The following is a 68,416-nucleotide window of genomic DNA, read 5'->3' as shown; positions in this document are numbered from 1 at the left end:
AATAGGATTCCAGATGGGTCTTACAAGCTTTTTGATATGGAGAATTTGTTTCATCTTGCGCTTCTTTGCACACTTCACAACCCGCAATCTAGACCAAACATGAAATGGATTGTGGAAGCACTTTCTGGCAACATTTATGGAAAATTGCCGGTTCTCCCATCATTTCAGTGCCACCCTCTGTACATCACTTTATCCTCTCCCACCACTACCAGCACAAACAACGGCAGCACCAACACCAGGTACACAATTGCCACTACCAACACAACCATTTCATCTATTTCATCGACTTTTGTCACAGCCACTGGAGAAACCATCTATGCCACTGCTGAATATGGAGGCAGTGATGTCAGCTCTTCTGAAAGCTTCCGTCAGAAAAAATCAACATTTCCCATGATAGAAACTCCACGAGAGATATCCTACAAGGAAATTATATCTGCCACAAATAATTTTGCAGATTCTCATAGGGTAGCAGAGCTGGACTTCGGAACAGCCTACCAGGGCTTTCTTAACAACCGTCATCATATCCTGGTGAAGCGGCTTGGCATGAAAACATGCCCTGCACTGCGGGCACGATTCTCAAATGAACTTCAGAACTTAGGAAGGCTCCGCCACAGAAACCTGGTTCAGCTCCGTGGGTGGTGCACCGAGCAAGGAGAGATGCTTGTTGTCTATGATTACTTAGCAGATCGCCTCCTGAGTCACCTGCTTTTCCATCATGACTACAGATTTGGCAATTCCATCCTACAATGGCATCACAGATACAGCATTATCAAATCGCTTGCTTCTGCCATTCTTTATCTCCACGAGGAATGGGATGAGCAAGTAATTCACAGAAATATTACCTCTTCTGCTGTTATTCTTGATCCAGACATGAGCCCAAGGCTCAGTTCTTTTGCCCTTGCTGAATTCTTGACACGAAAAGAACATGGCCATCATGCAACTTCTAACACAAGCAGATCAGTTCGTGGGATTTTCGGTTACATGTCACCAGAATATATGGAATCTGGGGAAGCAACGCCGATGGCTGATATATACAGCTTTGGCGTCGTAATGCTCGAGATCATTAGTGGACAGATGGCAGTAGACTTTCGACGGCCTGAGGTGCTACTGGTGAAGAGGGTCCATGAATTTGAGGCACGCAAAAGACCATTGGAGGAACTGGCAGATATTAGGTTGAATGGAGCGTACAATCACAAAGAAATGATGAGACTGATTAAACTAGGAATTGGCTGTACACGCTCCAATCCACGATTAAGACCAAACATGAGGCAGATAGTAAGGATACTTGATGGCAACGACAAATGCTTCATGGAAGATGGGAAAAAGGAGGAAAGTACGAAAGAATGGAGGCAAATGAATGCTTCTTCCTTGTCATTAATCAAGAGGATCCAAGCTCTAGGAATACAATGAAACTCACCCAATCGGCCTAACAGAGGGACAAATAGATAATATATATATATATATACCGAAAGCTCTGATAATGGAGAAATTGATTTCTCTGTTTATCTTTTGCACATAAGTTTTGTATTTACTCTTTTAAACTTTGTGTAACAAATTAAAGAGCATCATGTCTGCACCTTTTTTTATATTATTTTTTTGTGAAGTAGCGTAGCTCTAAATGGGTACAGTCCATGCCATATATAACGCCATGATTCACAGATACAAAATTTTCTCCAATTTTGTTTACAAAGAACACAGAAGAGCAGATACAGGAAAAAGTGAAAATACTGTCCATCATTTAGTTCTCATAGTGATTCACAAGATTGTTCAAACTAGTAAAGAAAATAATACATTAACTAAACATGATAGAACAGCTAAACTGTTTTATACAAACTTAAAATGCTCTAGAAATATATACATATATAAATGTATCAATCTGACCTCATTTGAACAACTGCTACTGCACCCATTTCTAAACTGTACATTACTTGCTTGAACTTCGTACTGGAGACATTTCTTCATTTGTGTCAATTCCAACCCAATCGATGAAAGCAAAGAGGAACTCCCTGAAACTGACCTTCCCACGTTTGCTCCAATCCATTTCTTCTGCAACAACCCACAGATAAACAAAAATGGATTATGAGAACTTTAAAACCATATGGAAGAAAGGAAAAATACCAGTTTAACCATAATAGCAAACGAATTAATACTGAATCGAGTCCTGGTGACATGTGCAGGAGATTTCTCCAAAGGAGAGGCCTCATTCAATGCCTTCACCATGTCTGTCTTGTTCAGTTTCCCATCACCATTTTTATCCAGAAATGAGAATACTTCAATTACGGTGTCAAAAGTTGCTTCAAGCTGTGGCGAATCTATCTTGGATGTCTGAAACAATCCCCAAGACATTATATATACAGACATTATAAATTTGCTTCCAAAGAGAGAAATAAAATAGAGTTTATGGTGATTACATTATGAGAGGATGAAGGTTCCTTTAATAGATAGATGAGGCATAGAAGAACAATGAATTCATTGAATTGTATCCCTTCACTCCCATCCATGTCACATGAATGAAAAAGATCCTCAATCTCCTCCGCTGTCAGATGGAGTTCCAGTTTCTGTAAGCATTTCTTCAGTTCCTCAAGGTCAATAGTTCCATTTGAGTCCTCATCTATGAGAGACAGAGAGAGAGAGACGGGGAGATAAAGAGAACTTTCAGTAAACCTCCATGATAGCATCTTAGAAAGGTGAAAACCTTAATAATTCAAACACCTCAAAACTTACCATACTGTTCAAAGACATCTCTTATTTTCTTGAGTTCCTCCCTGAACTGAGGGAACCTCATGATTATGCTGTCAATTGACTTGAAATTGCTACGGCCCAAGGAACCTCTTTTAAATTCAACCATTTTCTTTTCAAGCTTTGCATCCAACCTGCTATACTTGTTGGTTGAACCACGACAACAAAGCATGCTTCCTACTTTGTTTGATAATGACTTCAGATAAGGGCAATGAGATGTGCCTTTACATAAGACATTAGGAAGAATCAATTTAAGCTCAACAAGAAAGTTCAAATCTATATCCTGTTCTGTATTTACTTATTTAGTGATCAAAATAATAGTGATGATATTGGTGGAGAGGGGCTAGTGATGATAAGCTGTTTATAGTTGTGAAACTAGTGATGAACATGGTCAAATGGTTGTTTGGGATGGTCCAGTAGCTAGTATCTCCTCATTAAAGGCATATGGATATGGCATAGTGGAGAGTAAATGTGGCGAAATTTTCTTATTAATGGAAGTTTTTCAATGCCAAAGTAGTTACAGATGCAGAACTTCCTATTCCAAATACGTCTAACTAGAAAAGCTATTAACAAATTCTGCATTACTTTTGGTATTACAACTGAAAGCTTCAACTCACTTACATGTACAGCCAATACGTTCTCACTTAGGGGAAAAAAATTGTCTACGACCTCCTCAAATTCACAAACTCCAGCCCTCTAATAAAAACGAAAATAAAATAAGAAGATGAAGAAAAATGAAGGAAGTTTAACTTCCATTGTTCCCCTTTACTCATTTTGATCAAACCTGGTGAAGAACGAAACCGCGTCTTCACAAAGAATTTATCATATATAACACTACCATTTATCTTATTACAGGACTGCTATCTTACTCTCTTGTAAAAAAAAACACACAAACATATGCAAGGCATAATAGAAGCCTAAATTAACTACATCAAAGCAATATAAACCAAATTGAATCACACACTATAATACAAAAATTAAATGCAAACAAACAAACAGAACAAGCTGGCTATGTGAAAAACACCAAACAGTAACAGAAATTCAAATTCAATCGAAACATAATTGAAGCCAGAAACTTTCTGGAAATGCCCAATTTCAGATTTTTGAAGAAACATTTCATGGGTTTCTTCCAAAAAACAGTTACTAGTTAACAGCTAAAGAAAATCAAACTACAAATATCAAAAGCAAAGAAAGAGGGACGACTAACCTGTTGAAGTTGAACCCTTCATGGAAGCTAATTACGCTAGTTCTTACAGGAGAGCAAGGCAGTAGTATCAAAACAAAGCAACGAGAGAAAGAGAAAACAAAGAGTACCAGCACCTACCCACCAAAAGCAAAAGAGAGAGAGAGAAAGGGTTTGAAAGGGAGCGAAAAATGGGATGGTAAAGTGGAGATGCCATTACGGCTTTTGAAGACAAAGTATTGCTTAAACCTGTTTTTAAAATATCAACGGCACATTTTCATCAAAGAATATGTTTGCTTGGACTCGACTTTACAGTATACCACATTATGCCACAAGGAAGGAATTTAAGGCATAGATAGAAAATTGCAACTAAAATCAACAGGATATGTCAGTGAGGATATTTCGAACAAAAACAGTTTACAAAGTGCAAAGGAGTTTATAGCTCAAGTGTTCAAGAAAATTTATTCATATTTCTGAGGTTATGTGTTTGATTCTTTCGTATTCAATATTACATGTATCAAAAGGAAAAATATGTATAACTAAGCATGCCTCATTGTAAATATAGTAGGGACAAACAATTGTGCTTATACACTGAACATACCCATATAAACACGTATTTGTGCCACCAAGAAAAGATAACAATGAGACAAATGACATTTCACTTAGACCATCTCCAACCATGAAAGGACTAATCCTAAATTTCCACCTTTCAAAATATAATTATTCATGTATTATTCGAATTCAAACAATTTTTTCCTCCAACCTTGCAGGACACCATTTGGCCTGGAAGGTTGGAGATGGCCTTATGGTTTGAAAAACAGTGCTACATGGATTACCAGGTTAAACTTAAATTATGGCTTCTTGAAAATAATGTACATATATGGGCTTTGAGACCCATAGTGACAATAGTGGTCTCACCATAGAACGAAGGCTTTAACCATTTGGGCTTGAGTTCACATCCATAAAGGAAAATGAAGCATATATGTTTCATGCCGGGGCCAGTGTCTAAAAGGCTAGAAGGCAGGCAAATCGACATGTATAAAAATAAAGGTCCATGCACATGGAAACAATCTGATTTACGAATATACAGACCGCTGATGGTACAAATTTACAAAGGATGGTACATTTCATATTAGCTAAGCAGAGAATAAATTTTTAATGAAATGGAAAGAAAAAAAAAAAAAAAAAAAGAGGGTTTCCATTTCTAAAGGAAAAGCTTGAATTCATCCAATATTGCTCATCATTGCTTCTTGCCTCATGTTACATTCCAAGGGCAACGAGTCTCCATTGCCAAAGAAGGGCCTTTGTCTTTTCTTCATAGCAGCAGCCAGTGAACTCATATCCATTAGAGCAGCTCCAGCGAGGGAGCCCAGCCCGAGGCGAGGGCAGGAAAAAAAAAAAAAAGTCGCTCCAGCGTACAGCCCAGGCCCGGGGGTGGTGTGGGACCCACCAACTCGGGCCAGCCCGAAGGCGAGACCAGCCCGAGGTCCAACTCGCGTGTTGCTGACGTCAGCCTCGCGTCACGCTGACGTCAGCGCGCCAGGTCCAAGGTACGCTGCCACGTGTCGCCTCCCCAGCCTTCCGATCTGCTTCTCCAAATTAATCCAACGGCTGAGGCTTTTTTGGGCAATAAAAATATGAAAAAAAATCGTAAATTTTTTTAAAAAATTCTAAAAAATTCTGATATTTTTTTTCTATAAATACCTATCAATACCCTTCACTTTCAACACCAATCCTCATACATTTCATTATACTTCTACTATTATTCACTCTTTACTCAACATTTTCCTCTATACCTTATTTCCATTTTCAACATTTAAGTAAATGTCTTTGTCCTTTTACTTTAATTTATTTTTATATTACTCCATTTACTTAAGTTTACAATGTAAATAAGGAAGTACCCCCCATTTGGATTCAAATAAAAATACTAGAAAATCAAATTCCCACCAAATCAAAATATGAAAAATCGGTTTTAGTGCAAAATACTATTTAGGCTAAAAATGATGGCTCATTAAGTCAATATATATACTTCATATTAAAATCCCATAAAATCAAGTTTTCTTATTTGATGTGTAAGGAATAAAAGCCGCCAAAAATTATCTTGAGAAAATAATTATTCCGAAAAACCATTTTTCATACTTAGCCAATATTGCACCTCCGCTAAAAAAATTATGGGTCCGCCCGTGTCTATAAATACCAACCAATACTCTTCACTTTTAACACCAAATCCTAATTTTTTTTTAAATGAATACCAACCAATACAACTAATAAAATAAAATCTTATCCGATATGAATAGTATTGACACGTAGGAACCCAAAAATCTTATCCGAAAATATTATCCAAATTAATTATTTAAGTAAAAAAAAGTTGTGAAAAAACAAAAAAATGAATAGTAATTACCCTTAGCCATGGCAATGGGTGGAAACTCAAAATACTATTTGCAATGGCAACCACTATTCACGTGAATAGTGGCTGCCCTAGCTCCCCCCTTGCCATGGCTAAGGGCAAATGGGTGGAGTTGCTCTTAGAGAAACAGGGATTCCAGTTGATGTCAAGCAGCTATCAACAGAGCAGTTGCCAATCCGAGCCAGTACAGTGGAGGCATTTCTGTTCTCTAAAGCGGCAGCAATTTCAGACAAGCAAGGCTTTTAAATATCAAGCCAGTAAAGCGTATAGCCGCGTGGCGATACTTTTTAAATATATTCGAATATTTTAATAGTATAGCCGCGCGGCTATACTTTTAACTCTTTAAATATATATTTTTAAATATTCGTATATATTTAAAGAGTATAGCCGTGCGGCTGTACCTTTTAAATATTCGTAGACTCTTTAAATATTCATATATTTAAACAGTATAGCCGCGCGGCTGGACTATTTAAAATTCAAAAGTATATCATTTTTAGGAATTTTGTTGTGCTATACTATGCAAATCCCCTACTTCATCAAACCACCTCATTGCAAAAGCTTAACCCTAGAAGAAAAATAGAAAGGGAAAGGAAACCCAGGAAAACTATACACCATGTTAAAAGAAATAAACACCATCACCCTTATCTTAATCTATTACAAACACAACTTCCTCACCCATATCGCCATCACCAACATCATCAATAATAATAATAGAGAAAGAATATACTCTCGAAAGAGCATAGCCGCGCGGCTGGACTATTTAAAATTCAAAAGTATATCATTTTTAGGAATTTTGTTATGCTATACTATGCAAATCCCCTACTTCATCAAACCACCTCATTACAAAAGCTTAACCCTAGAAGAAAAATAGAAAGGGAAAGGAAACCCAGGAAAACTATACACCATGTTAAAAGAAATAAACACCGTCACCCTTATCTTAATCTATTACAAACACAACTTCCTCACCCATATCGCCATCACCAACATCATCAATAATAATAATAGAGAAAGAATATACTCTCGAAAGAGCAATACCTAAAATAAGTCTGCTAAACTGGTATGACATCATTCTTGATGCATCATTACATTTCAAAACAATACCCTAAGGCTACCAAGAAAAGATAACAATGAGACCAATGGCACTTCACTTATGGTGTGAAATGCAGTGCTACATGGATTACCAGGTTAAACTTGAATTAGGGAAAATAAGGTACATACATGGGCCTGAGATCCATAGTGAGTAATAGTGGTCTACGCATGACATTAAAAAATTGAGCAGGATTTGAGGCTTTAACCATTTGGACTTGAGTATCCATAAAGCGTTCGAGTTTATGATCAACTTGTGATATAGTATGTTTATGATCCCAACTCAAAAGGAAAAGAGAAGCATATACGATCATGCCAGGGCCAGTGTGTAAAAGCCTAAAAGGCAGGCAAACATGTATAAAATAAAGGTGAATGTGAATCCACATGGAAACAATCTGCTTTACGAATATACAGACCACTGATGGTACAAGTTTACAAAGGATGGTACATTTCAGATTAGCTAGGCAGAAAAGAATTTTTTTAATGAAAATGAAAAGAAAAAAAGAGGATTTCCGTTTCTAAAGGAAAATCTTGAAATTCATCCAATATTACTCATCATCCATTCTACTTCTTGCCTCATGTTACCCTCCAAGGGCAACGAGTCTCCATTACCAAAGAAGGGCCTTTGTCTTTTCTTCATAGCAGCAGCCAGTGAACTCATATCCATTGGAGAAACAGGGGTTCCAGTTGATGCCAAGCAGCTATCAACAGAGCAGTTGCCAAGCCGAGCCAGTACATTGGAGGCATTTCTGTTCTCTAAAGCGGCAGCAATTTCAGACAAGGAAGGCATTTTCATGGTATCAAGTGGGGTTATCCCTTCACAGTCATTAGAAACCTTAATAGCTAGTTCAGAGAGTTCCTCTTTAGCAGCTTCAAGCCCGGCGGCCGATGCAGCCTGATCATTCAGAGCCTTACAAGCTTTCTCGAGTATTGACTGAAGATACTTGCCCTGTGCTTCAATTCGAAGTTGAAGACGACGCTGAACCTGCTTATAATATTAGCCAAAAGAAATTGCTGCTTAAAATTCATAATTAAATTATCATGCCACTTGAGGGGGGAAGAACAAAGAAAAATGAATAAACTGGACAGACAAAGAGTATTTAAGTTCAAAGCTGCAAATGGATGAGTTTTACAGGATCAAGGCAACCTGAAAAATATATAAATATATATATTTAAACAAGGTTATTTTTCTCACGAGGAGCTCCTGACCTGTGGTTATATTTAGAAGTTCATGTGGCCTGTGCGTAATTAGCAAACAAATGATACAATTGCTCAAGGTGGTTTTTGGTCATGCGGAAAACTATAAGCCTGCATATTACTAGCTAAACAAAACAAACAAAAGAGACTAACCTCCAGCTGCTCATGCAGTCTCCGTTGGACTTCCATTTGTACTCGCAATGCCTCAGTAACCTGGTAGCCACTGTTTGAGACATGAAAAACAACAATTACGTGAAAATTGATAAGCATTAGTAGTAATTACTGAAAGAGGAGTAGTAAGAAAGATCAAATACTCATTCAAATCTTGCGCAATCACTCTGGATGAGGTTGCTGAGGATGAACCAGTGTCCTGACTTTCAGCTATGCAAGAAGCTGCAATCCCTACACATTATTATGCAACTAATAAGTTTTCCAACAGCCACAACTTATCACTGGGAACTTTTGGCACACCAACTTTTCACTACTACTTCAGCGATAAGATTATCTACGGACTCCAGTCTCCCGAAAGACATGCCATTTTCACCAGCAGATGTCACAGTTAACAGTTATAATGATAACACAGCACCCCAAGCAAATGAATTAGAGGTGGCCCATGCAGTTTATAATAATTGATCTAGAAGTTTCTTGCCTTAAAAGTTTACGATATAAACCAGACCAGCAGTGGAAAAGAGAGGGAATGCAAGAAGACAAGAAAGAAAAAGGAAGGAAAGATAAAGAGCACTTTCTTTGTGCTAAATGTATTAATACAACCTGCAGAAAACGTATAAAATGAAAATTGAAAATGTGCTCTTTATGTTGGGTTGTTTCTAGTAGTATTTGTGATTTTCCTCTCCTTTAATTAAGGATCATCAACATGACACAGAAAATGTATACAGTTTTTAATAATACAATGTCCCAGCTCTTAAATATTTTAAAGGGTTCAAGGTTAATACCATCCTTGGAGTTTTCAGCTGAATCTTTGCATGATTGCTTCCCCAATCGGTATTTCTGCAAGTATCATCAATTAAACAAAGAAAAATTAAAACTATTATATATTTTATACTACCAAGTTTCAGATCAAATCATTAGGGGAAAAAAAAATACAAAAGATAACTAGGAAGAGGAAGGTAAATACACACCGTAGATGCATGCAACACTAATCAGTTAGAATCTAGATCAAATTTTCTTGAGCCTTTATCTTTAAGTCTCAAATACCAGTTACCTCCCTCCCTCCCTCTCTCTCAACAATTTGAATTCTAGCTCATCACAAAATACATAATGGGAAATAGAAACAAACCTGAAGATGAGATTTCAAGTGATAAAGGGTTAGGCCTTTTACTCCCATTGTTCTCATAATGGCCTTCGGTGTTGCTTCTGCAATAATAAAGCATTTAAAAACACAACAATAAGAAGAAGAAGAAGAAGAAAAAGTTATCCTATGGCATACAGCTGCTGGCTAAACAATAAGGAACCTAAGAAATGAAACATGAATGGGACGGAATGGGACTCAAGGCAATACAGATTGGCCTTACTCAAACTGAGCAACAAGAACGATAAGCCTGAATATAAGCTGAATTCTGATATTTAATCGCCAGTGAAGTTGTGTCCACATATATTCCTAATTCATATGAGACATTGGTGAATACACTCCTAGTTGGGAAAGACACGTGGACTCTGGATGAGGTGTCAACCTGTCTCTCAGAATTCAATTATATCAAAGTGGTCTGGTGAAGTCAGATTCCAAGCCTAATTGGAGTAGAGGAAGGAGCAAATCTAGAGTGGGAGCTCTGGTAGGAATGGTGATCACAACGAGTCATGTCAAAGAAAAAGGTGTTGAGCATTTCTTCGACAAGATGTGGCATATCAAGAGATACTGTGAAGTATGAAGAAAAGACATAAGAGACTTGGAAGCGTAGAGATTGGTTCAAAACTGTTGTTTGTGACTATTAATGATAGTTCCTTTTTGGACCGTTGAATGTTGGACTCAACATGCTCATACCATTGTTCATATCAAGAGTGGTTTGGTGCTTAAAGCCCTGTAATGTCGATACAGTTATGATGGGTAATGGTTTCAGGTGTAAAGCTGTTGGAGTAGGCACATGAAATCAAGGTGTTTTATGGGAATGCTAGAACATTGGGTGAGGTGAGACATGTTCCAAATTTAAAGAAGAGTTTGATTTCTTTGAGGTCACTGGATGCTTTGGCTTATGGATTCTCAGCTAAGGAGCAAAAAGACCCAATGTTACTGATGCAACGTTATTGCTTATGCACTTGAGTGAAAAGTTGAACTTCTGCAAGAATTATAATGGTGTTAGAGAAAATAATTGAGATGCTATGGGAAGCAAGAATGACAAGACTCTGAGCAGGTGGAGTTAGGAATCAACCAAGGAAGGCCTTACTTCATTGTTAGAGATAGAATTGATCTCACGTTAAAGAAGTGGTGGGCACACCTCTATCCATAACAAAGGTGCAAGGGTGTCTTAAATTCATATCCTTCATATGGTGTTTGAAGTGGAAATTGGAGAATCTGAGTCAAGGTTGAGATTTGTTAGAATATGACTCGAATTAATATTTGAGTTTAGTTCCTATTTCGGCTCTCCTATATTGACTATATTGAATAGGATGCATAGAGAAAGTTTCTTGCTCCCGATGTAAGTTTTCCTACCCCGAATTAGTTTCGGGTTTTCCCTTAAGTCCTTATGAAGGCCATTAGGGTGAGCATATGGACAAGATACTGAGGGGAATAATGAGCTTGGGTGTATTGACATTTGGGTTCAAGATTCGTAAGTGTGTGAAGTTGAGAGTTGGGGGTCATCCTTGCATCTGTTTAATTGACAGTGAATTTTTATTACAATCTCCCTTCCCACCCACCCTCCCCTAACAACAACAAAATCCAAACAAAGAAGGGTAAGAACACCCCCATAAGTCACTGTAATTCAGCATGACACTAAATTCGTGAAAAATCATAAGACAAACATGATAAAGTCATTGGAGGGAAGTAAATTTTCAAACTTTTTTTTAAAATAAAAGAAATATTCCCTAAGCATCTATGATATCCCTTGCCACAATAAAGGTCACACAACAAAGAGACACATTCAACAGCACCAATAGATAAAAGGACAAAACCCAACAACCAGAAGACAATTTAGAGCAACATACAACCCAGAAATTAAACCAGATACAAGCTGCAGCGCAGCGCCACACAACCAAGACAAACACATAAAATGCTCTTGGGGGAGAAACTAGAGCACCAAACAACATAAAAAACCAAGAATTTAAATCACAGCAAGTAAAGAACCAAATACTCACTGTCAGGGCCACCAAGTTGAGTCACAGCATCCACAAACCTCTCATGGAGCTCCGCAGTCCACCTCAGCCGGGGCTTTGGATCCGTAGTCAGAACCAAGCAAGCATCGCCGGGCAGGTTCGTGCCGTCCAACGATCCACTGAACTCTCCATGCCCACAAATACTCCCATCCATAGGAAGAGAATGAATAGCAGAGTACATTCTCAAACTTCTCCTGAAAAATAAAAAAAAGCCCACAAAAAATTTCTTCAGAAAGTGAGTGAATTTACGACCCAGGAATGTATGCAGACCCGTTTGGCAAAATGGGTACCTGGGACTCGGGGCTCGGAGCCCCGAAAATGCAGAGAAGAAGAGCAGAAGATATATCAGTGAGTTTGGAGAAATGGGTCTGTGCTGTGAGAACTTTGAGTGTGGGAGAGAGAATATGAGTACAACTCTAAGGCATGCGAGGCTGAGCTCAGCTTAGGGCCTTAGACAGCGATATCTTGTTGTGTCTCTGTCTCTCTGCTTTCTTTCTTGTATATTTTACTTTCTCTCTGTTTTGTCTGCTGAAAATTGCTATTCGGAGAGGCAACGTGTAGCAGTCCTTGGTTGGCATGTGATACTTCTGTGCTTTTTATAGTTTTTTCCCCCAATTTTCTATTGGATATTCAAATGTTTTACATCTATGTTTCGATTTTATAAAAGATATTGTGAATTGTGATGTCTCCTCACATCTTTAAAATCCTTCTAAATAAGAACACCTTTTAAATAAGTCTTTGATCTTAAAATTTCTCTTGCTCTTTAAGAAACCTGACTTCTTTTTTATGTTGAAAGCAAGTGTCGATATGCCTTCCATCCTCTATAAAACAAAAACAAAACAAGTGTCTTCCATAATATAATATATAAAAAATACAGGGGCCAAATAATAGACTATTGAAAAAATTGTACTTGGATGGGTCAATGGTTACAATGAAATATCTAGTGGTGTTTCTAATTCTGCATTGGACACTCTACCCAAAAAATTGAAATTGAATCTCATTACTTTGAACCCTAGATCATTTTGCTTTTGGGTGCCTATGATTTTCAGTTTTTTTCTTTTTATCTCTTTAAAGAGAAATAAACATATAATTGTATATAATCGATTACAACTAAAAATTTCTCCAAATCACTGTTTTACTTGCAAACTAATGACAGTTGGCCTATGAGGTTTTGTTTTCATATTTTGTTTTGTGTTTCTTGAAAAATAATAGAAACTTTAGAAAGTAGTAGGGGGTTCTGTGGTTCCTATGCCGCCGTGTTTTCCGGTCCTTTCAAAGTGACAGCTTCTAGCACGCCCATTGTAGAATTTTCCGTTCGATCGAGTGTAATTAATAAAATTTAGATATAAAATAAGAATTTGTAGCTACAATGATTGAGAGTATTTACCCACACTCAAAATTAGAGTTTGAATATGCTCGGGCCTCATTTGCATTAACAACTTAGAATGTAGGCCTGCAATAATTTGTTAGTAATACACACATAAACTGCTATATAATATGCTTCATTAATGTGGTCTAAAAATATAGGATTGCTATAATTATATTGGTCTTGTTACATTAAAGTAAGATGAAAAATGTATTATTAGTGTGATCACCAACTCCCATTCCATCTTACCGAACGTATCATTTGTTTATTTGCTTGCATTGATAATTTGATAGTTATGGGTCAAGACAAGTGGATGCTAGCCTAAGTGTCTTTTGCTTATCATCACCTCCTACCCACTTTCAAAGCATTGGTTATATTTTTTAATGTGATCCCCCACAAGAAGAAGATAAAGCAATTTTATATCGGTTCTTAATTTTTAAGAGCATTATACTATTAAAAGAAACTTTAAAAAAAATAAAAATTTAAGTTAACATATTTCTCGTGTTGTATTCCTTTCTTTTTAATAACTAAAAAAAAAAACTTATTTCTCTTTTATATAAAATAATATCTCTTTTCGAAACTACTTTGTATAAATAAATAAATAAACAAAAACTCAAACCAAACAAGCTATTTTTTTCTTTTTATGCTGCTAAATATTTACAATTGATTATTTTGTTTGCACTCTAATCAAGAAACCGAATTTGCAAATAAACCGAGCTGACCTTGAGCTACTTTATTGTTCAACTCAAATACAAAAAGCTTAGAATCTTTCAATGTTTTGAGTCGTTGAGTCTTAATCCTTACCAAATTGAACACACAATGTCCAGAAAAAATAAAGAGACAAAAAATTAACACATAAAAAGTATATTGTTCACTTTAGAAACAATTGCTTGTCATCCCAATATTGACAAGTTAGTATCATTGGGGGGGACTATTGCCTAACGAGTGGGATATTGGAATAAGACATTTCACGCCCACGAAGTGCGCAATTCTTCATAGCCTCATTTACAAAATAGTGTTTCTAAAAATCTAGCCTATATAAAACAAAGAAAATTACAAATTAACGAAGATCCTCGACAGATCTTAAAATTAAAAAAAATCAAATCAAATTTTAGCTTATGTAAAGCACGATAAGGAAAATGATTAAACCAAATACGTATATGAGGAAGAGTCTGCTACTACTATATTAGTTTCTCAAAAATTATTTATTGTTTTAACTTTTAATTTTATTTTTGTGGTTGGAAAGATGAAATTAATTTTCGAACAAATCTACTTGGAAAGTAGGAGGCCAGCGAAACAAGGGCGGCGAGTCTCTGGACCCCTCCATCTCCATGTACTTGCAGTTGGCTTGTAGCTAGCTAGTGGCTGCTAATAACCACTGATTGGGAATTTGCGAGAAACATACAAATATATATTGGACAACAGCAAGCTAACAAATAACCATAACAATATATGAGCTTTCGTACAAAAATGTATTGCAAATTTCCAATCATGGTGATTGCGAGGAGGTGGGGTTGCAAATGTTATTCACAGCACCATCTCTTTTCCACCTTGCATTCACAGCTGCAATTGGTGTATCATTGCAATGACATTGACATAACAATGCTATATGACCTTACAAATATAAGCTTTTTAAATCTATTGTGGAAATATGTGTACATGTTTTTATATCTTTTTTCAAAATTTAAACCGCTAATGTAGTGATTTGGAGCAATTGCTCCCTCAGGCAAGGTCTTGGATTTGAGCCATAGCATATGTATAGTGTGTGTGTATTTAGTATATTATCGCCCCTTCTCAATAGGAAATATCCTAAATTCCAGTTCTAGTATTCGTGTAGTGGATGTCAAATTCTGACTTTGCAAAATACCCTAGTTGAATGTATATAAGAAGCATAATTTAATTAATCACATAAGTGAATCTTGTTTGTATCTTCATGTCAATATTATATGTAGTTGTTTGGTTGACCCAATTGTATACTATAATTAAGCATTGCTTAAATTACAGGGATTGTATATGTGTGACCTGATTAAGGAGTCCACCAGATGAGATGCTTGGGCAGATGTTGTTGTCAAGAATACGACAACATCAATGAATGAATGGTAGTTGCTTTCTTCTCTCTCTTCTTATTCCTTATGGAAAGCAAAACTTAGATGCTTGTGGAGAAGCCTTGGCTTGAGACTCGATCGAGTTATGGTTAAGTCTTAGTCAACCAATTAGAGTTAATTAGGACCACTCTAACAACTTCAGCCTCTCTGGACCATTTCCACTCCCACCACCATGAGACTTCGTCAAATCAAAATTCGGGTACAATTAAAAGAAGATAAAATTTATTCTGTCAAACTCAACTATCCTGCAAACGTGATCTCGTTTGGTGCCTAGTATTGGATTGAATTGAATAACTCCTTATATTCAAAGCATGTGTTATGCTAGAAATGAATTTTTTTGGACTAAGTTGAATGTATGGATTACTCATGAAGAAAACTAATCTCATCTAATCCCCACAAAATGGTAGGATAACAACTCCTTATAACTAATCCCTCCTAATCCCTCCAAAATGAAAAATTATTCACCTCTACCTTTATTTCCTTCTTCAATATTGTTGACCTTGAAAAATGAACAAAGACTTGGAGTAGGCTTTATAGAGAATGTGAGTTGCGAGCATTCCATTATTAGCAATTAACCTAATTCTAATAGACGGGAAATATAAATAAAAGACTTGCGCACCAAGTAAACTAACTTCAATCAAACGATTGTGAACTGAATGGTAAACAATTCAATTGAGATTCTTTTCTATGCCTTAAGACAACTAAGGACTTCATATTTCTCTAATACAAAAGATAAAGGGCAACAAAAGTACATAAAACAGTAAACAATGAAATACGAGATGAACAAATTGATCAGAACTCAGGATTGCCACCACCTTGTATCAATTCTGATTCAATACAACACAAAGGAATTGAGTGGCAATCAAGTATAGGATCAGAACTGGGCTGCTAATGGATCAGAATGACCAACGTTGTGCAAAAGAGTAACCAAAATGGCCTTCAATTGAAGGAGTCATTTGGCAATTGATACCAAGGAGGCTTGGCAGACCAAAATAGCATAGAGAGACAGATGTCTTTGATTGAAAGCCAAGGGCAGAACCATGAATTTTTTAACGGGTGGGCTAGCTAAAGTTGTTAGCTAAAATCTAATGATCAATATTTTGTACTTACCATTTCTATAGTCTTTTTATAAATAGAAGTATACATTAAATCATATAAATCACACTAGTTCATAACTTCATTGACTAATTTTCAATAAACTTAACATATAACAAATACATATTAAATGCAACCAAAAAATACTTCAACAATATTTTAAGTGTACCTATTCAAGTTATATCATGCAATCCTTGAGAGAATTGCACATACTGTAAAGAAAGGGCTATACTGCGTTTTCTAATTATAAAAAACAGTATAGCCGGCTATACTGTTTTTAACATGCTCAAGCAGCGCTAGCGCAAGGCGGGTCCTCCTTTTTTTTTTTTCAATATAAATAGTATAGCCGATCGGCTATACCACGTTTTTTTATTACAAAAAAGCGTATGGCTGTGCGGCTATACTACGTTTTAATTATAAAAACAGTATAGCCGGTCGGCTATACTGTTTTGACACGTGGCAGTACTCCCTTTTTAATTATAAATAGTATGGCCGGTCGGCTATACTGGAATTTTTTAATAATAAAAATCCTGTGGCTACAGTACGTTTTTATTAAAAAATAGTATAGCCGGGCGGCTATACTATTTTTGACATGCGACCAAATCGGCGCTAGCGCCAGGCGTGCCCTCCTTTTTTTATATAAATCGGATAGCCGCATGGGTGTACTGTTTTGATTATTAAAAATAGTATAGCCACATGGCTGTACTGTTTTGACACGTGGCTTGTACTCCTTTTTATTATAAATAGTATAGCCGGACGGCTATACTCGGATGGTTAATAATAAAAATCGTGCGGCTACAGAAAGGTTTTTATTATTAAAAAATAGTATTGCCGTGCGGCTATACTATTTTAGACACGTGGCAAAATGGGCTCTAGCGCCAGGAGGGCCCTTTTTTTGTTTTTTATAAATAGTATAGCCGCGCGGCGATACTGCTTTTTTATGATTAAAAATTTGTACAGCCGACCGGCTATACTATCCGGTTCGGGTTTAAGCAGCTTTCCCACAAAAATATCACACGACGTTGATCCCCCATTTTGGCTGTAGACGGGTTAAGGGTTTAAGCGGATTTCCCACAAAAACCATCACCTGGTTATGATGCTGTGTCGTGCCCTTCGTCCCAAAAATCTTCCTTTGCTCTTCCACAAGCCCAAAGGTACTCTCTTTCTCTCTCTCTCACCACTATGCGACTGTACCTTCTTTCTCTCTAAGTTACAATAAAATGAATGTCTGTACAGTGAATCCATGTGAACTCTGGGGAGCTCCATTTGGATCCCTTTTCTCCACACACATTGTCGGTGACAAGCCGATTCTTGTAAGGATTTCACACACATTCTGTGTCATTTTCAATTTCTATTCATTACTTTATGCAATTCAAGAGAATGGGTCTGCTCTGCTGGGATAAATAAAAAAGCTTATAACTTCAATTGGGCAGGTTCGTGATTTCATTCATTCTGCATTATACGATCCGAAACATGGGTATTTCTCTCAAAGATCGAAATCGGTTGGAGTGCTTCCCAGAGCAATTAAGTTCAATCAGCTTGAAGGTATCTAGCTTAATTTTTTTATTAGTTGCATGTCATAATTCAGATATTTCAAGCATGTTAACCATTATTTTTTTAATGAATTTAGTATAAGTTTTAAGTGGTTTGATTCATTTATGTGATTATGCATGAACTATGTTGGAAGAATGATAATGGGAAGGAACATACAGCGATTTTACTGAAAAAATGTGACTATAAGCTCTCTTTCTCAAGTCCTAAAGGATTCTGCTTTCTTGAAATAGAGTGGGGTGGGTTAAACAGGAAACATGGTTTTGGGATTTCTAACCAGCTAGTTACTCAAATTTCGTAGGGCTATTATGATGTTTATGCTACACGTTACAACATCAACCCTAAACCCTTAAAACATCAGCGTATTGTAAGTTGTGCCATGTTTGAGAAAAAAAAGTGTATTTGAATTGAGTATGTTGAGATGGACTAGTGGAAGTACAACGAAAGCTAAAATTTCAAGCTTGTAATAGCACAAAGGACAGCATGAGGAAATTCATATTCCACATAGTTATACTTATGAGCTTGTTAGGTGATTTTTATTTGGATTTTGAAGGCGCTATGAGAAGGTGCTATGAAAACAAGAGGTAGAAATACTAATTTGATGTAGGTGGTGCAAAAATCATGGTTGCCTGTGTTTTGCCTAGTATTGAGTCCTTGATCGAGTCACAAGCCTCAAAAAAGGTGGCAATCCTCAAGCACTTAGGTTTAGAGCTTTGTTTAGTTTTCTTGGTTTCTAAATAGTTAATCAATGTATTCTTCAGTATTTGACATATCTGCCAATCTAGACTGGCTGAAAAGGCTGGCAAGTAATATCCTTTGCCCAAGTATGACTTGCAATAAAATACATAGAAAGTGAAGATTAGTAATTACATTACTTTCCTGTTTGACTAAACTTTGTAAGTAGTTTGTCTAAATTTGTAGCTGAAATGATACATACATTAATTAGTTTTCCTATCAATAGTCTTTTATTTGTCCCAATTTCTGAAATGAACAAAATTGCATTATTGGCGCTTTTGAATGATGTTATCATAAATAACATGTGTTTGCAAATAATATAAAGCATTTCTTTGGAGAATTAGAACCAATTGCTTATGAGCCGATTCAATTTAAAGTAACCATCTGTTGTAGTAGCTGGAGATTTGTGGAAGGGCATATATACTGAAATTGTCGCATATTATAGGTAGGAAAGGTTATATGCAATACTTGGATAAAATTTACAAAGAAAGTGAGGTATCATGGTTTACTCCTGTGGAAATTTTTAAGGTAATCTCTCTCTCTCTCTCTCTCTCTCTCTCTCTCTCTCTCTCTCTCGTCTGTCTGCTTTCTGCATTAAGAAACTTAAATTCTAATTTCCATAGGGAATTCATAGTTCAAAGGCTTCACCTTCTGCACAAAATTAAAACATGAACATGCAAACGAAAGATATAAAGGAAAAAGGAAAAAAGGGAAGAGAAACCAAACAAACACCAGGTGGCTAGCGCATAGGCAGGACACAATAATGATACATGATTTCAAGGTGAAATGACGTATTGCATTTTTCTTTCAGGATAATGCTTTACATATAAGTATATTTTTGAATCCACACATGATTCTAATAGAAACAAGATTACCAGTTTTAAACAGAAGGCAACCTGATATACAGTTAATATCTTCATATGCAAGGTGTGACCTTTGTATCATTTGACAACTTAAGAAGCAGCATTTACATGTTGTGTCATAGTATTTCATGTTTTTACATAATGCATGAGCAGCATTTACAGTGGTAACCACAAAAAAAAGAGTAATATTTAATGGTACTTTGTATCTTCCAACCCAAACTCCACTTAGATTGGCGTTTTTCTTACATCATCAAATGCATGTCTTTGTGATTTCAAAAGTTTCACTTTCTTTATAGCCTTGGTATGCGCACGGGATTGCTGAAGCCATAATGCGTACTGCTAACCTTTCAGTTCCCCTAAAGGTAAGCTTCCTCTTTTTAATGATCAGGCAGTGGACATATCACTGAGATTTTGCTTATGTTGTCGGATTTAATGCATATTGCTTCTAGTAAATGTCTAGGGCACATTTGATAATTTTATCAAATTTCCGTATCTCATTTTTTATATGATAGTACCATATTCTGATTATTAATTGTTGCATGCACACATTTGTTTTATATGGCAAAAAATAAAACCTAAAAATTTGTAGTAAATTTTTTGGATGCTTTTATTGAGAGTCCAGTTTTTCCTTTCACCAAAGAAAAGTTTGGACTAACAATGAATAAAAGCATAATGTTCTAGAGCTTTAACTAATGTCTGTAGTATCTTGATTAAGCGTACTTCCTTTCCCTTTTGTTCTTGAAACTGAAAGAATGTAGTTCTGTTTGTGATTTTTCCTTGTAAAATCTATAATTGCTTTGTTTTCCCAAGAGTCTATAGTCTTTAAACTGAGCCGTTCAAATTGAAAACCATAAGTGACCGAGTACTACAAATGATTGATGATACCTCAGATGAAAGAAGAAGCTAAGTGAGGTTATATCCTCAAAGCTGCCTAGTCAATCTTTTACTACAGTCATAGAGGAATAGTGATGATTTTCTGTTTTTGCTGGATGTGATAAGTTGCAAGATTTTTTCCTCAAGCTTACATCACGAATTTCTTGATTTTCTTGTAAAGTGATGCAAATTAATGGTTTATATATAATCAAGCTGGAGTAAGTAATTTCAATCAAAGACAGGATTCTGTCGCTATGTGTAATCTCCCTAAATACTTTGGTTTCTAGATTACAAGATGAAGTCCCGTGAATGCTTCTGTTTTTCAATCTAGCATTGTAGGCAGGACATGGTAGTTTGCTTGCAACTTACACAATTTAAAATTCTTTGTTTATGTTTCTAGGCACCAGATCTTTGATCTTTTTCATTTATGTTACTCTTATTTTGGTGATACATTAATCATGCCCTTAAATGTTCCTCATCCACTTGTTTAATACAAGTAGGCTACAATTTAATCTGTCATTTTATAATGTGCACTCAGATATATGAAATTGGTGGTGGATCAGGAACTTGTGCAAAGGGAATTATGGATTACATCATGCTGAATGCACCGCCAAGAGTTTACAACAATATGACTTACATGTATGTGCTTGACTATACCTCCATGTAACATGAATAAGTATTCCATACTCCTAATGTCTGCGACCCTGATAAAACCTCATGAAACTATTTGTCAACAGCTTTGTTTTACTTGATGTGCCTTATTTGAGCTATCCATCTGACATTATATCATGCCTGCAATTTTGATCTGTCACTGGAGTGAGGAAATGGTCAAAAGTGATTGAAGCATTATTTTTCTGACCGTTAATGCCCTTGAGCATTTTGATGGAATCTGAGCAAAGAGTTAGAAAGATAACTTCACCTTTGACATTAAGAGCAATATAATCGTCTATATTCACAACAAACCCATGAAATGACATAACATTTCTCTTCCCGTCGATTCTCTTTTTCTACTCCTTTTGCCACCATCTCATTTGTTTACATTTGCCATGCCAATTAAATGCCTAAATATAGTGCAGATGCTTTAACTAAATACTTGTATTCAACATTACAAAATTTTATTATCATTACCTGAAATAATTGGAAACATAAATTTTTTATATTCTGGTTGCGTGTCTGCATATTTGCTGACTATAATCATGTAAAACTGTAGCTCAGTTGAAGTCAGTCCCTCGCTGGCTGAGATACAAAGAGAAACTGTTGGAGAAGTCCGTAGTCACTTATCAAAGTTTCGAGTAGAATGTCGTGATGCTACTGACCGGAGTGGATGGGGTATGGTGTCTGTGACTTTTCAGATATTTCGTTATCTTTAGTTTGTCTTATACGGAACTTTCAGAGTGCAGCTGTTTTGTATGTCTTATTTCATATATATTTTATTATTTGATAGGAGATGCGGAGCAACAACCATGTTGGGTAATAATGCTTGAGGTATGTTTTGTCCTATATTGACTCTATTGTGCCTGTGCTCACTTATTGTACTATTAGAATAGTGGACGATAAAGATTCTTACGTGGAAGTTTCTATTGTTTCTCTAAATGAGTTTCAGCGAATCAATTTGTGGTCCGACATCGTCAGATTTGTCTCTTTATATTTACAGGTACTTGATAATCTTCCACATGATCTTATCTACTCAGAAAATCAAGTTTCCCCATGGATGGAAGTATGGGTAGAGAAGCAACAGGATAGGTAAGCAACATCTTGCAGCAGTATCCATAAAGTCTGGCTGTATTTCTATCTAAACGTTCGCGCACTGATTGAGTACAAATGTGTTTTTTCAAGATCACTCTTTGTTAAAGTGATTGTTCAGCCTGCAACCATTTTTCTAAAGTTATTGTCAATGGAGTATACATCAATATCTGTATTATTCTTGGGCTAAACCCTGAAAATTTGAAGTTTTCTTTTTCCCGGCTGAGGATGGTAGAGTTACTGTAGACAGAAAATATATGGAGGCTCATTGGGTCAAGATTTATATTCTGCTACAGTTTTATTTTACCTTGGGGACTGACATCTTTCATTCTCCAATACCATCATTGTGTCTCATCTGTTATCTTTGGAAAATTGTGGGGTATGACAGCATTTGCTGATTTTTCATATTGGTTATTATGTTTACTCATTCTAGTATAACTGGAGGTTGAAGTAGCTTGTGATAATTTATTTGCTTGTTTTAAAAAAGAAAGTGTTTCCAACTCAAGTAAGTCAATATCTTTACAACTATGACTAATGAGTTAAACAGGATGCTTCCGATGTGGTATGTGATAACATGCAAATATCGGATTAGAGGTGGCACATAAAATACTTATGCTCAAGTTTATTTTGAAATCAGCATATTTAGCACCTGAAATACATTTCTACTCCATCATTTTGTTCATTGAACTGTTCACTGTGGGAACATGATTTCAGTTTTACTGATTAAGGTTTTTGCTAATAGGGAAACACTGTCTGAATTGTATAAGCCATTGCAAGACTCACTAATTAAACGATGTGTTGAGATCATCAATTTGGACAAAAAACATGATTCTCAAAGCAGTGCAATACTAAAAGCAAAAAGTGTTTGGTCTAAAGTCTTTCCAAAACCTCAAAGATGTTGGCTGCCAACTGGTTGCTTGGTGAGGAAATGTTTGGTAATTCATTTTATTTATTTTATTTTCTAATGAATTCGAGCAATAATGTTGTCTTTGAACATCCAGAAACTGCTTGAAGTTTTGCATGACGTGCTACCAAAGATGTCTTTAATCGCTTCAGACTTTAGTTACCTACCTGACGTAAGAATACTTGGTGAAAGAGCTCCATTGGTTTCAACCAAGGTATAAAGACCGAGTATTATCATTATTATTATATTATTGGACACTTTCACGTAACATTCTATATTATTTGGGTGCATCCAGTTTGTCCTTTGTGATTGGAAATTATACTTTGAGTATTTATATGTGTGCCTCTTTGGTGCAACACTCACCTAATTTTAGGTCCACACTCCCCAGCTCTACAAAGGAACAGGGAAGGTCACTCTTGAAATGCCCTGTCATCCTTGAAACTATCAATTCTACTGTAATTCTTTTAGGCTACAATAAAACATTCATGATCATTTCAAAATTCCAACTACTGCATTTGTAATGGTATGATTGACACAAAATTCCTAGTAAAAGAAATATAAAAAACAGATCATAATAGGAGCATAAAACACAGCATGTAGTCACCTAGGAACCTGATGAGCTAAATTATCTAGAAAGATGTTAGGATTCATGCAGAGGCCGGTTTTCTTTTAGTCTCTATTCCAGGATTGTGTGAAATGCCCACCCACCCACCTGCTTTTCCCACCCCTCACAAACTGTAGCAGCCCTAGTTTTCATGTTCTCCTCTTTTTTTTATCTAATTTTTTAAAACTATAATGTTAACCATATCATTTGAGGAAATTGTAGGAGGATAAACTTCTAATTAGCGCACACACACACACACATATGGTGGGAGGGCTTAGTATTTTTGGGGTGGCCATGGTGCTGCTCTGGTTGAAAATTCCTATTTCCGTGTTTCTCTTATTGTATATGCTAGTTTAAATCTGGTAAACGACAGCATTTCAAATGCATTTAGTAACAATTTGGTAATCCTGGTTTGATCCTTTCTATCTGCAGAAAGATGGCAGCAGCTCAGATTATAGCAGTTATCTAGATGCAAGGGTACGCTGTTGTTTTGATTTCATTTTAATATGTCATGGTTGTGCGAATTTCCATAAATGGCCTCAGATATACTGCTTCTGTTTTGTGCTGATTTTTCTGCAATTAGATACATCACTAGAAGTATGGCAATGTGGCTAGGAATGTTGTATGGATGTATCTAGTAGTAGCACTTGTACAGATATATATATATATATATGAATTTTTTGAGGGATCCCTCAAATAATTTTATTTGAGGGACACCCTTTAGGGTCTCCTATGAATTTTTTTTCCAACGATCCAAACCATCTATTTTTTAAGTCTACATTCATAGATCATCCTTGCAAAAAGTTAGACAAATCAGAAACCGTTTCGACATCCAATTGTGTCATACAAAATCAATGAACACGGTGCTTCAAAAAAGTACTAAAATTTCAATAACTCAATTGAGTGGTCAAATGATATCGGATTCAAGTGATTTTTTGTAGAGACGATCTTTGAATGATTATCTAAAAAGGACGGTTTGGATTAGTGAAATACAATGCAGAGTGGGCCCTACAAGGATGCCCCTCAAATAAGCTTATTTGAGGGATCCCTCAATGGAAGCTCTCTGTATGTATATATATTAAGAATTTGGATTGCTTGAAAGCATGACTTGCTTTGCTATTAGATCCGAGGCTTGGTTTTTCTGTCTCCTAGTTTGTTTCCCCTTGTTTTTCACAGCACATATGGTTAGAGGTTGGGTCAATGAGTAGTTGAACTTGATTACGTAATTCTCATTCCATTTTGCTTAAAACCTGTAGACTTAAGGATTTATGACATTTAGTGGTGGACCTTGAAAATCCTTTGATTGTTTAGTATTTTGAAAGTAGGGCTGAATCTTTGTAGTGATATTCCTAATAACCCCCCTTGGCCCTTAATGCTATGACTGCTAGAATCAAAATCCTAAGAGTTTTTTGGTTTCTAAACTTACTTCCTTCACAGAATTAACTTCTCTTTTTTATGCCTGCCATAGCAATTTTTATGGTATTAGGCTGGATCCTGAACAAAAATTGGTCAAGGCATTAGGTCATCATTTCTGTAGCATGTGGTTTGAAGCATTGTGCAATCATTTCTATTGCTATCTGATATCCAGATTGCTCAACCGTGCAAACCTGACAATGTAAACCTTCTTCCTGAGGGGAGAAGAAAGAAACGACAGTTTGATATTACTGTAGAATGATCATTAGCCTGTGAGAGAACTTGGGTTTTCTAAAATTCCATTGTTTGTTATGACCACAATCAAGTTGTATTGTAAGAAATTATGCTGATTGCTGTAGTTCTGAATAACCTCCTTGAGTGCAATGTTTATGTAGTCACTGCTTCAGTGATAAACTCTCTGTATGCTCAACTTTCTTCTGCTTTCAAGGTCACTGTGTACTGTCTTTCAAAGTTATTATTATTATTATTATTATTGTGGTTGTTGTTGTTGTAGTTATAATTATTATTACTATCATTACTACTACTACTGCTTAGTTTTAAAGGTGACCAGCTTTTTATGAAACTAAAGTTTATGATTTTGGTTTGTTGTTGTTGTTACAATAGTTATAATCATTACTACTAGTACTGCTAACTTTTAAAGGTGACCAGCTTTTTATGAAACTAAAGTTATGATTTTGGTTTGTTTTCAGGGGGATGCTGACATATTTTTCCCCACTGAATTTTGGCTTTTGGAACGTATTGACCATTACTGTTCTGGATGGCTGAAACTGCAGAAAGATCTGTCGTCCAAGGAAGGGAAGAAGAGGCGAACAATTACAGTGAGTTCAATTCTATTGTCATGTAGCGTTTTTGTTTCTGGAAGCTATAAGATAAATTACAATTCACGCGGACACAAATTCATTTGGTCCTAGGTAGCTTGCTTCAAAAATATATGGTTTAGATATCAGGGCAATCAAGTTGCCCTTCACATATCCATGTTCAATGTGGATAAAGTGCATGTGGTTGCCTAAATCTTGGCAGGGGTTTTAGGTGGATGAGGTGGACAGTGGGTAGACCTTAGGTCCAAACTTCCCTAATCATGTATGATAAAGAATAAAGAGAAAGTACAGGAAAAGGATAACTACTTCTGAGGGATTGTGCTATGAATCCTACTGCTGGATTTATAGTTCCTCAGGGGGCCTTAAAAACTGTTGCCCAGGAGAGCAGTTCTCTGCGCACATAAACCTCAACAATCACACTATTTTTCTTAATCAAATTTATATAATGATGTAGCTTGATACGTCGTCATTCATGGACGAGTTTGGCTTGCCCTCGAAGACAAGAACCAAGGACGGATACAATCCACTTTTGGACGATTTCAAGAATACGAAATTTTATCTAAGTGTTCCAACACATAATACTGTATAGATGGTACTGGCAGCGATTTTGTTTCCAAGAAAGCATATGGCTCCGAATTCTGGAGTTGGTATTGTTGTTGAAGTGATTTGTGGGCTTCTGAGCAGTATGGCAAGTGAACCAGCAGTTCCTTTTTACAAGCTTGAACTCAGATTTGATGCTGTATCAGACAATAAAGTTGAATGGCTGTCTGTAATGCTCATAACAGAGATACATATATCTTTGGGAACATTGGGTAAAACGATGATTTGCCAACTCTGAAGATGGATGAAATGCAACGTGGCTTTGCTATGAATGCTCAAGATCAGAAGAAATTCAAAGATTAGGACCCAGCGAATAAGAGGTTGCCATGAAGCTGAACCATTCCCTTCCCAGTTTTGTCCTGTTTTTACTTTTCTTTTCCTGTTTATTCGTTTTAATAATTTGTTTCAGTTCTGAGAGGAAGAGCTCATATGGTTATGTCTCAACATGCATTTGAAGTTTTAAACAGCTTATGAAAAAAATTTGTTACTAGAATCAATCCAAAATTGTCAGCTTTCAGATTATGAAATAACTTATTACTCCAAAGTTACTGCATTTGTTCTATTATAAGTTGACAGACTGCTGTCAAAACATCAGCATTATAAGAGCATCTCTAACCGATGTGTCAAAAGTGTCACATAGACATTTAACGGCTAGAAATAACATCTCACATTACTCCAACCGATGTGTCAAAGCTGATGTGGAATGAAGGTTAGAGATGCTCAAGAAGGAAATGACCAACTATTTATTTATGTTTTAATTTCGTAATATTGTATGGCTATTATTGCATGAATCCTTCGAGAATTACAGAAATATTTTTTCTTTTTAACTTTTCTAACGGAATTTTTATTAGTATTCTCTATTTGTTTTGAAAATATTTGAGTGATAGGTTTAGCTTGTAACAAGAGCAAGTCATCTTAAATTTCCTTCTTCCTTTTTTTTTTTTTTTTTGTTTGTTTTGTTTTGAGACAAGATATTGGGGAAATGAGGATTCGAACATAGGACATTGGGTGCAAGGATAGCTACTCTTAACCACTTAAGCTCTTAAATTTCTAGTTTACAGTATATGTGGCTACATCCAAACGCTGCAAAGTTACTAAATAGATCGTGTTAGTGTGAAATCACTTGACATGATTAAATGTGTTAAACTACGTGCCAATTTGACGAAAAGATTCCAAATTTGTGAATTTACTGACATTAAGAGGTGAAATTGTGTGTTTAGACTATTGCAATAATGTATGCCAAGATTTGAATGAAAATGATATAAAGAAAACAAATGAATTTCACATGCATTCAATCTAATGCATTGTGCACTTCACTTGCATCAACGGATGAGAAATGGATGAGGCACCCGTGTTAAGTACTTCTCAAACATATTTGTTCAAGTTCCATATGAAAAAGGCGAGTGAAACTTATATTTCCATAATCAGATTAAACAAATCACTTCCAAATTGGGTAAAGTGAAAATTCTTTGGACGTTACAAATTCATGAGTTAATATCTTGCAAAAGTAATGTAATGGGGAAGTGAAAAAGTAATAAAAGATTTGCAGAACAACTGCTTGAAATGAATGGAAGTTAAATAAAAAAATATAAAAAATAATTAGAAAGGCTGGTCATTGAGCCATCCATCAGTATCAATAAAGTTCAAGCTTGTCAACTCCCGCACGGTATCAGCATTAAGCTTCTTTTCCCATTCCACACGCTTGACAGTGTCGGCTCCTGGCCCATAGCAACCATGCTCTGCATACGTTAATTGGTGCCTGCATTATTTCACAACATTTATTTTCATTTAGGATCCAAATCAAGTGTTACATATGAATTCCATAAAACAGAAACAAAAATGTTGTCAATTTCTCTCTACAAACTTTGTTAAATGCCACACACACCCAACAAAGCGTTTGATTTTTTCATTTTTGTACTCACTTTACACTATTTATTTTTAGGAAATCGAACACCCATTTAATCTCTGTCACATCATTAACGAACTAAAATTTGAGAAAAAGTTCGGTAACTCTTGAAATGATTGTGAATTAGAAAAGGAAAAGGATTACATTCTTCGTTGTCATAGTATTTGGCGACTAAAAGTTGGAAAAATAGCCAAAATGAAAACGATAAGGAAATCATTGTGGATATGGGACATTGGTAACACCTATCACATTATTGACAGACTAAAATTCAAGAAAAAGTTAGGTAACTCTTGAAATTATGGTCTAGAAAAGGAAAATGATTGTATTTTAGTTGTCATAATATTTGGTGACTAAAAGTTAGAAAACTAGACAAAATGAAAAGGAAAACGAAATTGTTGTGGATATGGGAAATTGGTAACACCTAAGGATAGTATTTTTGAAAAGGAAAAAAGGGTTGGTGCACTATTAAGTTTAATTAAAATTAGTGTGTTAATTATAATTAGAAGTGAGAGATCTTACTCATTGCCTTGGAAATGCCAAGCATCCCAGCCTTGAGGCACAACCACTTGTGAAAAATTGGAGTTGTAGAAAATGACTCTAGAGTAACCTCTCCATGCCCTGCCCAAGAAGGTGGAACCTGTTCCAGACACCTTGCAATCCTTGAACACAAACCCACTTGCATCATTTGGATTGTCTCTTCCCTGTGCTGTGATGTAACCAGCCGACCCAGGATCCAGAGCTCCCCCAAGAACTTGTATCGAACATTTCTGCAAATATATATATATATATGGCAAAAAAATTAAAACATCATCATTCCTTTTTACGGTATTCGTACCAAATTTGCTTGCATTTTGTTTTGCAAAAACATAATAAGGGTAAAAATGTGTTTGGTATCGGATACTAATTTACAGTACCTAATATTGTGGCCTTTATATTTGTTTGAGAATTTGTAATGTATATCAATAAAATATCAACAATGTGAAATGTATTACAAATTGATACCCGATAAGAACCAATCACTGTCAATATAAATTTTCAGAAGAAGATGCTACGCAACCTAATTTCTTTCCACCACTACCAAAAAAAACCTACACTGTTCACAGATCATCTGTCTTTAAAGGTGGTTTCCACGGGGGTGGTTTCCGTGACCGTGGTCATTGATACTAGTAATTACATAACTTAAGTTTTTTTTAATCAAGAAATATCATTTATAAGATTTAAACTCATGGCCGATCCTCTAATAAAATAGAGACACAGCTAGTCATGACCTAGAGGTTGATTGATGGATTAAGTTTAAATATGTAAAGGAATTGAAGATGAAATGGAAACAAGAAAAAACCTGAAAAATAGACTGGGCACTGCCGAAGATAAAATCCACGGCACCCTGGATGGTGCAAAGGTGATAGTAGTGCCGTCCTTGACCATCCCACAAAGTGTCTTGCAAACCAAAGAAACCACATCGATAGAATGAAGATTTGTCCCCGTAAATCATTGCCGCCACTGCTGCCACTCTTGGATTTTTGTTATTCACAGGGTTGTTGTATGAATTCTGCATAACATTCATAAATTAAAAGAAGCATATAATATTAATAAATGGAAGAAATTGAAGAGTGTTTGAACCAAAAGTTTTTTTTATTTAAACACAAATGATAGTTTAAATTACTCTAAATTAATCTAATCTACGGAAAAAAGAATTCAAACTTGGGTGAAAGGCGATGACATTGTTCTGACCAACTGGTGTAACACGTATGTTATTTGAACCAAACGTTAATAATGATTATTGCAATTACCACAAAGCTGATGGATTTGACAATGATACTGTCGGCATAAGAGGCAAAAGTAGGGCTTTGTGCAACTGAGTCGTGATCATCCCAAACAATCTGTGTTTTATGCCTATTTTCTCCTTTGAGAATTATGTATGGCTTGTCAACGGGGATGATCACCTTTTCCCTGCAATATTCACACAGAAAAGGAAACAAAAAACAAAAAACAAGTATTAATAATTCATTTTCCCGTAAGAAATTAAATAGATTCGTGATTTATATAATCACAACACAAAGATTAAGCTTACTTATAGGTGCCTGCCTTGATCTTGATAGAAACCCAGTTCCTGTTGTTTATAGGAACAGCATCAATGGCTGATTGAATGGAGGTGAAATTGCCATGGCCAGATTGATCAACAGTGATGGTGTAATAAGCCAGCTTCTTATTATTGCTATCAACTCTATACATTTGGGCATTGGCTTGCCCTAATAATCCAAGGCCTAGTAAGATTAGAGCTACACATGAATAATAATAATAATAATGAGCATCAAGATGAAGAAATGATGACATCTTTGAGCCTAAAGAAAATTATTGCAGAGAGAGAGAGAGAGAGAGAGAGAGAGTATGAAGCTTTGCTTTACTACAAGGTATGAGGATTGGAGAAGAAGAGAGGAGGGGAGAAGCACAGAAATAATTTTATTTTTAATTTTATTCATTGCTGCTCTCTCTGTGTGTGTATTTAAAGCATGCCAATGAGACTCTGGGATTTGGAGGGAAATTGGGAAAGTCAAAGGTCTACCTAAAAGAATGTCTAGTAATAATAAACTCATTGATTTTTTAAAAAAGGGGTATCAATTTTTTATTTGTTGTTGTTTTCTTTATTTATATTTTTTCAATTTTGAGCCTTGATTTATTTCCTTTCCTATATATTTTTCTTTTCCAACCCTGTAAAAATAATTTAAAAGGAAAAAAAAATGTAGGTGCAGTTGACAAGTTGAGTGTATGGACGTAGGAACAGCTCTTATTGCAAAAATCAGAAGATAGAGTAGATCGACAAAAAAAGGAAAAACTGTGAAAACAAATATTACAAAATATAAAGTAATCAGAAAAATCTACAAAATTGAGAAAAAATTGAAAACTAAAGTTGGCTATATACAGAAAGACAATATAAATTTAGAGACATTCAGGAGGGAAAAGGAAAATTATTTCATGATTTTCGAGATTCAATTGATTCCAAATATGTTCAGTGTGATCAACCCTCGTCTGAACCTCACTACAAGGTGCTGATTATAGGAAGCTTTTTTGGATTGTGAAAAATAAAATGTCTCTCACCAAATTCATATTAAAAAAAAATAGTATATACATAATTGACACAGATTTTAGTAGCTAGCCTTCTAACCATAGCATATTGTGTTCCCTTAAATTGCTCAACTTGATTTTATTCTCTACCCCTAATTCAGAAAAATTATCGTCAATAACAAATTCATCTTGTGGTATATCGAATACTCTCCACTTTATTGGAAGATGTCATGAATTATTCAAATTCCGTGCAACAATTGAATTTTTTTTTATAAAAAAAAACAATAAAATATGGTAAGACACGTATATATGCGAGAGAAAAGTTTCTCTCCACTTCAAAAAATAATTAATGAAAGACTTAATTGCTTAAAACCTTCATAAATTAATTATCAAATTAGAGATTGACTACGTTTTATTTATTTAATTTTATTTTTCTTTGTTCATTCTTTTCTCTCGCACATTCAAAGGGATATGCTAACCGCAATTTTTTAGTACTAGAAAAGTCTTTGTAGGCATCAAACTTAGGGTGAAATCAATTTGCCGCTAATTGAGCACAAGACATTTGTCAAGAAAAAACATCTGAAGGAATTTGGCCACACTCCAATTTGGGAAAGTTTGTTCCTTAAGCAGTCAAAGTAATTAGAGAGGAAGAATGGACATATTTTGTAGGAGGAAACCGCACTATCAAAGTTAGGTTTAGAAGAAATTTAGTAACAATCACAAACGTGAGAATAATTAAACCATTAAATTAAATGCGGCCTTTGTGGCCATGAAATGAACGCCAACTTTTGACCTCGTAAATATAGAATCTAGATTGTGGACGTTACCTACTCTCCTTGCTTAAACGATTTGCTAATTTTCTAGAAGAAAAAAAAAAAATTGGTACCTTGCGACACATGCTAAAATACTAGTGTTGTTTAAAATTGAGCACTGCTGCAATGTACTTGTAGTTTAAATGGTTAGGAGCAACTACTTCCGTATCTGAAATTCGTGTTTGAATTTGTCCAAACTTAGCTTTCTTCCGAAACCTTTTGTTTGACTTTTTCTAAATGAGATAAAATATTATTATTTTTGGTAAACCACATTCTGTTATTTATCCACAAAGGATGACTAAAAAATTGTCAACCTTTGCCCTTCATATTTAGGCCTCCAAACACATGTCCTAACTAGTGATAAATAGTGTGTCCTTAGGTATAAAACTATATTAATAAATCATTTATATGTGAAGAGACTTTGTTATCACTCCTTCTCAAAGCTTTAATTCATTAGCACTGCCTGCTCCACTTGGGTGTTGTTATATATTTGTTTAGGAAAACCCAAGAAATCAGATGTGTCCCTACTAATTTTATGCTCTAATAATTAGGGGTTAAACCGAAGTTTCCCAACCAACCACAACAATGTTTATGAGAGAGAGAGAGATTATTGTCCTGTTAATTGATTTTAAGACTAATCAATCAATTAATCTTTTCGGTTTTCCTGAAATAAGGCATCAAGTTGTTTGCTTATTTTTGGTTTCAGTGGACTTGTGATGACAACCGAATGTCGTTCTCTCTCTCATTACATGCTTCTGCTTCTACTCTCTTAATTCCTTCAACCTTTGGTGATTTTGGTAGGGCAGAAAGAGACCATATACATAAACACACCAATATATTGTCATCATTCGAGATCATTACAAATTACATGGGAGGTGGTCTTCTCCCATCTTTAGATGATCTTCTCAACGTTCCTAATGGCTAAGATTCCATGTAGAAGACAAGTCCATGTTCGATTTCATTGGAGAGTAATTTAGACTATCAATTCAATTGTACTTGAAGAAAAAAAAAACACTATTGTGGCTGCTCTTTTAAGCAAATTTAACATTGTTTCAAGTCCAAACCCTTCTTTTTTTTCAAATGCATCCATCCAAATAAATCGAATTTTTGAAGTTTGAAAGTGAAGAGTGTAGCTCAGAAAACATCATTTTTTGCCTTCAAGGGAGAATACAAGGATCTTAACAGGGAAGGGAAGGCAAAGATTGTAAATAAAGGATTTACCATCCTCTGATTTGTAAGAAGTTAATGAATTCTTTACTTTGCTATGCTTATGGGCAATTTGTTCTTTCTAGAGAACCTCTTGGTATTTTGGTTCTCACCTGATATGGCTCAGGGGCAAAAATAGAGAATCATTCATCAAATTGAATTTATCATCTAGAAAAAGCAATCGAACTGAATTGAGAAAACAGTGATTTAGCTAATTCGTAAATACCAAACAGCATACAAGTGTACGACTATCTATCAGAAAGAACTACGGCCAAAATACTTAAAACCATCACAAGGAACAACCAAGTATCTTAATACAAAACAAAATTTAATTCTCAGCTCAATCCTCAACAACATTTTCGTCTTTAAAGGCAAATCTCTACTGATCAATATTTAATAGGAGCAATGATCTCTAGCTGAGGACCTAGTTTCTCCTCAGCAACCTTTTCTGCCTTCACCCTCAGCTTGTTCAACTGTTTCTTCCTCTCATATGCAAGCTGGGCCCTCTCCTTCCTCTTGTTCTCAAGCTCCTGCACAGCCACAGATAAATTCATTAGTGACTATTTGTAAGTACAGGAATCAATGGCAACAAACTCATTCCAAGAAGCAAATAGAATCCACATGCCTCAAGCTCAAAACGCACAACAAAATTAAATGTAGATGTCGGGAAGCAAAGTTGTAAACTGATTGACACGAGGGCACATATGAATTGTCGTCCATGTAACTCAATGCAAAGCAAACTAATGTGATGATTTTTATGAACATAACCCTTCTCTGGAATGGTGTTCTTAGCTATTAGTCATTTGTGCACTTACAGGGGATGCACTAATGCAAGCTCCAAAAGTTCTAGACACTGACATACAAATGTATACCCAATCTACCGTAAAAGACTAATGTGCTAACATACAGAGTAAGACACCATTTAAAGCCAGGTAGATAGATACACACAAAAATAAAGTCTTGATAGGATCCAACAGGCTTTAGCAAATAAAAATAATCAACTCCACCACTATAACACGCTGGACGAAGCATTGTTCAAAACATGCCACCACAACTACTAAATTCACTATGCATTTAAGTGTGAGAACACCCTTTTAACATGTAAACAACCAAATAGTGGAAACTAAAATCCGATGCAACTTGATCCAATTGAATACAACCATAAAATGGGCGTATTACTCTGAACTAAAAAGAGAAAATAATATGTTTTACCCAAACACAAGGACACAAAAAACTGAGTAAGAGCAAACAAGAAAAGCATGTAATTCTCACCTTGATGGTCTCATAGTGATTCCATCCAACCTCAGATGAAAGCTTGCCCAACAAACAGTACTTGTGTCCTGCTTGAAGCCTCAAAACCCTGATAATTTTAAAAAACAATAACCTTTCAGTTCACGAAAACAGAACCAAACAAAAATAACAAAATTACGTAAACAAAATCAACAAACTAGTTTGAAAGCTCACTTGAGAGCATCAGGAATGACCATCCTCTTTATCTTATCATAAGGAGGTGGAACACCCTCGTATGCCTTCAAACGGGCAAGTGCGGCTGCACCACGCTTGGTCTTGTGAGGAATCATTCTGCGAACCAAAGACACAAGTACAAAATTACTGCAAAATAATTTATACAAAGAAATTCCCTATTAAGTGAAATAAAGCAGAAAACGCAACTACCGTTCCAACTAAAAACGTAGATCACCTATTGAATCAATAAAATAAATATAAATAACAAAATAGGACTATAACATATAATGAGTTGTAGATCATTTTCTTCAAAATCAGCAAATTTACCAGAAAACTAAACAAGTCCAAGACTTTTCAACTCCTATTCTATTCCGACATTTAACATAATAGAATAAGAAACACAAATTAATAGAATCACTCTCGTCCAGTTCCCAGATTAAACTAAATAATGGGCACCAGGCATTCTGTTCGGTTACTAAGAAAATGAAACAAAATCCAACAAACCCAGAAAACCCTAGCTCAAACTCAAGAAAACGTACATAAATCTAGAAATCAGCAAACAAAGAGAGTGAGAGAGAAACGACGACGTACCCACGGATGGTGCGCCAGAGGATCTTAGCTGGGGCACGGAAGTGAATGGGACCATGAGAGGGCTTGGTGTTCATGCGCTTGCGCAAGAATCTCATGTACTTCATCTTCTGCCTGACGAGACCACCGGAGATGCAGATCTCCTCGCATCGAACCACCACGACCTTCTGCCCATTGAGAAGCTCTTTGGCGAGTATCGACGCCAGGCGACCCAGCATGTGGTGGCGGGCGTCCACCACGACGCGCTTAGCGCAGATTCCTGAACCAGACACCATTGTTTTCAAGCTCTCTAACCCAAAGCGGCTGTGAAGTGAGAGAAATGGGTGCGTAAGGGTTAGGGTTTTGGGATGCCGTGGTTTATAAAGAAGGCGTATATAAGGTTGGAGGGTTTGGTTGGCTGCTGGCTGGTGTAGCTTTGTATGTGGTGGGGATTGATGGGTTGTGTGTCATCTGGGCTTAGATGGTCGCCACGTAGCCCACAGGTATGCCAGGTCAAAGGCCCAAATAAAATATATGGGCTGGGAGGGTTAATTTTCTTTCTTGGGTAAAACAAAACAATTAGCTCATAGGGCCGATTACAAACGTCTCTAGGCCGCGCTCCAAGCCAAGGTCCAAAGTGAGGAGCTAACGTTATTCTTTTAGAAATAGGCCCATACCGAAGGTAGCTAGGATACCGAACTTCTTTTTTTTTTTTTTTTTTTAACGGAACACTTCTAACGTACCCCATGAGAGAAAATGTCACCAGAAGGAGGAAGAGCTCATCGAGACGAAGAAGACGGCGGGGTTGGACCGGCTTTGTCCGAAACCCTTGACACCAAATGTGTTCGAAGAGAAAGAAAAGATGAAGCCCTAGACTTTTTTTTTTTTTTTTATTATGCGGCACCAAACATTTTACTTGTAATTCTTGGTTACAAAGTTTTTTTTCATATATATACAAACGATATTCTATTTTAATCTAATCTAAATTATGGGGAGAGGGATTCGAACTCGGATGCAGAGTTGGGAGCACATCCACTCTAGTCAACTTGGCTAAGCTCATAACTACAAGTTACAAACTTATTTAACAATAGGTGGTAACAAAATTAAATTTAGTAACCCTTCTTCAAAAATGAGCAATAATAGCGTTATGTCGTGTCAAATTCTTTACCCATTATTTGGAACCCAAAAAAAAAAAAAAACAATCATATCCATTGACTTTTGATTGGAGCTATTATATATGCACAAGTACAATCGACCTAGTTAATTGATGAAAAAGGGTCTCCCAATCGTTTCCAGTGATAAGTTTGAAATTTCAAGCTGTAAGATAGTGGAAGGAAGAGAATAAAGCCAATTGAAGCCACATGGGTCAACTCTTTTAAGACAAATGCGACCAAGCAAGCATGATTGAATGATACACACAACAAAAATGAGGTGGTGATGGATGAACCTTCACAATTAAATCCAAATGCTTAAGGGACCCTCTGAGAATGGCAACGTCTCAGGGCAGTCGAATAAAACCAAAAGAGTCATTTCTGGCAAGTCAACGACCCGCGGCAACAAGGTATGGGACCCGTTGACCTTCTAACTCATGTATCACCAAAATTGTTTTCATTCAATCAAAGTCAACAACATGTATGACAGAAGTTGTCTCCACACTCCCTCTGCTGCCATAACAGATACTATTCTCCTTCCCCACAAGATAGAAACAGAGAGAGAGCATGTGGGGGTGAGCAGCTTCATCAGTATCTATTTTAAATATACATATGGGGAAAGATATTTGATACTACCATGTAATTATCAATTAATCACATTTTTGTAGGAAGGATGTTACATATATGATGTTAAGATTTCAAAAGGACGGACGAGTAATCCACTATAATACTAACATCGATACTTTCAACAACTTAACCACAAATATCCTAGTAAATATGTAGTTTTACTACAAAGCGTATTTGTTAGGTAATGAAACCACACACTTGGATTTTTTTGTATCTTATTTTCTTAGGTTTCTAATGTGGTATTTTTACAATCTTCAACAATTAATAGCTAAGTTGTTCTACTTCTATAAACTAGACATTCAAACAAGAAACTGAAAAGGTTCATCGATTTTGAAGAGAGATGACCACTATATATAAGAATTAATTTGTTCAATGATGAGAATTTGAAGAGATTTCAGAACCACTACATGCCTTTAATATCAATCTGGAAGAGGAAATACATGTAATGTTACTTATTTAGGACAAAGGAATGTAGCTAGTAATCTGCAGGTTCAACTGATGTTATACCACCAGAGACCACACTACTAGCTCATTAATTTCTTTTTCTCTTTTTCATAAACAATAAATATAAATAGATCAGAATCCAAAAGAAAAGGCTGTAAGATTCAAGTTCCACCATCATCATCACATGCTGGCGGTGTTTGCATGAATAAAACTGAATATCTGCTGAACTGAGGTTGCTATATCTTCAGCCGTGAACCTCGATTCACTCTCAACCTGCCCATCATTTATATATATATATAACCCAGATTAATTAATTGCATATGCTAAAATAATGTTTTATAATCTCAACTATATATACACGTACCTTGACATTAAAGGAATATAGAACAGTTTGTTCGATGGTGGTGATGTTAGTGTGAAGAATGTTAAGCTGCAAATCCTCAAGCGCAGCAATGGCCTTAATGAGCTGCCCTGGTCTCCTTTGAGACAAAATCTTGATCATCGCATCAAACCCTAAAACTTTCACCTCAACATCAGCAAAGCACGACTTGTTCTCAGCCGTTTCTTCTCGAAGCCCCGTTTCGAAGTCGACGAACTTGATAGGATCATTTGGATTCACAGGCAAATTAGCAGCCGGAAAGATTAATGGTCCCCCGCTGCCGCCTTGAGCTGCCTGTACTGCAGGCATCACCGCCATAGCCATCGCTCCTGCAGATTCTCCCACCTCATGTCTTGGAGCTTCTCCTAAGAGCCTTCTCCGCTTTTGTGATTCCAAGCACTGAAGCAACTGCTCTAATTCTCTCACAAACTCTATGGCTCCTCCAATGATAGAAGCTTGATCCCCCTGCATACATTCAATTAAAAAATATTTCAGTGGTGAAGGAGGTCGTGAGTTCAAATTTCATGGACGAAAGTTGTTGAATTGAAAGAAAACAGTTAAACAATATATACTTACTCGTTGTACATATGAGCCAGGCATGAGGGACCGGAGCACACGAAGATGCTCATTCATTTGCTTCCTGCGGTTTCTTTCCACGGCGATGTGGGTCATCCGCTGGCTTTCGACTTCTTGAGTCGTCTTGGTAGTTCTTGGTCTTTTTCTTTTGTTCTTGGCTGCAGGCTCCGGTTCTACTCCTCCTCTAGGGTTGTTTTCAAGATCTTCTCCAAGAAACTGGAGCTGCTGCACGGAATTACTACCCGAAACCCGAGCCTCCTCATCTTGATCTTCTTCCATTGACTTTGTCTTGCCTTCTTCACCCAACCCTGTAAATCTCTCTTCAGCTTGTGGAACCATGACATCGTTGTCGAACTTGTCGTTCAACACCGGAAACTTGAGGAAGTAAACAGGGTCAACTCCGGAGGGTTCTTCTTCTGAAATCTTGGTTTGGTTTAAGCCCAACTTGGGTCCAAAATCCGCAAACTGCATCACGTCGGCGAAGCTCAGCTTATCAAAAGAAGTACTTGTTGAACCACAAAACCCAGCTGGAGCTAGTTGTGTGCTCATTTGTTGTTGCTGTTGTTGTAGTTGATGGTGATTGTTCATCAAGTAATTGACCATTCCATTGTTGTTCTCACTTGGAGTCTCGTCGATGCGAGACTTCATCATCTGCTGATCTTCATCATGATGATGATCTAGGGTGTAATCCAGGTTGTTAAAGTTACCAGGGGGCATAAAAGCCTGCAATATTTCATAATCAGAGCAAAAGAACAACATGGTGATTGATGACAATATTTGTCAACAGAAAATAAACAAAAAGTAAAAGGGAAGTGAGATAAGCAGTGTAAGATGGAGAGAAAGCTGAATTTTGTACCGAGTAGTTGTTCTCCTCTTTCTCCATATGTACAGAATATATAGTATATGATGAAGAGGAGGACGACGAGTACAACTTTAAGGGAAAACCCTAGGCCCGGGGTGGGAGCTAAATTGAGGCAAGGACAAATTACCCTGGTGGAAACTAGGACAGCTTTGGCCCTATACCTGAAACAATGTTAAAATGCATGAAATTACGGACTGTAGATAAATTAATTGCTTGAAGACTGATAAAACAGACAATATAGACAAGTTAGATAACAATAATCATCAAAGGTTAGAAACAGTACAAATTTATATCCAAGACAAAGGCCAACAGAAACTGCACCAAACCCCACCTTTTTTAAGAGATTGGAGGAAAGGATCTTGCAATTTTAGAAGAGATTTGGCTACGTGGTTCAGTTATGTCTATATATCTGTAATGGGCCAGCCAGAATTGCCGTGAGAGAGAGAGAGAGAGAGAGGAGCCTGTGGGATTAATTTGGTTGTCACAGTTTCACCTCACTGTCACGGCCTCCTTTAATTTATGTGCGTCACAGGACGAGAGCGCCACATATACTCTCCCCCATGACGATTATTAAGGCTTAGCCGCTTGTGAACATTTTATAATTTCCACTTTCAACTTTTCAACTTTTCAAAGAGATTACCTACCAACAAGATTCATGACCTTATTCTTCTTTTTCTAACTTTTCTCTTCTTTTTTCTTCTAAAAATTACAAATCAATCGGGAAGCTAGATAACTCAACTGCATGTGATTCCTTATTAATTGGGGGCATAGATAAGATCGATCTATCTACCTAGCTTGATGAATTTTCAACAATAATTGACTCAATTTCGTAACACGTTCTTTTGTTACTTTAATAGAAAGGCAGCCGAGGTGGGTTTTCCAAATGAAACGTTGGCACAGAGCCATTGTTGTTGATCATAGCCATTGACCCCGAATAGTTACGGATGGTACTGGCCGGGTTCGGGACTGGTGATCACAATACCATTATTTATGTACTTGATCTTCATTCCCACTCATGTTTCTATCTAATCCTCCTTAAAGGATTTTATGAAAATCTCTATAGTTAGAGGCGGAGTTAGAATTGTAAGTTTATAAGAGATAAAATATAGAGAACAAGCTATAATTGGATTATTTTTACACAAGTTTAATAAATTTAACTTCCATATACAACTTAGGCCAAAAAACAAACAAACAAACACACACACACACATGAATTGAAATCAACTCAATCCAATTTCAAAACTTCATAATCCTACTCAATCACCATTAAAAGATAAAAACTTCATCATTCGAGTCTTGCAAAACAAATAAGTCCACTGCACAAACCAATAATTTAAGTCAACTACAAAACTGACCACACACTACAAAGTTCATCAAATAAGACTCAAAAACTTCAATAAAACATTTGCTTCCTCATGCATATATATTTCCAAACGTTCACAACTGACTTGCTAAACCACACAAGGAAATAAGACAAATGAAATTCCATGCACACTGACACACACTTGCCAATATTCACGGCACCAATATTTGAATATAGTTGGCCTACTCATGATTCCTCGTATGTTTAATTTTATAGTTAGAATTCCATCCCCATTATATACATTTGCTTAAAAAGTCATATATATGTTGAATAAGAAAATTGAGCAGGGGCAAGATACTATTTTCATTATCCAAAAAGAACGGAGAAAAGGTTAACAAATTTAAGGGATAAAGACCATGTTTTGTTTCTTGTGGCTTCACTTTGCGAGAAGGAATATATTATGTTACCCAATGTAGCTATCTATGATTCTATGACTATGAGGAATAGAGGTTGCATTAATCCCCTGTTGAAACATTATTTGCTGACGGGGCTCAAATCTAACATCCCAGTATCACCAGAGATGACAATTGAATTGAAACTCTTTAAAAATAAAATTGTATACAAGAAATTGAAATTTAACAATTTCACCGTAAGTAAAAACAAGCAAGTCAACAATATCCATGGCATACTCAGCGCGAATTTCTGACTATCAGAAGAGAATAAAAATGATAACTAAACTGAAAATCACGAAGTGTATTCAAACGCCTGAGGAGGCTGCGGTTCCTCGTCAACTGCCATGGCTGAAGCAGAAGCTGGCTGTCCCGTTGCTGATCCACCAGCAGCTGATGTTGTAGAAGAGGGTGTGTCTGTAAGCGAAAGCACCTCGGGTTCAGTCGGTTTCAGATCTCTCAAGAGAACAAACCCGGATGGTGCTAACTTGATGGGCTCATATCTGCTTCCTTCCAGAAATTTAATGTATTGCTCCTGAGCAGGAACCACCCTAGCTGGGTTGGTCAAAATCTCAAACGAAGGCTCCGGCTCTGATTTCTTCTCAACTGAGCTATCAACCTGCCAAAGGGAAGAAGGGGAGTTGGATTCAGAACAATTATGATATCATAAACTAAGCATTGCAAAGTAAATAGATCCCATCATATTCTCTCTTCCAATTGTTAGTACTAGTTTGGATCATGGCTGTGTATGCAGCTCAAGCAATCTTTTAAAAGAAAAATAAAATTTAAACACTAAACTTATATCATTCTCATAAGTTTAAATGCAAAAATGGAACAGAGGAAGAAGAAGAAAAGGTGGGATGGGCCCATTATGCCCATACTGCTCACCTGCATTGAATCCCCATCTTTCTCACTAGATGATTTTCCTTTTCCAGAATGTGCATATGAACTCTCTGCCCCAGATAACTTTTCAGCGTTTGCCTTTTGATCTGCTTCTTTCTTGGCCCTAGCTTTGGTGGCCTTTGCTGATGTTGAAAGTACAGCAGTGGGGAGTTTTACAGCCGATGTAGTGGTTGGCACGGTGGTCGGTTTAGGATATTCAAACAGTGAAGGTTTTGCATGTGACAGGAACTCAAACTTTGGAACTTTCAGGTCAGAGTTCAGTCCTATCAATGCTGTTGGTGAGAATGACAAGCTTAGGAAGTATATAAGGGGATACCAGTACCAAAATTGGCTAAAAACAGCAAGGCCAACAACTGCAGTAACTTTATCATGTTTTGTCTTAGAAAGCAGTCTTATCGTCACATTCCTTCCACCAGCATCAAGAATTCCAGAGGCCAAGATTGCTCCCATTTTGCTCATGGTGTCCTCATGCTTATCAAGAATTATTTTCTCCAATTGCCGCCTATAAGATTAGTACACAAATTGTTGCAAAATGAGAGAGAGAGAGAGAGAGAGAGAGAGAGAGTTGGAAAACTTTGCAATTTTATGATGACAGTACCTGAAAGCTCCAACACGAGAATCACTGGCTTCACTAATCTGGACCATGACCATTGCCATTGCAATGAGGGCACCTTGGCGCACAAAGTCAACAACATCTGAAGTCAGAGGCTCTAACAAAGATATGGCCTCACTCAAGCCAGTACCAGCACAGGAAATGCCTACGGCAAGAGCAGCACCATATCGAACATGAGGATTGTAAGACTCAGATAGCAAGGAGACAATTCGAGGCGTCTGCAATTTACCAGTGCAATTTTGGAGACATAAGGTATTTATCAGACCAACAGAAAAATAAAAAGGGTATCAAGCCTTTGGGAAACAACAGAAGATGGACGATCAGAGACAGAAATACACAAATAAGAAAACACCAACCTGCTCTGGCTCGGAGTACAAGACAAAACCAAGTGCTAGAACAGCAGTCCTCCTAACATCATCACTCACATCTGATACAGCAAAATGCAGCAGCTGGCGAATGGCCTTGTTGTTTGCTGTCCCACTGTAGGCCAATGCCAATGCATACATACCACCATAACGTAGAATAGGATCTTGGTCTCTTGTCATCTGCTCAATTAGAGTGTCTGCTTCTTCTTCTCTTCCATATACAGTCAGGGCAATTCCCAATGCTAACCCTCTGTACACAGAATACACAGTTAGCAAAGACCATAGCCAAAATGTGCCATTCCTCCCACAGATCACTTTTCTCAATAAATGAATTTTTTTACCAAAAGAAATCCAAGTACAAACTAGGTCACGCAGCTATCTATACCTGATGATCTTTTCATGTTGTGTCTCATGTGCATAAGCAAGCATCTCACTAGCCTTCTCACTTGCAGTTCCAACCATGAGCAAACCCATACTAATCCCAGCAGCTTCGCCAGCAACAGCACTGTCAGTGTAGAGCACACTTTTACAATCATCGTAGATCTCTTCATCAGCAGTTCCTAAAGCTGACAAGCCAAGACCTAAGCATGCACCATGTTGAATAACCTGCATCAAAGGTCCCATTAGAAAATTTTGGCGATAAACTAATGTGCACAAAAAGACGCAATCACTAATATATATATATATATATATATATATATATGTAGTGCACACCTCCACATTAGTACTGCGTAGGCTATCACGAAGGAATTGTTTGATGCCCTCGCCATGGTTGGCATGAATGAGACCCAGAGCATACAGGGCACCACCTTCTGAGTATGGACTTCCACCACCACCTGCCCCACCCTGAGGCAAGTAAGGTGCCATCAGAGATCTTCCCTGCTGCAGGTGGCCTCTGTGAATAACACCTAGCCCTGCTGTGGCACTGAATTTAGCCCAATTTGTGGCTCTACTTAACCAATCCTGAGAATTTAAAGAACTGAAGTGGTCAATATTCTTAGCAAAGAAAATAGAATATAACATTGCAAAAGGTGCAAAAGGAAATAGTAAGATATCTGCTTCACCAGATTCTCCCTCAGAAACGTGTCAACAGTTGTTCCAGCATGCATAATTGCATTAGCATAAATAGTAGCACTGTGGCATACACTATTTCTCATCTCAACAGACTGCTTTATTGTCTTCAGAATAAGAAGATCGGACCTATATGCAATTAACAGAAAACAGTCAAAACACTTCTCAACCAATGATTTCCAAAAGAAATTTATAAGTTAATGAAATAAAATATATGGGAAGAATTTAGCAGCCTCACTTGTTATGACTGTACAAAAATTGTAAAGTTAACTGTATCGATGTCTCTCCAGACAAAATTCCTTTAATTTTCGTCAGCCTCTCAGAATAGATCACTTCTTTAGGATCTTCATGCACGGTTGCATTTGAAGTAGAACTTCCATCTGTCATTTGAACATCCTCCGCAGAACTTTCATTTTGAGCAGCATTACTTTCACTTTGAGCAGCATTACTTTCACCTTGAGCAGCATTACTTTCACTTTGAGCAGCTTCACTAGATTGTGGTTGTGCAGATTCTGGCTGTGCAGATTCTGGCTGAGCAGATTCTGAAGGTTGAATCTTGGGAGGTGAAAGGCGATTTCTAACATTTAAGAGAAAAGCTTGGTGCTCATTCTCTATTAGATCAAAGGCTATTTGAAATGCCAAAAGTGCATCGTCCTTGTTTTCAGAGCGCAGAAGATTTTCCAATATGCTTGCTACACCTTCTGGTTCATCCAAGAACATGAGACACTGACAAATGCTCAAGTAATCTGGAGATGGCAGCTTTTGATACACTTTGACAAGAAGACGAAGTACCTGTACAAAAACCAAACAAGGACAAATGCTGTCAATCTCCCCAATAAAGAATATTTGCACAACGCATGACTTGATTTAATCAACCAACATAAACAAAAAGCATTAATAGAATGTGAGAAATTACAAAACATGATGTTTCCGGAAACATGATGCAAGAAAAGGAGACACAAAAGGGACAGCCACATGGACTACGTATAACATTTTCCAATCACATTGTCTGATTGTTTTTGGTCTTAGTTCCAAACTTATTGTATGCCCTTCTTAGTTTAACATCAAGATTTATCATATAGAAAGTAACCAGAAAAACATATATAAGAAGAAACAACGGGAGAGCACCTCTAAAGTTTATAACAGTGTTATCCAATATTAAAGCCAACTTAATCTGTGTGAGGCAAAAAATCAGAACACCTTCCTATTAACTCCACAGCCTCTAATAATTCTATGCAATCAAACATTAAATTGCTATGAAAGAGAAACCTAAATTACGTTGTGAAAGTATAAAAACATATTGAAGCTATGTACTGTATTGCACCATCATACTTCTACAGAAGTAACCAACAAAGAAAATGCCTTTATTTTTTTCTGTATCACTGCATATTTATAGAGAGTATTGTGGCTACAAACAATGCAAAAACAGAAACATTATATTAACAATAATATGTTCGCAAAAGAAAGAGCAAAGTCTTACCTCATGTCTATATTCCCTAAGATTAACAAAGGAATGCGAGACATTAATGCAATATGACAAAGTTCCTTGAACGTTATCACTTTTTGTGATTGCCTCCTCAAGTTTATCCAATCTTCGACATTCAATTGCAATCCCCATAGCTTGTTGGTATCTTCCATCCATGATACACCTAAAGATAAAAAATAGTAAGAGAACTAGAGGTACTTATGTACTGCATACAAAAACATTAGAGGCCTGCGTACTTATTCAGCATTCTCTCCACAATTGCCTCCAACCTAGGATCCACATTTGCTGCTTCAACATTTGATTCTGCTGCCTTAGACTTAAGACTGGCATATTCATCTATGGCTTTAGCTGAGAAGAGGAGCAAACAACCAGAAATGTCATGTGAGTACAGTCCGGTTAAACCTTCCCAAAGTTTCATATATCTAGTCCACTTCTAACAATATCAAATTAAAAAAATGATGGTATCATTGTTAATAAAACAGAGTTGATTATTAAGTTTGCATATCCCCCTTTCATAGTTTCTTCCATTGATGTACATCCCAACTTCTCACGGTCATAGCTATGAGAAGTAAAATTGTAAGCTTTAACGCCTAAGAGTGATTACACTCTATCTTTTGTGCAAGTAAAGAAGAACACAAAAACATTCTTACCAAGAAGAGTATGAACATAATAAGAATCCTCTGACACATCAAATAAGGAACCAGCTCCAAGGGCATAGGAAAGTGAATCATTAAGTTCACCCAAATAATAGAAAACCTGGGGTGAGAAAGAACACAAGTCATGTAAAAAAAACACAGAAGTAGCAAACTCTACATATTCAAAAGAAAAAAAACAGGGAATTTATTTCCACAAATGATGAAGAGAGACAAAGTCCTCAAACCCTACCTGCCAAATTTGAATGAAAGTATTTTGCATTGCTAGTTTACTAATATTTCTAATTATTTATTTGCAACCAAATTGATATTGATCGATCATAAAACCACTTTGGATGCAAGTAAATTCAGAGTGTAATAACGAATCTTGTTTGTAACACAATAGTTTGAAACAAAAAGAATATATAAAAAAGAAAAGGCACCAGAGCAGTGATTTTACCTTTGACACAAGCAAAGCGGCCAGTTGCCTTTGATGCTGATCAAACTCTTCATCTTCATATAAACTTTCACTGAGCAACAAAACAATTTAGAAAAAAAAATTAATAAACACAAAATTTAAGCTAAAAATATTTTGGTTTCTTCAAAATATATGCAAAATCACTTAATTTGAAAGTCAGCATGACTAAGGTTATAGAAGCGCTCTAGCATAACCAATTTATTGACAAGAAGCAGAACCAAACGTTGACAGGGCATAAGCATAGCCCAGGTACTTTGACAGTCAATGTTTGGAAGGAAAAAAACAGCAAAACTTGCATTTCTCCTAAGTTTGTATTATCAGGGTTTACAAATACCAAGACCCCATCTGCATCGTATGTCTCATCTCTACTAATGAAATACAATATTTGCAAACCCTGTAAAAATATACGGAACTCCAATATTTTCTTTCTTATTGCATTATATACTAGCCACCTTCGCCAACACACCAATCACTTCCATCACCGCCCAGAAAACATTCACAAATCTCCAACAGAATCTCTTCTCAGAAAAACGCCTAATTCTCTTAACTGACCAAAATAATAAACCATCTTTCAATGAGAACAAAGAAACAAGAAGTATCCAAAGTACATAAATTTCAACAACAAAAATGTACAATCTCACACATTTGATAGTTGAATTCTCCAAAATACACAAAAACAATTCTTTAAGAAAACTAGCACAAGCAATTAGCTTAGTTGGTCTTAAATCTTCCTCAAATTTCGACTTGAGTTTCAAAAATTGTTTCCCGAAGTTTCTCGCCTATCGAAAAGATGAAGAACAACGAAATGCAAACCCTAATCCCGAAAATGCAACAGAAAATTAAAAAGAAAAAGAAAAAACGAGCGAGCGAGCGAGCGAGAGAAAGTACATGATGGGTACGCTGGTGGAGATCTCGGGCCAAAAGCCGTCAACCAATTTGTTGAGGTTGGATAAAGCGTGGAGCTTGAGCAAAGGATGGGTCTCGTTGAGCATGGCTAATAGCCCACTGGCCGAGCTTACCAAGGTCGCCATAGCTGTACGAACAGGGACCGATTACACCAGCCCTAGGGTTCGAATTGGGTTCAGGAGAATTGGGATTCCGATTTGGGAGAGGTGGATTCGAAACCCTAGGAGCACTAGTAGAATAATATTATAATAGTAAAAAAAAGACAAGACAGAAAGAGAGTAGTAGCAGTGATGGTAGAATGGGCTACTGTTCTGGTTTTGTGTTCTTTAGAGCATACTTACCCAACAAGTCAAAAAAAATTAAAAATATAAATACAAATTAAAAAGGTGGAGGAGTGGACAGTTGTACCAGGAGGATTCCAAACAATTTTCATATTTTATAACTTTTAAAAATAAAAATAAAAATTCAATGGGAGGAGGGTGTCAATCCAATTTCCAAACCTATTTTTGAGCATCCTAACCTAATCCAATTCAAGAATAGTTGGATTTTCCGTATTTGAATTCAACTCAATACAATAGGTATGCAAGTCCAATCCCAATTATAAATAGATTGAATGGGTTGAATTTAACATAAAACATGCATGAAATAAAAATTGTATAAGAAAATAAAGTAAGCAATAAAATTCGTACTTCTTCTTTAAAAGAAATATAAATTCATATTGGACTTGAACTTAAATACATTTCATACAACACTCTTCTCCTGTCTTAGAGACACCTTATAGAATCCCTTACAAATTTTATTTCAACAATATGGAATGTTTATCTTTCAATGCTTCATTCATAGATCTTCTTGAAAAGAATTAGACAAATTTAAAACAAATGGTTGTATGTTTGTTTCCAATAAAATAAATTAATTCCTTGTTATGGCTACCTTTTGCAAATGCATGGTCAACCTAAGAGCGGAGCCAACATCTATATTCATTCGGGAGCTTCTATAATGAGGGGCTATGTTGAAGGATTACAATGAGGGGGTTCAATTTAACAGTCCAATAATAACTTTGCACTGGATTGAACGACTATTAAGAACCTTCTCATTATAACCACTCACTGGCCTTGACAACTCAACCAGTCTCATAGTGTTGGAGCGGGATTTCTTTTAAGATAAAATGCCTCCACATGTTCTTGATTGAAAAGAACTTCATATCGCTTCTTAAAAAACTAATGGCACAAAAAGGGGGAGTACTTGCAAAAGAAACTCTGACGCACAAGTCAGTGCTTATACGATGAACTCTCAATGCTCAATTGAATTTTTCGTACTTTTGGCTGAGGTTTCGTTGGGCTTTTATAGCGCTTCAAGCCCTTAGATTTAGCCCCACCTCATTGACTTCACGCATCTCATCCCCTATTTCATAATCGTGGGGAGTCGTTGGTTGGGTTATGCCCCCTACCTCGCACTTCTTTAGTCGTAGGGAAGTCCAACTAACCCATGTCTTCATTTGCTCTTAATAGTGACGGGTTTGGCCTTAATATGTGGGATTTGATTTTTGGTTCCCACACATAGACTTCATTATAACTTATAACTTCCATTAATGAGCATGAGAAGTTGGCCAAAGGACACACCACCTCCAAGAAGGCGCTATTTCAAGTCAATCACTCATTGTTATGTATTTGAATTTTTCGACATGGCAATGCAACTATAGTTGAATTTACATGATTTAGGCAATACATACATACTACGAAATGGGCTTTATAGTTGGCCTGTTTGAAAAACTGATATTGGGTTGTTGGGAAAAAAATAAAGGGCTAACTGTTGTAAATGCATGAGTTGGTGGATGACCATCATACCTCTTAATATTCCACCGTTGGATTTTATGTAACCTATGCACTAAGTATTTGTAATTAATGCTTGTAACCTATAGGTATATTGTAAATGATGATATTCAATCTCCTATCTTGTAAGCCTATAAATAGGTGGTTCTACCAAAGATTTAGTGAGGAATAAACATGGTGAAGCTTTATCTTTAGCATATCACTTCTCTCTACATTTTCTCCCTCTAGTTTTATAACACGTTATCAGCACGACATTGCTCTTGATATGCTAAAGATCGGATCGGAATGGATTCGGAGAACTTCGAAATTTTTCGGATCGAAATTTCGGAATGTTCGGCATTTATCGGAATTTTCGGATTTCGGCATTTTCGGATTTCGAATTTATCGGAGTCGGATTTTTTTGGAAAAAATCGGACCGGAATCGGTCAGAATTGGATTTTCCAATCCAACTTACACCCCTATCGTAAATGCATCCACATTTCTATAAGTGCGGTTGTTACTTTAACGCAAAACTTATAGTATGTGTTAAATGCATATTTATTAAGACTATATGGTACATGGAATCCTCAAAGCTCATGAAATATTTGAGATATATCGGATGAAGCAACCTCTTGAAGGATATAAAGTACCACAATATTCTTAATTAAGAGTTAACACTAAGAGTTTGAGTATTTTGAATTCAAATTTGATATTGTTGTAACATATTCTAACTACTAAATTAGTTGTTGATACTCCTAAAGATTTCAATCATTTGAAAAGTGAAAAGCAGGTTGAATAGTGTGATAGATGATCATGTATGAAGACAATGTTGCTTGTATTGCTCAAATCAGAGAAGGAGAGATATTAATCAGGGGGAGATATCAATCAGGGGGAGCATCCCAATTCTACTACATTCAAGGCAGATGCTCGTTGTACTCTTTTTCCCTTCGACTAGGTTTTTGTCCCACTGGGTTTTTCCTAGCAAGGTTTTAACGAGGCAATATAAGCTCATCCATCACCATATCAATGATTCAGAAGAAAGTTTCACTCTTTTTCCCTTCGCTTTGGTTTTGTCCCACTGGGTTTTTCAAGCAAGGTTTTTAATGAGGAAACAATGTCATTGTATGGTGGACATCCAAGGGGGAGTGTCGTAAATGCATGAGTTGGTGGATGACCACCATACCTCTTAATATTCCACCGTTGGATTTTATGTAACCTATGCACTAAGTATTTGTAATTAATGCTTGTAACCTATAGGTATATTGTAAATGATGGTATTCTATCTCTTATCTTGTAAGCCTATAAATAGGTGGTTCTACCAAAGATTTAGTGAGGAATAAACATGGTGAAGCTTTATCTTTAACATATCACTTCTCTCTACATTTTCTCCCTCTAGTTTTATAACACTAACATCATTTTACCCTCTCAAGGTTTGGGAGCATTCTTGAAATGAGCCATGAGGTTTTAATTTTGTCAATTTACGCCATAACATTTTAAAATTCGACCAATTTACATGTTCTGTCAGTTTGACCATTTAGTCTTTAGTTAAGTGATGACGTGGCAAACATAGGGTACACTTTTTTAGTTTAGGTGTAATTAAATATTAAAAAATAATTTTTTTAACAGATATTAAAAAAAAACTATATCGCATCTCTCTCTCTCTCTCTTTCTCTCTCTCTCTCTCTCTCCTGTCTCACTTCGTCAGCATTTGGCAACCTCTCCTCCTCCCCCATGAGTTCCTCATCTCTCTCTCTCGGCAGCCTCATCCTCCATATCCACCCTCACACCATCTTGCCCAACACAAGACAGAAAACCCAACCGCCACACCCCGTTCTTAGCCTTTAAAATTATCCTCGCCCTTCTCACAATCACCCCATTCTCACGGCTTCGCTGCTAGTCGTTGATGTACGGTTGAGCTCAACTGTGCCAATGTAAAGGAAGCTTGAGGGTGAGATTCTTAAGTCGAGTCGTCTGCAAATCTCTGGGAACCGAGTCCTCTGGCATTAACGAGTTTCTCAAACTCAGACTGGTGATTGACTCGGGGCAGTAGAGGAAGAAGGCAAGGGCCGAGAGTGACAATTCCTACAGAAGCTGTAATGCCAGAGGGGTCGGAACAGTGACATTTGACAGTGCCTGAGGGGATTGGGGCTGATCTGGGGTCGACCTATATGGCAATTCATGTAAGAAAGGTTGGTCGGTTGGAACACTCGAGACGTTCGGCAATGGGGGTGATGGAATCAGTGGCTACTCAGTCTTACTGTCATGGTTAAGAAGAGGGTTGAGAGATGCCGATGATGAGGAGGAGCTCTCAATTTCATGGTCAATTTGAATGAGAGAGTGTTGATTTTTTGTTTCAGAAAAGTCCATTCATCATCTTCTTCTTCTTTTGCTGCTGGGTTTTTTTGTTGGGTTTGAGAATTTGTTTTTGTGTTGTTTTGGTTGGATTAGAAAGACAGAAATTGGAATAGGAGAAAGGAGAAAAGGGTGGTTGGGCTTGGAGTTAGTGGTGTATAAAGAGAGAATTGTGGGTGTGTTGAGAAGTTTTTCGTGGGAGAGGTGGTTGGGCAAGATGGTGTGTGGGTGGGTATAGAGGATAGAGTTTCCGAGAGAAAGAGAGAAAAAAAAAATGAATTGATGGGGGAGGAGGAAAGGGCTGCCAGATTCCAACGAAATGAGAAATAGGAAAGAGAAAAGGGACATAGGTTTTTTTTTTTTAAAAAAAATTTTGTTTATGTCAAATTTTTTTTAAATATTATTTTTAAATATTTAATTACACCTAAACTAAAAAAGTGAACCCCACATTTGCCACATCATCATTTAATAGAAGACCAAACGGTCAAACTAACGTAATGTGTAAATTGGTCGAATTTTAAAATATTAAGGCGTAAATAGACAAATTAAAATCCCATGACCCATTTTGAGAATAACTTCAAATCTTGAGGGTGTGAAATGATGTTAGCCCAAAAATAAACCAATAATTGACTTTTGGAAGAAAAACACTTGATATTGAACTCAAGCTCAAATTGACCAAACTTTCAAAACCAAACCGAATTCAATCAGGTCGGCCCAACTTCAGATTCCAGTATCCACTCAAATCAACCCAAGAGCCATTGTCTTTTTTGATTCGGTCTTTGAATCAGGCCAAAAGTCGACCCGACCTGAACAGTGTCCATGCCTCGGAAAATAGACAAAAACGACCAAACCCTTAAAATCACCCGTTTACTTTCAATACCAACCAAACCTATACACTCTCAATCCTTGAACAAGTAGCCTACCAAAGGCCGGCCTAAATCCACCTACCAAACTCTATTTCATTCAAATAACCTAACCCGTTCCCTTGATATCATCTCTCTCTCTCTCTCTCTCTCTCTTTCACTATTTACTGTCTGTATTGTCTCCTGGCCTGGTAGCCCGCATCGTTAACCGATCTGCATTTGTTTTTAAGCATACCAACTTCATCAATTTTCACCCAGTAGTTTCTTTTGCCTAAGTACACAGCGGAGATACCAAGAAAAGCAAATGGGTGTTGATGGAAAGTTCTTCACTTTGGCTCAAGTCTCTGAGCACAACACCCCCAAGGACTGTTGGCTGATCATCAATGGCAAGGTTCTCTCTTTTCCCATTTTTTACCATATGATATGAAGCTTTGATTATCTTGCTTCTTGGATTATATTCTCTGTCTTTATATTTATTGACCCCAGTAATTTTTTTTTTCTCTGAGGAGTATTGACCCAAGTAAATTGGAAGGCTTTCATTTATAAAGGAAATAAGGATGGGAATTTGAATCCTTTGCATGCGAGTTTAGTCATGCATATGATCAAAATAGATAATTAGTTTCCTTGTGACATTATGGATCTTGTTTTCTTTTGATTTTTTGCTGCTAAAGGTTTTTGGTTTTCTTTTTAGGGAACCAACCTGGTGATTCTGTTGTTATACATGTTGATGTTCATACTCATAATTTGCTGTACAGCAACCTCTCCTGAGCCTCACTTCTATTTCAGAAACTATAGAAACTCCCTTATCATAATAAGTTTTAGAGTAGTTGTTAGTACTGGATTTGCTGTTGCTAAGATGGATTTTACTAATTTCTATGTTTAAAGTTTACTTTTCAACATGGTAATTGTATTTAAGAAGACTGATGTGTATTTATGGTAAAAATTTTGAGCTTATTTACTCATTTAAGAGATATAGGAAGTATGGAAGAATATGAAATGAGATCAAAAATCTTTTTTAGAACTTATCAAGAGATAGGAGATTGGTGTAATTTGTGTAAAGAAAAGAAGTTTCCGCAATTCTCATAATCTCAGGGAGGTTTGTTTATTAAACCCTTCTGTTAAGTGCTAACCATATTCATTAGAGGTAACGTATTCTAAAATGTTCATGAGGCCTTGAACAATTGTGATAACAGCTTGATGTGATTTAACGTTGCAATATGTATTGGTTGGATTGAACTTCAAACTTAGCTTTAGTATTCATAATTTGTGTCTTGACAGTGTTTAGTTTCTATGGTGTGAATTGCAGATTTTTAGAATACTTTTGTGTTCCTCTTATGTCCTTATAGTTTACTCCATTAGTAATATCTATGTCTGTACTGTCATTTTAGTAGTTTATTTGGTAATCTTGTTCTGTCTTCCAAAGCTTTATGATTTGGCTAGAAATGTTGACCCCCACTTCTTGAACTCTTTAAGTATATGTTTTGAAATGCTTTAATTGGATGTGTTGCACTTTGCCCACGCTAAGAGATTAGATTCTCTTCCAGGCCAGGATTACATTAAATGATAAGATTCCCTGTATTTCTCACCAAAGAGAGTCAAATCAGTAGAGCACTGTGACCTTAGTTTTTTGGACCATCCAATTAGATTAGGTGATGAGATTCACTTCATAGTACTGGACTCACTAAAGAGTTTACCAAATCAATAGAGCACTATAATCATAGTTTTTCAGATCGACCCATTAAAAAATTATACCGATCTTTTATAAATCTTCTGTTGCTTGATTTAAATGGAAAAAAATTTAATTTCAAAATTTTTATTACCATCCTTCTATTAATTGTGGTCTTGGGGTGCCAGACTCATTAACTTTGTAAAATGTAGTCCAGATAGCACTCTAATGTTTTGTGGAATTTTTTATAAAAGAATTTAACAGATGTCTATCTATATTTTAAGGTCATGTTTTGGCACTCCAAAATCATCTTTAAATTACCTAATGCACTCCTCATATGTGAGTGATACAGTGAGGGAGGTGAGTTTTGGAGTGCCAAAATTATCCCCCATATTTGTTGTATAACTAATGTTCATTATCTTCTTTCCAATTATTTGTTGTAGAAGTTAATTTGTTCTGAATGTTATGAAGATTCCTTAGAAATATTTTGCTTCCTGTCATCGACAAAATCACGGTCTCGTCAAACTATGTTTAGTATAGAACCACATTTGTTTTCACATCTAAGACAATATTATTGTATCATATGCTCTTCTGTCTAAAGGTGCATTGCTAGGAACTAGGGGCGTACTTGAATTATTGACAGTTGCTAAACTAGTATCTAGACCATAAAGTTGTTGGGTAGTGTCTTCTTATATCTAGCAAAAAACAGTTATCTTGCTTGCTTTTTCCCCTCAATTATATCATCTATTTATTTATTTTTTATCAGGTTTATGACGTGACCAAGTTTTTGGAGGACCATCCAGGTGGTGATGATGTTTTGTTGTCTGCAACAGGTGTGAAGTTAACTGAAATATCTTTAAGAATCAAGTTTTCAATCTATCATGATTTGGCAAGAAATATACAGTTTCAGTAAACATTTGAGTTATGGATTCACTCATATAATCCTACCTAATTGAACCTTTAGTAAGCTTATTTAAGGGACACATTTTATGCCCCACTATGCAATGTGGTTTAACAATATGAACTGTCCATCTTTTTAAGTCTTTTTTCAATTCCTTGAAGACATTGCCCTAATTAGAACCATTCAGACATCTGATTGCTATCAAATTAGTTTGAACTTGGTGTGTCAATTAATGCTGAAGGATGATAATCAAATGATTAAATAGTTTTCTCACAAAGAAGATACTTGAATGGAGACTTGAAACAATGGACTGTTTGATCGTCAAACCACTTTGAGGGGTCGAATTCAGTGTGTACGTGTCCCTTAATAAGTTCATTGAGGGATCCCTCAATAGGAGGGCTCTGTATTAGATACATGATATTTTGCATGTATATAATTTATTCTCATATAAGGCCCTTAGATGAGGACCTAGTTTTAAATAGTTTGATTAATGTGAATGATTGGGATGTATTTGATCCACTTTTCAGTCGTCCATAGTTTATCGAACGGTTGAGAAGCAAATCCCACATGTTGTAGAATTGACTTGTCTGTACCAACAACATGATCATCGGCTTGAAGATATGTTGTTAATTGTCTCTTCATAAGTTTCTTTGTGTACAAGACAGAACTTGACTTGCCATGTACTTTTCCAGGGAAGGATGCAACTGATGATTTTGAGGACGTGGGTCATAGTGATAATGCCAGAGACATGTTGAAGGACATGTACGTCGGAGACATCGATGCCTCTACTATCCCCAGCAGTACCACATATACTCCTCCGAAGCAGCCTCATTACAATCAGGACAAGACTTCTGAATTTATCGTCAAACTTCTGCAGTTCCTTGTTCCCATTGCAATCTTGGGTTTGGCTTTTGGCATCCGCCTTTACACCAAGTCAACTTAAGTTGTTCTATGTTATGTTATTGTGACACATGATTGCTAGTCGTATGATATTGTGATAAACAATTACTACTCGGTTGGTTTGGAAAATCCAAGACTTCCCTTTCTCGTCTCTCTTTGTTGTCCTTGCATTTGGATGATGTTTACTGATTTTTTGTGCTTGCCCCTTCGTCTCTCGAATTTAAATAACTTAAAGCCTCAATGCATCACTTTTTAGTTAGAACATATATATTTTCTTCTTTTTTATTTTTTATTTCTAGATTAAATCCGTGTTGTTGGATTTTGTTCCTTCCTTATGAATTTGATTTACCTTTTTATACCTAGTTTTTTAAAAAAGAAGTTATGCTCTGTTCTGATGGAGGGGTAAAATGGACATTTAGAAAAGTCAAACAAAGCAGCTCAAAAAATCAGCTATCTTATCAATATTGAAAGTTTTGATACAAACCCAAAAAAAGTGCCTAAATTGATCATAGAGAACACATGTTTTCCCTAACGAATGCTTGAAATTTTGGGTTTACATTACTTTTCTGTTGAAATAACTAGATGTAGTATAATTGAAAGCAAATCTATGTGTTTTCTCTTCTTTTTCTTTTTTTTCCAAATCTTGACATGCATAAATTGTACCCGTCTAAATAAACAAGTGTACCTTATAATGTCATGTAATAAGTCCATAATGTTGAATCCCTCTATCCAAATGAAGAGGTCTTATAGGATATGATATGTTGTGAGATAGTATGGTTAAGACCTTGGTGATATGTTACCTTGTTTGCATTGCATGTGGTCTTGAATGAAAATCTGTTGACTTGAGATTATTAACTCGAGTTATGACAGCAATATCATGGTGTAGGGTGGGTCAAATTCGTCATTCCGATCTTCACTCCCCTTCTCTAAATGGGGCCCCCCATTAGTATGGGTGAGTATTGCTCGAACCCATCCCTACAACTCAACCCAAATTTTATTTTCTGCAAGGCCCATATGTCAAAATCAACTAAAAAATTGTGTATCTTTTTGAATTTGAAAAGAATATGCTAAAGTTTATCCCTGGCCTAACTTGGTGGCCGGCTCATTATTCCTTTTATTAGATTAATATTGATAGGATTGGATACGCAACATTCTCATTCTGGAAGCTTTTGCATTTATTTCTCCACTTTGTTAAACCTTGTTCTTTTTCTCTGTCCTTCTTCTAGTCCTGCGAAGCTGCATCACTGCATCACTGCACCAACATGGATCCACCTTGTCCTCAAGGTAAATGAGGCTTTGGTAGGTAGAGGTGTGACAACAAACATAATGATAGAATACCGGAGTAATTAACGTGAGTATTGCAGAACAGTCGGAGGTTGACTCTATAATACATTGATGTTGTCTCAAACTTACTGCTTAAACGAAATGTGAAATAGTCTCTTTCAAATTAAAAAAAAAAAAGAAAAAAAGAAAAAGATGTGTGAAACTATATTCACACAACTTTTAGCAAACACAAACATGGTGCTTGAACTTATTAAAGATTAGGCATCATCATGGGAGAGCAATTACCAAAATTTCCACTGAATTTTCTATTTGACTTGGCGTCATATAATAATCAATTCAAACACATTGTTGATTGTAGATCAAAGAATTCTTGCCCTCCTCTAATGTCCAATGGGGCCTATGTTTTTATATCGTTCAAGAGCAAGCTATCAAGAGAGAGAGAGAGAGAGCTAGCTATGATGGATGCCATAATAAATAATTAGTGCAAAGCGAAGGTACTATTTATTTACTGGATCGGGCATCCAGTTTTTGCAAATGGCAGACACCGTCAAAGCAACCTGGAGATGCTTAAAGGGGCCCAAAGGACACCACCTGTGTTGATGACTGCTTACAGTTTACAGTTAATAGTTATGCACAAATGTCCAAAACCAAACAATGACTTCTCAGGCTCCAAAACACACAATGTACCAAACAGTCAACCTGTCTCCTCCTGCTTCTTCAAACTTCAAACCGACACCAGGCTCCACCTCCACCTCCACCTCCACCTCCACCTCCACCCTCCACCTCCACCTCCACCTCCACCTCCACCTCCACCCTCCACCGTCACTACTATAAACATTTAAAATCACCTACTCTACTAAAAAAGATAACCCTAGTGTCTCACAAGAATATTGGGATTTTGGACTCAATACTTATGCTCAATTTCAATATTTTCAATTATTACTCTTATTACATTATTATATACACACGAACATCTATCGTTATTACATAAAAATAATAATGAATGAAATAATAATTCAGTTAGAAATGATTGTTCTACCACTATTACTTACAACTATTACGTGATATGTGAAACAACGACGAAAAATACGATTTGGTCGGTTTAATACTATTCAAACACTTACCAATTAGATTATCATCTTTCAACTTCTGGATCAAAATTCAATTGTCATTGAATAAACCATGACTTTTAACTTTGAAAAATATCATTCCCTTTTATTCTCACAAGCGCGAAATGAAAATAGTCATTCAAGTTTTGGATTTTCACAAATGACAGCAAAAGGGCATGGTGGTGCATGTGGGGGACAGTTTCTTTGTTTTTGGTCTTGGATTGACAAGCAAAGCAATGAGTGCACACTTGAATACTTGAGTAAATAATTAATTGTCCTAAAAGATGTGAAAACTAGAAAACCTTCATTGGAAATTGAAGATTCCTCAGCTTCAGCCTTCATCCAATGCCAACCATTGGAAGCATGCAATACCAACTTCCACTATAACCACCATTGCTTAATATTCCATCTGAACCTCTAATCAAGTTCTGGATGCCTCCTGCTTTATGATGAAATCTCCAACTTCATGAAAATCATGAAGAAAAAAGTATCAGAATGTGAAAATTCAGCAACGCTGCCTTCATTCTGCTGTTTATGCAATTGTTGTTAATGGCTTTTAACTCACTCTGTATCTGGAGTTCTGGAATGAAATTTTAGGACTGAAAAAGATTAAAGAAACAAGAACTCAAGTTCCCAATTCTTGAGCTAATGAATATTAGGACATTACTATAACCAAATTTCTTTCTTAGGGCTGAAAGTTTTCAAAAAATTTCTCATATTGTGCTTGGACCCTAGGTTCAAACACAATCTCCACATCTGTTCCCAAATTGTCTTCTGTCTCTATTTATTATTTGTTTTATACACGACTTCACTTTAGTCTTTATATCCAAAATAAATAGGGTAAAATAACGTTTGGCCCCCTGAACTATCACGCTAATGGTAGGATAGCTTTCATACTTTATATTTATATTGGAAGAATATTTTCTTCTCTATTATCATATTTATTTGGATTTTTAGCTGTTTTATCCCTGAAATATGATAATGGAGAAGAAAAGATTCTTCCAATATAAATATAAAGCATGAAAGCTACCCTACCATTACCGTCAAAACCAGCAGTCGTTATCAGCTCTCACTATGAGATAAAAAGATAAATAAATAGAAAAATAAAAATAAAAATAAAAATAAAAATTGGTACAAAATCAGTGTGCCGGGTAGCATCATCTAAAGTTAGTGAGAGATCATGCATTGTCTCACATGGCAATATAAGGACAAAATTAAATCGGCCAGAACATAGCAGCAGATGGTAGAGGCAAAGCCAAAAACATGAAGAGGGGGAAAAAGGGTCATTTATTCCAAGAGTTTCCTAAAGTTGCATCAGTACAAGTATAGACAAAGAAGGGGAGGAAAATACAGAGTACAAGACAAAAAGAAAATCAATCTAAGTAACTTTCTGTACTACTTAGACTGACCTAATTCACTGAAACCTAACCCTAACCCTACATCTCGTACCCTCTTTCCCTTCCTCTCTTCTCTTCCATGATCTGTTAGACAAAGGACTTTGATTTGTATTTGTTGTGTACTCATAACATCTGTTATGTTACAGACCATTAGTCTACACATCTTTGCCAGTCCCTACTTCTTTACAAGTAAAAGAAGGGTGATGGAAAATAGAAATAACAACCATCACCTCAACTACTAAAAACTAAACCCTGCTAGTTTAAGTTTCCTAAGCCCAAGATCAACCAAGAATGTGCAGGAAAGGAACTCCTGACGCAATGCTAATTATATCTTCTAAGGATCCACTTTCTCCCATTCATAACGTCCCGGGAGCGGTTTATCATTCACAGGGTCAAAGTTGTATCTGCACATAAACCCACAATGGAAATATTACATCAACTTGTGAGGATATAAATAAAGTTTGTATTCAAAATATATGACGAGCAATATAAAGTCTATCCTAAACTTTTAACTAAAGAGTAATGAGTAACATACTTCGCAATGAATTGTCTTTGCTGCTCTCCTTCAGCACCAGCGAAGAACTCATCCATATCATGTGCTGTTGGTATGTGCCTCTGCGATGAGCTCTGTATTCTCTGATTTGCTTCAGCTGAATTAGTAGGCTTGGTAGTAGAACTGGGGGTTCTGATGGTGTCTGGATCCCTTATCAAGCTACAAGGCGTTGACTCCCTTGTGGTCCTGCAATAAAGAAAATCAATCCCATTAGATATAACAAGCAGGCACATGTAACCCAAGCTAAACTTAAGACAACACATTAATTTATTGAGGGGAAAAAAAAATACAAGCTTTGCATTTCAAATGGTGTTAACTATAGGTATGGTTTACTGCAAATAACACCATTAACAAAAATAACAGACCATGAAGTAACACTGTTATCCGTTCATTTATCTTCTGACTCAATCATGCAGGACTTGGCCAATCATTCAGGACATGACCATGAAGTAACCAAAGTGCAGGATGCATTCATGGTACTAAATTCAGTGAGAATTTTTTCGCTGGGCATGTTTTCTTTTCTTTTGTTGGACTCTGGATATGCCTCAATTGCCAAATTTTTTAGTGGACTCTAACACTCTGGTTCCCCTCCCTGCCCCCAACCTTCTAATGCTTCACTCACCAATAAATCAATCCTTCCATATCCTCCAACCTTTTTATACTGTTTCCCTTTGTATAACAAGTAAACAAACAATAAACTGTATCTGACCATTGCCTGTTCAATGTACCAAAGACCAGCATACTTACTGGCATTAAAAAAATAACAATTTAAAAACGATTGCTATCATATGAAACAAAGAATCATAGATCTTCTAGATGCAAAGTTGCAGGCATAGATTTGCGGCATTGGGCATATTTATTTTCAATAACGGAGGTTGAAAGGATTAAATCCTATGTTCCAAGTACAGAGTCAGAATTATGTCAATTGTCTTAGCCATTAGAACTTTTAACACCCAAAAAACAGAGAGATGATACTAGTCAATTAATTGTTGCAGAAGCATGGGAGAGAATCCATGTTTCCCAAACTCAAAAACTTAAGTTATCAATATATACATGAAAACTTAAGTGTTAGAAAGAAGTAGAAACTCCAAATTGAAGGACAAAACACTCAGTAATCAAATCATGTATAAGCATTAAAGGAGAACGACGTAGCCAAAACTGTGAAATAGGAAAAGAAAAGAACTCTGGGTTTGTACATGTCACATATATCTGAAAACAATCTGGCACCTTTGTGACAAAAACACTGCTGGAATAAAGGAAATCTTGTTTACCGTCATAGGGAAATCAGAAAAAGAAATTCTAGAACTTTTTCCTTTTGCAGCAGAAATGTTTTACAACCAAAAGATTTCCAGTGGAAAAAGACGGTTTCAAAAAGAAAAACGGAGAGAGAGAGAGAGAGAGAGAGAGAGAGAGAGAATGAAATAAAAAGCTCAGAATTTATTGATAGATTTTCTTCTTCTTTTCTTTCAAGAAAATTTTAGGAAATATAAAAGTTGCCCATCTGGGGAAAATATATTAAAGAGTTTCAAATATTTTTTTTTTTTTTCAAAGAAGACAGAAGAAAAAGAAATTAGTTTTGGTTTCCTGAAAGAGAACAATAACCTGAACCTGGACAAGTAATTCTATTAAGCCCAGTTTTGTGGAAGTCCTGCTGTACGATTCCTAATTGGGATAAACACGAATTTGTGGGTATGAATTTCTTTTTCTATTTCTTACAATTTCAAAGCAACCATACAGTGCATGCAAGATAACCCCACAAGAAAACTGAAAATCCCAACTTTTCAAGCGAATTTCATCTTAATTTTCTTAGAACCCAAACCAAAGTACAGTGATTTAAAGAAGGAAAAGAAAAGGAATTATGTATAAAAACAATCCCAAAAGGAGCTTTTGAAGGAAAAAGAAAATTCCACAATCAATAGAAAGCACAGATTTTCTGGCCGTAAGCAAGAAAATAAAACGCAAAATCAAATATAAAAGTTCGATTTTTTATTTGTTTTTTTGTATAGTCCGCTTTTCCCAAATTTGAAAAACTAGCAATTAATCTTTAAGACAAGCAATTATCATTTCCCCAACTGAAAAAATTTAAAACCCTAAAAAGTAGTGTTCGAAAAGAAAATAAAGAACAGTAATTCGTTGCAGACATTTTCAATTGAATAAAAATTCTCCAAAACCCAAAATCTCCCTTTCAATTTTCCTTCATTTTCTCGGAAACCAAACAGATACCTAAATCTTTTTCTTTTTCCGGAAACACTCCGAGAACGCCCAACGAAGAGGTTGCACACAAAATTAAAATAAAAGAAAACCCAGAAAACCCACCTCTCTCTACCTTCAAGCTCGAGCACATTCTCTCCAAAGGAAGCTTCTTCGACACCCAAATCGCCATTTTCTTTGTTGTTGGTGTTATTGTGCTCATTCTTTTCTTGACCCTCTTTCTCTTTCGGCGCCATTTCGTCAGCCTCCTCAGCCTTCTGGCCCTGAGCCTTGGCCACCGAACCATGGACTCCAAGCCTCGAAGTCGCCCTAGAATTAGAACTAGCCTTGGGTTTCTGCCTCTTGGGCTCGAGCCGTTTGGGCAGGAGAATCGGAGGCTTCTCGAGGCGGCGGCTCCGGAGCTGGAGATAGGAGCCGGAGGTGACAGGTGAAGCCGATGACCTCTGGAGAGCTAGGGTTTTGGCTCGGGTGCAAACTCCGAGAGAGGCTTGTGACTGTGGGTGTGGGTGTGGGTGTGAAACCTCCATGACTGCCATTTCCCCTGCGGACTTGGACTTCCTCATGTACTTGCCCATTTCTTGCTCTTCTTATTTTTTCTTCTGTTCTGTGTAATCTCTCTATTCTCTAGGAGTTGGTATTTGTCTGTTAAAACTCTCGCCAGTCTCAACTCATTGAGAGAGAGAGAGAGAGAGAGAGAGAGAGAGAGAGAATGGAAAATGGGGAAAATTGGGAAAATTGGAAAGGAAGAGAAGAAAGGGAGAGTGAAAGGGTATTTGTAATTTTGTAGTAAGTGGCAGCCTCTAGAGCCTGCCTTGCCTAGTCGACAGGAAAGAAGAATGAAAGGGAAAGAAATATGGGGGGGTAGGGTTGGAAAAGATTTGGAGAATTTCATTTTCTCTCTCTCTCTTTCTCAATTTCATTTTCTCTCCAATCTCTAATGCTACTTCAAAATTTTTTTTTTTAGAAAAACAAAACCCAAAGGGTAACAATGCATTTTGCTTACCCAAAAAAAAAGCATTTTGGATAATATCAGTGAGAGATTTTATTTTTATTTATTTTTATATGGAATGGGAGAATTATTAGTTATTTGCAAGGTATTTATTGTTTAGATTAGTTTATTAATTTATTGTTAGTATTTTTGGAAGGTGTTGGTGATTAATTAATGATTGAGCATTAAAATAAGTATGATGGCTTAGATGTATTTGGAAGAGTTGTTTAAATTTGTGACTCTATGAACCAAAACCAATGAGGGTAGAGAGAATCACTCTGAAAACAACAATTAGAAGAACTCTGATTCTGCCCTTGACCTTGAGCTTTACTTTGATATTCTAACATTGATTCTTCTAAATATTGGGTCCAAGACTTATATAGCGTACATACATTAAAAATATCATATACAATTCAAATTAATTTGTAAAAGATAGTAACTATTATTTATTTTCAAACTAGGCTTTTCGTTTCTAATTAAACTACATCTACTTATGTTCTAGTTTTCCTAATTCAAGTGATCAAATAGTTTTAAGCGGCTCACTCCTGTGAGAGATAAGTAGTAACATTTATTAATTCAAGTACAATATCAAGTTGATTCAAAGATTTTTTTGATATAACCTCGATAGTATGAGGGAAGATTTATTTAATACTAGAAGAACCTCAATAGTATGAGGCACCTCAAAGTCAAACCACATAAAAGAGTCCTCTTTTCCTAAATCAAATCTATCTAGTAACTAGTCGTTGTTGGTGTACAACACCATTGACTTTTCGGCGGGAACAAAAAACTAAGAATTTATTGCAACAAGCTTTGAACATCATCTATAAGTTGATTAAGAGATATAAGTTTAAAACTTAAGATCTTTAAGGAACTTTATTCTATTTCCATAAAGATTTAACATGGTATGTAAGAGGAGAAATATAATAAGAGCTAATATTTATTCACAACAATAATACATTATATAGTAAGATTAGAACCACTTTTAACTGATAGAGAAATTAAAATTAATCCAAGGATCCGGCCAGTGCACGGCTAAATGTAGGATATAGTTACTACTTTTATCTTGTTATGAATAGAAGAAAACAAACAAATGTTGGCCTTGATCTTCAAGACAAAAGGAGCATTCTCCTTTGTATTTCCTCTTCTGCCTTTCATACTGACGTAGTACTTTTCATGAAGTTTATGTTTCTCTTTAGCTTATGTGTACTAGAATTTTTTGCCACATGCATGGTGCAGGACACTAAAAGCCATATATAAATTAGATTAGATGATGAGTTGCATAGAGACAGTACGTAGCAAGGCAGGGCTGACAATAAAGGAGCAAAGGATGACAACATTTGTGTTTAGGGAGAAGAACTTACTTACATCGGGAATGTCATTGTGGCGATATCTCCACCCAATCACAAATGTTACTACCTAATTGATTTGGAATTATGTTATAGTGGCATTCACGATCCATGTAAGTTCTTCTCGTACTTAGGAGACACAAAACAGAGAAACTGTCATAATGACATATTTCCATTGCATGTTGTTCTTGTATTTAGGACACATAAGTTCTTATCATGTACTTAAAGGACTTCATTTTAATTTATGGCCTCTACCACTGAAAAGTCAGGACCAATGCTGCTAATAAAGAGATCATCAACGAATTAACCTCTCTCTAATTGTTAACAAAACCATGTTTAGAAGAGTTTCTTGTTGCATAATTTATAATTAAAAAAACTCCTAGAAGTAGTACTCGTCTTTTATTTCATTTCCAGCAACAACAAAAATAAAAACTTTTTATTTGCGTGAGAGTGAAAGAGAGTCTTATTATATCGCGATAAGAGTTGAAGAGAAGATATTATGAGTTAAGAGCTGAGATGCCCAAGTCATTGGATACCTTCCGTCAGTGGCCAGGTGGAAAGTTCAATTTATGTTTATTTTATTTTAATTTCTACTTTCAAAGTTTTCTCTATTACGATAAGGATAGGCCTTCCTCACTTCTCTTCACAGGAAACTGTTATTCACGCGCCTGCGCACATTGTCATTGACGCTCATTGGTTTGGCTTTGTCTGCTGTTTGGAGAGTGCTGTCCACTTTCTTTAGGAGAGTGGTTTTCATATCTTTTAGACACTTGCACTCAGTTTTTCTGAACGACCCTGGTGGCAGTTCATCAATTTGGAAAGTCACTAAAAAAAATTTTGCAGCAACAAACTTAACTGCCTTGCAAGCACAAACCTACCTATAATCATCAAACAACTTGGGCAGCGAGTTTTAATTTTGGTGCGATGAGATTAGGGCACTTTTGAGCTTGGATATGTCTTCAATTTTGAATTTTTTTTTAGTGAAGAGTAGTGTGTACGATGTTATTAGTCCGAAACAAACTAGACCGAGTTATAATCTCATAAAACACACCGTTTTAATTAGTTTGAAACAAATTCAAGTCATATGAGAGGCTTTATTTTCTTCATAAAAAGAAATATTATAAGATTTTAAGGTTATTTTAAGTTAGGAAAATTATATGAAAGACGTACGTTATTATAAGGTTTTGAGTCTTGGGCATGCATTCTTCTTCATTTCATCTAATAATAACATACGCCGTAGATACTATCTGCAGTATTCCATTCCAAGGGTTCAGGTAGCTAGCTTAACCTCAAAAGGGATTGCTTTGTGGTTGGCCTGCAATGATGCAGGCGTCTAGCCCAAAACACATCGGCTTTAATGGTATATTTTAGCCCACTTGTAAACATACTAACTTGTTGGTCTTGGCTCACGGGAGAGATAACCAGAACCAACATTTAGTCAACAACTTCCCAAATTGGTTTTAATGATCACGCCCAAATCCAATTTGTTGCATTTAGCTAAACTCTCCAAAGAAAGAATTATAAGATAAAAAATTATAACTACAATTTGGGCACTAATTTCGATGGTGTTTAAGTAATAAATACAATTTGATCATACTCTTGAATTTAACACCTCGTTTTCACCGATGGACCGTACAAACGCACACGTTTGAATGGAAACGCAGCCAATGATGGCGCTTCCCTCTCTTTCACGGACCCCCTCGCGCCCTGTCTTGTCCCCACCAACCCACAATTCACGCGCTTTTTTACTTTTTTTATTCCCAAAATATGAACTCACACCGCCACCGTGACTTCATCGGCACTACAAGTCTACAGCCACCTCAGGAGCGTGTATCTACGCAATTTCAGTAAAATTATCAGAATAATATTTCTCTCTCTCCCTTTTTTTTTTTTTAAATCTAAGAAGAAAAAGGAAGGTTTTCTCACAAACCTTACTAAAGTGTAATGAAGATTTGAACATGAAATTATTAGTCTGTATATTAAAATGTTTTTTCACTGAGTTAGACCCTATCAGTCCAAAAAATCTTACTCTTTTAATTAGAAGGAAACATTCGTTTTCATTATCACACACGAAAAATTTGTCTATTAAGCAATATTTCGGTCCTGAATTTCTTTCTTGGCAGGAAAAAGAAAAATTGCTAGTTGAATTGAAATCAAAGTACTGGAGGGAAAGAGATCCCAATCTTTTGTTTTGAAAAAAATCGGCGAGGAAGAAGAACGGCGGCATCTCACAGGGGAGCGTTGGGTAAGGCGCTCGCTGTCGCGGGCTTTCAGCGTTTGCAGCTTTTGCTTCTCCTAAAAGCTCATAATGAGTGGCGCCATTAAAAACTCATAATTCATATATTTTATTTTTAAATAACAAATCCCAACATTTTTGGACCTACTCATAAATATCATCATGTTATCTCAATCACATCATTCATGACCAAAATTTTTATACTTAGAAAGTTTGATAATTATATTTTTGTAATATAATTAGTTGATCATTTTTTTCTCTTTTATAAAGTTCATTGTCGATTTAGTTTTCATTAAGGTTTTCTTGGGGTCTTATCATCGATTTTGTTCTTAAACGAACTCCATTATTTGACATTACGAGCTTTTCAACGGAGACGATAGATTCAAACTTGAAACATCTTCTGAATTATAAGTGTTTAGTATCAAATGATGTAACGGCAAGAAGAAATAGATTTTACATCAGTCTTTTTCTAAACCTTGCATCATAAAAAGCTGTTTGTAATAATTATGTTACTGATGGTAGCGTACGCCAATGATTCAATTTGATTCTTCTGTTTTTAATATTCCCAATAGCAAGTCACACGTGAACAGTCACATGCTCTTTGGAATCTTTCACTGATCCCGAGTCGGCTCACATATATAATTTCCTTTCATAAAACCTAAATTACAAATTAATTATTTAAAATCTGAAACAAACAAATTAGATGAGACCATTTACATCAGGACATAAACAGAATCAGTCCAAACCCCAACCATTAAAGCAAAAAAAGAAAGAAAAAAAAAAATACAGCAAGAGAGATTTACATCAGGACATAAAGTACGTCAACAAGTCAATCATTGAAACTGTGGGAAATTAATGTCAAACAAATCACCATGAAGCAAGCCAAAATGAACTGACAAACAACTGTAA

General features: G+C 36.2%; 11 protein-coding genes across 16 annotated transcripts in view; 3 read left to right on the top strand and 8 right to left on the bottom strand.

Annotated features, from left to right (window-relative positions):
- The window catches only part of LOC18790125 (receptor like protein kinase S.2), a 2,955-nt gene extending 1,367 nt beyond the window's left edge, over nt 1–1,588 (top strand). The window contains exon 1 of the mRNA XM_007225215.2: nt 1–1,588. This exon is cut by the window's left edge and continues 1,367 nt beyond it. Within this exon, the coding sequence (XP_007225277.1) occupies nt 1–1,410 (1,410 nt within the window). The 3' untranslated portion in view covers nt 1,411–1,588.
- LOC18791947 (probable calcium-binding protein CML22) lies at nt 1,708–4,211 on the bottom strand. 2 transcript variants are annotated; one of them, XM_020554973.1, is made up of 6 exons: nt 3,947–4,209; nt 3,361–3,435; nt 2,725–2,961; nt 2,412–2,611; nt 2,151–2,325; nt 1,708–2,046 (listed from the first exon to the last, which is right to left on the bottom strand). In XM_020554973.1, the coding sequence occupies exons 3-6, from the start codon at nt 2,909–2,911 to the stop codon at nt 1,925–1,927; spliced, it is 684 nt and encodes a 227-aa protein (XP_020410562.1). In that variant the 5' UTR covers nt 2,912–2,961; nt 3,361–3,435; nt 3,947–4,209; the 3' UTR covers nt 1,708–1,924. The 2 variants fall into 2 exon arrangements, with proteins under 2 accessions (XP_020410562.1, XP_007223706.1); XM_007223644.2 differs by lacking the exon at nt 3,361–3,435 and having other exon boundaries at nt 3,947–4,211.
- Nucleotides 7,741–12,513, bottom strand: LOC18791948 (protein PHR1-LIKE 3). Of its 2 annotated transcripts, none has more exons than XM_020555483.1 (7): nt 12,230–12,513; nt 11,922–12,133; nt 9,910–9,986; nt 9,566–9,620; nt 8,927–9,005; nt 8,766–8,835; nt 7,741–8,400 (listed from the first exon to the last, which is right to left on the bottom strand). In XM_020555483.1, exons 2-7 carry the CDS (start codon nt 12,118–12,120, stop codon nt 7,954–7,956), a joined length of 927 nt encoding a protein of 308 aa, XP_020411072.1. In that variant the 5' UTR covers nt 12,121–12,133; nt 12,230–12,513; the 3' UTR covers nt 7,741–7,953. The 2 variants fall into 2 exon arrangements, with proteins under 2 accessions (XP_020411072.1, XP_007225561.2); XM_007225499.2 differs by having other exon boundaries at nt 8,927–9,014; nt 12,230–12,510.
- On the top strand, nt 17,528–27,152 carry LOC18791386. 2 transcript variants are annotated; one of them, XM_007223640.2, is made up of 14 exons: nt 17,528–17,659; nt 17,742–17,818; nt 17,939–18,050; nt 19,237–19,319; nt 19,951–20,016; nt 21,066–21,166; nt 21,738–21,856; nt 21,972–22,012; nt 22,182–22,270; nt 23,013–23,190; nt 23,272–23,388; nt 24,211–24,255; nt 25,902–26,030; nt 26,485–27,152. In XM_007223640.2, the coding sequence occupies exons 1-14, from the start codon at nt 17,599–17,601 to the stop codon at nt 26,617–26,619; spliced, it is 1,353 nt and encodes a 450-aa protein (XP_007223702.2). In that variant the 5' UTR covers nt 17,528–17,598; the 3' UTR covers nt 26,620–27,152. The 2 variants fall into 2 exon arrangements, with proteins under 2 accessions (XP_007223702.2, XP_020411225.1); XM_020555636.1 differs by lacking the exon at nt 17,742–17,818 and having other exon boundaries at nt 17,562–17,659.
- On the bottom strand, nt 28,029–31,176 carry LOC18789885 (probable pectinesterase 29). The gene is made up of 5 exons (XM_007224919.2): nt 30,608–31,176; nt 30,327–30,486; nt 29,876–30,085; nt 29,056–29,303; nt 28,029–28,389 (listed from the first exon to the last, which is right to left on the bottom strand). Exons 1-5 carry the CDS (start codon nt 30,868–30,870, stop codon nt 28,230–28,232), a joined length of 1,041 nt encoding a protein of 346 aa, XP_007224981.2. The 5' UTR covers nt 30,871–31,176; the 3' UTR covers nt 28,029–28,229.
- Nucleotides 33,787–36,035, bottom strand: LOC18790735 (60S ribosomal protein L13a-4). The gene is made up of 4 exons (XM_007223387.2): nt 35,673–36,035; nt 35,082–35,198; nt 34,890–34,977; nt 33,787–34,147 (listed from the first exon to the last, which is right to left on the bottom strand). Exons 1-4 carry the CDS (start codon nt 35,942–35,944, stop codon nt 34,004–34,006), a joined length of 621 nt encoding a protein of 206 aa, XP_007223449.1. The 5' UTR covers nt 35,945–36,035; the 3' UTR covers nt 33,787–34,003.
- LOC18793397 (transcription factor FAMA) lies at nt 37,819–40,115 on the bottom strand. 2 transcript variants are annotated; one of them, XM_020570077.1, is made up of 5 exons: nt 40,019–40,115; nt 39,682–39,848; nt 38,826–39,548; nt 38,235–38,714; nt 37,819–38,143 (listed from the first exon to the last, which is right to left on the bottom strand). In XM_020570077.1, the coding sequence occupies exons 2-5, from the start codon at nt 39,706–39,708 to the stop codon at nt 38,051–38,053; spliced, it is 1,323 nt and encodes a 440-aa protein (XP_020425666.1). In that variant the 5' UTR covers nt 39,709–39,848; nt 40,019–40,115; the 3' UTR covers nt 37,819–38,050. The 2 variants fall into 2 exon arrangements, with proteins under 2 accessions (XP_020425666.1, XP_007224326.2); XM_007224264.2 differs by lacking the exons at nt 39,682–39,848; nt 40,019–40,115 and having other exon boundaries at nt 38,826–39,672.
- Nucleotides 41,501–48,310, bottom strand: LOC18790236 (26S proteasome non-ATPase regulatory subunit 1 homolog A). Its single transcript, XM_007226993.2, has 13 exons — nt 47,876–48,310; nt 46,970–47,039; nt 46,528–46,633; nt 46,114–46,225; nt 45,872–46,040; nt 44,630–45,183; nt 44,385–44,520; nt 44,035–44,283; nt 43,706–43,926; nt 43,312–43,570; nt 42,941–43,173; nt 42,328–42,844; nt 41,501–42,058 (listed from the first exon to the last, which is right to left on the bottom strand). The coding sequence occupies exons 1-13, from the start codon at nt 48,016–48,018 to the stop codon at nt 41,735–41,737; spliced, it is 3,093 nt and encodes a 1,030-aa protein (XP_007227055.1). The 5' UTR covers nt 48,019–48,310; the 3' UTR covers nt 41,501–41,734.
- LOC18790165 (cytochrome b5) lies at nt 52,922–56,620 on the top strand. Its single transcript, XM_007223761.2, has 3 exons — nt 52,922–53,307; nt 55,349–55,415; nt 56,176–56,620. The coding sequence occupies exons 1-3, from the start codon at nt 53,221–53,223 to the stop codon at nt 56,424–56,426; spliced, it is 405 nt and encodes a 134-aa protein (XP_007223823.1). The 5' UTR covers nt 52,922–53,220; the 3' UTR covers nt 56,427–56,620.
- LOC18789029 (cyclin-dependent kinase inhibitor 5) lies at nt 60,041–63,702 on the bottom strand. The gene is made up of 3 exons (XM_007223685.2): nt 63,043–63,702; nt 60,709–60,912; nt 60,041–60,577 (listed from the first exon to the last, which is right to left on the bottom strand). The coding sequence occupies exons 1-3, from the start codon at nt 63,510–63,512 to the stop codon at nt 60,508–60,510; spliced, it is 744 nt and encodes a 247-aa protein (XP_007223747.1). The 5' UTR covers nt 63,513–63,702; the 3' UTR covers nt 60,041–60,507.
- The window catches only part of LOC18793581 (E3 ubiquitin-protein ligase PRT1), a 7,928-nt gene continuing 7,911 nt past the window's right edge, over nt 68,400–68,416 (bottom strand). For both annotated transcript variants that reach the window (XM_020554189.1, XM_007222476.2), the window contains one exon: nt 68,400–68,416. This exon is cut by the window's right edge and continues 1,027 nt beyond it. The gene's annotated coding sequence lies outside the window, so the exon portion shown is untranslated.

Source organism: Prunus persica, chromosome G1 (assembly GCF_000346465.2).
Source record: "Prunus persica cultivar Lovell chromosome G1, Prunus_persica_NCBIv2, whole genome shotgun sequence".
NCBI lineage: Eukaryota > Viridiplantae > Streptophyta > Magnoliopsida > Rosales > Rosaceae > Prunus > Prunus persica.
Note: the sequence above shows the minus strand (reverse complement) of the source record. Positions and strands in the feature narration are given on the sequence as shown.

Coding starts and splice junctions, on each gene's coding strand:
- LOC18791947 (XM_007223644.2), bottom strand. CDS start 3,968: ATGAAGGGTTCAACTTCAACAG. Junction 2,326..2,411: donor AACCTTCATCCTCTCATAAT/GTAATCACCATA, acceptor GGATTGTTTCAG/ACATCCAAGATAGATTCGCC. Junction 2,047..2,150: donor TGTCACCAGGACTCGATTCA/GTATTAATTCGT, acceptor GGGTTGTTGCAG/AAGAAATGGATTGGAGCAAA.
- LOC18791948 (XM_007225499.2), bottom strand. CDS start 12,120: ATGTACTCTGCTATTCATTCTCTTCCTATGGATGGGAGTATTTGTGGG. Junction 9,987..11,921: donor TCAACTTGGTGGCCCTGACA/GTGAGTATTTGG, acceptor TTATTATTGCAG/AAGCAACACCGAAGGCCATT. Junction 8,401..8,765: donor GACTGCATGAGCAGCTGGAG/GTTAGTCTCTTT, acceptor TATTATAAGCAG/GTTCAGCGTCGTCTTCAACT.
- LOC18791386 (XM_007223640.2), top strand. CDS start 17,599: ATGATGCTGTGTCGTGCCCTTCGTCCCAAAAATCTTCCTTTGCTCTTC. Junction 17,819..17,938: donor TCGGTGACAAGCCGATTCTT/GTAAGGATTTCA, acceptor TCAATTGGGCAG/GTTCGTGATTTCATTCATTC. Junction 20,017..21,065: donor ACCTTTCAGTTCCCCTAAAG/GTAAGCTTCCTC, acceptor ATGTGCACTCAG/ATATATGAAATTGGTGGTGG.
- LOC18789885 (XM_007224919.2), bottom strand. CDS start 30,870: ATGTCATCATTTCTTCATCTTGATGCTCATTATTATTATTATTATTCA. Junction 30,487..30,607: donor ATCAAGGCAGGCACCTATAA/GTAAGCTTAATC, acceptor TGAATATTGCAG/GGAAAAGGTGATCATCCCCG. Junction 30,086..30,326: donor TCAAATCCATCAGCTTTGTG/GTAATTGCAATA, acceptor AATGTTATGCAG/AATTCATACAACAACCCTGT.
- LOC18790735 (XM_007223387.2), bottom strand. CDS start 35,944: ATGGTGTCTGGTTCAGGAATCTGCGCTAAGCGCGTCGTGGTGGACGCC. Junction 35,199..35,672: donor CTCTGGCGCACCATCCGTGG/GTACGTCGTCGT, acceptor TTTGGTTCGCAG/AATGATTCCTCACAAGACCA. Junction 34,978..35,081: donor GTCATTCCTGATGCTCTCAA/GTGAGCTTTCAA, acceptor TAAAATTATCAG/GGTTTTGAGGCTTCAAGCAG.
- LOC18793397 (XM_007224264.2), bottom strand. CDS start 39,584: ATGTTGTTCTTTTGCTCTGATTATGAAATATTGCAGGCTTTTATGCCC. Junction 38,715..38,825: donor CTGGCTCATATGTACAACGA/GTAAGTATATAT, acceptor GAATGTATGCAG/GGGGATCAAGCTTCTATCAT. Junction 38,144..38,234: donor TATATTCCTTTAATGTCAAG/GTACGTGTATAT, acceptor AATGATGGGCAG/GTTGAGAGTGAATCGAGGTT.
- LOC18790236 (XM_007226993.2), bottom strand. CDS start 48,018: ATGGCGACCTTGGTAAGCTCGGCCAGTGGGCTATTAGCCATGCTCAAC. Junction 44,521..44,629: donor TTTTTGTACAGTCATAACAA/GTGAGGCTGCTA, acceptor AATTGCATATAG/GTCCGATCTTCTTATTCTGA. Junction 42,845..42,940: donor TCTCGTGTTGGAGCTTTCAG/GTACTGTCATCA, acceptor CTAATCTTATAG/GCGGCAATTGGAGAAAATAA.
- LOC18790165 (XM_007223761.2), top strand. CDS start 53,221: ATGGGTGTTGATGGAAAGTTCTTCACTTTGGCTCAAGTCTCTGAGCAC. Junction 53,308..55,348: donor GGCTGATCATCAATGGCAAG/GTTCTCTCTTTT, acceptor ATTTTTTATCAG/GTTTATGACGTGACCAAGTT. Junction 55,416..56,175: donor TGTTTTGTTGTCTGCAACAG/GTGTGAAGTTAA, acceptor GTACTTTTCCAG/GGAAGGATGCAACTGATGAT.
- LOC18789029 (XM_007223685.2), bottom strand. CDS start 63,512: ATGGGCAAGTACATGAGGAAGTCCAAGTCCGCAGGGGAAATGGCAGTC. Junction 60,913..63,042: donor GAGCTTGAAGGTAGAGAGAG/GTGGGTTTTCTG, acceptor TCTTTATTGCAG/GACCACAAGGGAGTCAACGC. Junction 60,578..60,708: donor CAAAGACAATTCATTGCGAA/GTATGTTACTCA, acceptor GTTTATGTGCAG/ATACAACTTTGACCCTGTGA.